The 72,089-nt window shown below is 42.6% G+C and overlaps 1 long non-coding RNA gene across 1 annotated transcript; it reads left to right on the forward strand.

Annotated features, from left to right (window-relative positions):
* The first annotated feature begins 17,736 nt into the window (after positions 1-17,736).
* LOC132649782 (uncharacterized) lies at positions 17,737-50,344 on the forward strand. The gene is made up of 3 exons (XR_009588300.1): positions 17,737-17,951; positions 28,786-28,869; positions 50,287-50,344. It is a non-coding gene; the product is annotated as an uncharacterized LOC132649782 (long non-coding RNA).
* Positions 50,345-72,089: the final 21,745 nt, after the last annotated feature.

A 72,089-nucleotide genomic window follows, 5' to 3' on the forward strand; every position in this document is an offset into this window, starting at 1 on the left:
TATTACTCCCAGCCAGATTCCCGACACTTGCTTTCTCCTCTGTGAGCCTGAGCCTCACTCTGTGTCTCCCAAAAACAGACAGTCATTTAGGAGAGGTGATCTGAATTCCTAGAAGAAATTCCTAGAGATTAATCTTTCCCCTGCCTGGACATGTGCAGCTTTTGCTTTCCACCTGACTCACTTGGGAACTTCGTGGAATGTTTTTTGCATGGATGTGATCATGATGGTAATGAAAGTGATGCTGACTTTTAAATTATGCTGTACTTGTTTCAGTAAGACTTGGTAATATTCCATCTTTGAGGATATTGCAATCAACAGTTGGCTTTCATTCTTTCAACTCTATTTCTTGAGGCAGGTTCATTGTAGCGAGTGGCTAGGAAGTGGTTTTCTTTTGATCATTTGACAGGTGGCCAGTTCATATATTAGTCAATTGTCTACACGTGTCTGTTTTTAAGTGTTAGGACATCATTTGCATCATTTGCCAGTGGTCTTTTAGGAGCAGGAGTGTATTTCACAGCTCTCAAGTATTTATACCCCACTTATCCCACTATGCTAGAGTAAGTCAACACAGACCAGGATCTGTCTATTAAGTTTCCTATAAATGGAAAGTCTCTAGTTCTTAGAAATAAAGATTTAAATACTATCTCTACATGTGATAGGTCACCACATGATAGGGATTAAGATTAACTCTGTTCTATTAGAATCCACCCCCACACACACACACACACAGCTATTCCAGTGAAGTGGGGAGGAGTTGCTCTCCCATTTGTCACTGAGCATCTTGTCCTTCCCTCCTGTCCCTGGAGAATCTTGGCATCTTGTATCATTAGTTTGACATTGGTGCTCAGGTTCTCTCCCAGCCCCACCCCCAAGTAGCTGTAGAGGAGGGAGATGGTCCTTTTGTCTTTCCCTGACTCTCCCCTTGTAACTGATGCCGCTGGGCTCAAGCCAACACCTATGCAAACAGTGGTTGCAAGGAAACTGTAGTATTTCCAGATCTGCTGTTTTGTTTTGTTTTGTAGTGTTAGGGATCAAGCCCAGGCCTCATGCATGCTAGGCAAGCACTCTACTACAAAACCCCAACCCAAGACCAAAATTTGCTGTGATTCTGGCTGTGCAGACTCCTTCAGGCCCTTCAACACACTGAGGTACAAGTACTTGCTCATCTCCATAAGAAACAATACCAGAGCCAAAGCAGGAGCTGACTGCATTTGTTTTTCTCGGTTCTTTTTAGCCTTGAGACTTCTTCATGTGTTCCCAGAAATCCATCTAGCCCTTCACTTGCCCTTCCCCACACACTCTGGGGAAATTCCTCAGCACTGTTCACTGTGTGTCTGTGTCTGCCATCCTCTCTAAGAGTGTTTTCAACCCTATGTACCCTTGCACTTGAATGTCCTCCAGCACATCCAGGCCAGCAGACCTCACTCCATTCAGACACTCCTCCCCTCCAAATCTGCTCATCTTGCTATAGTCTGTATACTGCTAAGATGAAGTCTCCCTCATCTCAGGACCTGTGTTTCTATCTCATCTAATTTCCCTTGATCTGTTCTTTTGGGTTTTGTGCTCACTGCCCAAGGTCAGAATCTGTGATAGCCTGCCTGATTTTACCCTAAATCCTCCCCTTTCACTGCCTTCCCATCTCTTCTGCTCCTACTTTCAGCAGTGGGAGTAGGGAGGATAAACCTCCTGACAGAGGATCTGCTCATGCCATTCTCTGAAATTGGGGAGGGGTGTTGATCAAAGGATACAGGATTTTACTTAGAATGAATAAATTCAAGAGTGCTACTGTATAGCATGGTAGGATCATTGCCAATAGCAACATACTATGTTACTGAAAATTGCAGAATAGATTTTAAGTGTCTTCAATACAAAATTAAGTGTGAAGTAATGTATATGTAATCAATTCAATTTACTCATTCTATGGTGCATACAGACATCATGGTGTACATGGTAAAGACATACATTTTATCAATTTAAAAGAAATTACTTTTACTTAATCAAAAACGTTCAACATGCTTTAAGGCCTTCCCATTTCAAGCCTTCTGGACCTACTCCTCCCCACTTGTTCAGACTCTGTGCCTTGCTCCTTTCCCTTGAAGCATGGTAGAGTTTCGGTAACGATGAGCCGTCGGTAGACTGTGCATGGGCCTTGTGGTATGCCCTGGTGCAAAGCCCACTCTTCCTGCTGCCCATCTGGGAAAAGCGGGAAACCTTCATGCCTCTCCTTGGTGGAGTCTTCCAACCCCTGAGCTGTTACCCACTGGTTCTTGAGTCCCTTAGACACAAGAAAAGGAATTTGCAAAGATAAGGGAGTGAGCCCTAAAGCGACTCCAGGAACAGCCCTCCTGTGTTGCCATCCTTTCATTCTCCTGCAGCTCCTCTTCAGTGAGTTCCCAGGATACAGAGGCTCTTAGCTTTGGGAAGTTATCTGGGATCTAGATGTTGAATGGATCAATCAATCAGTAGATAAACCTGGGTACTAGTGAGTAAATTGGACATCGTTTCTACCCTCAGCTGTGGAACAAATGATAAAGGCTGGAAAGGCAGGAAAGGAAAGGACAAACAGCTGTGCTCTAGGTTGGGCGGGGGCGGGGGAAGACTCCAGGAAACCACCTTTTCTTTCTGGTTAATCAATGAGTTCCTGATTGGGATAGCTGGAGTAGTAAGGGAGCTGGTCTAGAGCATGGAGAGGGCTTTCCTGAGAGCGGTTGTCGGTATGGGAAGAGGTCCCTGGGCTAGCCTGCATGAGAAGACCACTTTAAGACAAACATGTAAACATTGTCACCTACACAGCAGCAGTCAGGGTAGGGAAGGTGGAAGAGTGAGATAATTAGGGCTCATCAACAGAGCCCACGGTTCACTTGCCTTAGGCTGAGTTCTTTTCAAGTGTGCTAACACATTCTGACCTTGGGATCAAGTCTAACTCATATGTCATATTTTTAGGGCTAATCTGTATAACTACAAATGAGATGATTTCTCTTTCCCCCAAAGCCACTTCAGACAGAATCAGGAAAACCCTAATGATTCTCTCTTGTTTCTGTCTCTAGCCCTCTGTGTGTGTGTGTGTGTGTCTGTCTGTCTCTCTCTCTCACATACAAACATACAAATTCACAGAATTTCAGAAGGAATATAGATCACAATATTTGAGTCAATTTTGGAAAAGGCCATTTGATAGCATTTTTAATGTCTCTCCACTGTTCTCTTCTGGAATGAGAGGCACCTTAGTGTATAAGCCTGTGCGTGCTGAGCTTATGTAAAGCACCAAGTTTGCACTCTTCCCAGTGGTGTTATTAGAGTTCTGTTCTAGGAACAGTTGAGGATTACAGAGGTGAAGAGTTTATCCCAGAGTGAATTCAGGTGAGTTATGCAGACTGAGCCTCATGTGTTTAACTTCTATGATAGGTGGTATGACGGAATTATAACTGCATCCCCAAATTCCCTTCTGCTCAAAAAGGAGAGAAAAAGAAAGGAAGAGGAAGGATGGGAAAGAAGAAGACTAGTGAGGCGGGGGGTGAGGAGGAAAGGAGAAAGGGAAAAGAGTTTATAAATTTTTGGTTTCAAGTAATTCCTTCCCCCACCCCCAAAAATATTTGAAGATGTTTAGAGGCATTCTTGACTGGGGTAAGCTTGACTGACATTTAGTGGTTGTAGATTTGACTAGTGATCATGAGCTGGAACCTGATATGACCAAAACAATCAGAATAATTCTCCGTACATGGAATGGGCATGACCCTTATCTTTAAGGGACTGTGATTCAAAACGGAAGACTGAGAGAGCATAGAAACCTCAGCAAGGGGTATGGCTGATGGTACAATGTCCCGTCTTTGTACCCTGCCTCATGTTTCTTGTCTCTGATAGTTTTATCTCATTTACCCCACCCTGACTGGAAGCCCACTGAGAGCAGAGGTACATCTTAGCATTCCTTTTTGTCACCTGGAGCATGTAGCCCAATGCTGTGCCTGAAAAATAAGTGACCACTGAGTCTAACTGACTAGATTTGAAAATAAAGCTCTAGCCTAAACCTGGGAGTCTAGATGAAAGTTTCTGGCTCTTAAGGGTGCTGCTTGGCTGAAAGCAATCACAAAACAGTGGGCTAGATGGTCAGTTATCAGAATCCAACACAGACAAGGGCTCCCAAAAGTTGTTGATACCCTACTTGTGCAGCAGTTCTGGGGTACCATATGTTTTTTTTAATTTTTATTTATTTATGTATGTTTGGGGTGTGTATGTGTATGTGCGTGCTCATGTTGAGGTCAAAAGTTGAAACTGTGTGTCAGCCATAGTCTCTCCTGTAGTTTTTGAGGCAGGATCTCTCCTTGAACCTGGAGCTCAGTGATTTGGCTAGACTAGCTGGACTAATCTAATTGGCCAGTCCAAGCTTCAGGAATGCTCTCATCTCCACCTACCCAGGGCTGGAATTACTGGATGCCTCTAAGTGCAATGCCTAGCTTTTTGTGTGGACTGTAGGGATTCAGTCTCAGGTTCTAATGCTTGAGCTAAAACCGTACAATCTCTCTAACCTGTAGATGACATCTTTTCAAAAGCGTCACAGTGGTTTTCACCAGAGGCAATAACCCCCCCACACTCACTTGTGTATTTTCTGAGAATATAGTGGGGTACCTGTGGCATTTGTGAGCAGGTACATGCTTTCTATCAGAGCTGCCCCAAACAGGATGGAAAGACTTCATTGTAAAGAGGGCAGGTGAATATGTGTTCTCAGCTCTCTTCAATGCGCTGTTTACAATGCAGAATGTTTTTAAAATATATCAACTCACAAAAACCAAAGAAGAGAGGAATGAATATAGTATAATCTATAATGAAATAGACTCTTTGGACTAAGGCTAGAGGAAGCAGTGGCAGATAGGTGTTGTACAAAGTGCTCTGAGAACCTTAGACTTCCATCAGCCTGGACTTCAGCTTCCAAACAGGAAGGCTTTAGTCAGCCTTCAGTGTGACTTACTCAAGGAGACTCGCCTGATGCTGCTGACTGAGGAGGTGTCTCGACAGGCCGTGAGCAAGACTCTCCTCAACCAAACGGAAAGAGGCAAGCCATACTCAAAACCCAGTTCTTCCACTTAACTTTGACACTCAAAAAAAGCAGAAAAATCACAGAATAGGCTTCTGAGACCAGCTACAAATAAAAGTTAAACATCAAATAGTAAAATAACTGGAGATTGCATTCTCAGAGAGGATTGTAAGAAGCATCTCAGAGAGACACTTCTAAGAAAAAAAAAGTGATTTTTAGAGATACAAAAGAAAATGTTTTAACCACAAAATTTAAAGACACAACTAAAAGAGTTACAAGATTGCCATTTAAAAAGTCTTATAAATTAACAATGACATAAAAATGAATATTTTTAGAAAGCTTCAAAGACAATGTTGGAGAAACATCTCAGAAATTAGAATAGAAAGGAAGGAAAAAGATGAGGAAAAAACAAACAAAAGAAAAAAACAGGAGGCAAAGCCAGATGAAGCAGGATCAGTGTAGAAGGTATGATATTGGTAAGGGACACAAGTCCTCATGCTTACACAGCAAGAGCCAACTAAACCACCTCTGCATCCCAGAAACGCATTACTATTTTTGACAGATTAAGTAACGGATGAGGCAAGCAGCTAAGCAAGAAACAATGATGGTGAGCCTGCTCCATGCTAGAAAACGCCCTGGGCTGGAGGAGGGAATAGTTTAGAACATTGACACACTGAGTTTTCGAAGAACCGAACTTCTTCATATTTGTTTCTTTTTTTTTTTCAGTTTGAAAAAATGTATTTTCATGGCAGGAGAGATGGTGCAGGAGCTAAAAGCACTGGCTGTCCTTCTAAAGAACCCAGGTTCTATTTCTAGCACCCACATAGAAGCACACAACTGTCAGTAACTCCAGCTACAGGGGATCTGACACCCTCACATAGACATGCATGCAAGCAAAATACCAATGTACATGGAACATAATAACTTAATTAATAAATCACTTTAAATAAATCAACTGTTTTATCAAAGGTATATATTATTATATTATTTAAAAGTTAAATAAAATACCTGGTATGGTAGAGCATGCCTTTAATCCAAGCACTTGGGAAGCAGGAGGCAAAAGCAGGTAGATTTCTGTTCTAAGCCAGCCTTGTCCACATAGTTCCAGGCTAGCCGAGGCTACAGAGAAAGACCCTGTTTAAAAACAAAAAGCAAACAAAAAAGAAAAATGGCTAAGTGGAACTCTAAGTTTATAATAAAACACAGTGTCAGCTGGGCATTATGGTGACACCTTTAATCCCAGCACTTGGGAGGCAGAGGCAGGCAGATCTCTTAAGTTCCAGGCCAGCCTGGTCTACAGAGTGAGTTTCAGATCAGCCAAGGCAGTTATACAGAGAAACCCTGTCTCAAAAACAAAACAACAACTAGAGTGTCTCACTGTGCCACTTCTCATACTTATGTTTTTCCTTCTTAGAGGTAATCATTTTTGAATCTTTTGGCCACTTCTTTGGTATATATATGCCTGGATTATACCCTGCAGAAATGTGATTTTTAGGCATAATCATCTCTCTCTCTCTCTCTCTCCTGTTTTGTTTTTTGATATAGGGTTTCTCTGTGTAGCCGTGGCTGTCCTAGAATTCACTTTGTAGACCAGGCTGGCTTCAAAATCCACAGAGATTCACCTGCCTCCCAAGTACTGGGATTAAAGGCATGCACACACCACCACCACCACCCCCCGGCTGGCATAATAAATTCATCATCTATGAACATTCAACTCTTTTACACCATCCTCTGTATCCCTATGCCCTAGCCTCTCAGATATTTTTGTATTGAATAAACTGTGCAACGCACCTTGTTTATGCAGATACAACCCAGCTGAATATTTTGGTCTGTGGTTCTTCTACGCCTGCCCTGGCATTATTGCACAATCCCTTCCTCACATTTGCTTCATTTTCTTTGCCTTTCTTCTAATACACACCTTCTAAGAGCCTTGAGGTCAGCTCACATTAGACAGTCTTTTATTCCTTCCTTCCCTCCCTCATCAGTTGTTGCCTTCCCACCACTCCATCCTTTATCAACAGCTTCCATTTTGCTCAAGATTCTCTAAGTTTTCTTCCCTAGCCCATTTCTCTTTTCTTTTGCATTATCCTCTTGTCTTAATAAAGAATTCTCATGTTGTGATGTTTAAAAGCCACTCCTATTGTCCTCGCTGTACTGAAATTCCCTCATGAGCAAGCGTTTATTTTTATCCACTGTTCTATATCCTCAGTGCCCCTTCAGGAAACTTAGACTCTCACTTTTGATTTCTGAGAACTTGCCTTGCACCAACATATTGGTAATTCCTGCTCCTTTGTTTTTCTGTTGCCACCTCCTGAAAATTTGTTGGAAATATTACAATTCCTACACTTACCCTCTAATTTCTTGTTTTTCCTTTTCGTTGGTTTTTGCTCCTCTTCCTGAAATACTTCATTCGGCTTCATCTTCTGATCTTTCTTGAGTTTTTCATTATTACCAAGTCTTTATCAATCTCTAATCTCTTTTCTTATACAACTCACATGTTGCCACCTATTTGCCTTACTCCTATTCAAAGGCATAGAACTGTCTCTTTCCCTCTCTCTCTTTTTCAGCTATTAACTGTATGTGTTCCATCCAAGCTGTACTTACCTGTTTTGTTCTGTATTTTTTGTTTGTTTGTTTTAGGCTTTCTGTAGATATCTACTAATTCTCAGTGTCTGTCAAGAATTAAAGGACAAGTGAAAGTCCTGAACTGCTAGATGGGGCTTTTTCCCCCACCTCAAGACTTGTACATGGTAGGTGAGCGCTGGGTCACCACCATGCATCCCCAGCCAATGCTTGTTGACTTTGAGTTGAAACATAAAGCAAGGTAGGGGAATTCTTATTCTTTGATCTATCATCTTGAGCTAATCTGATTCCCCAGAAAGAAATGTTTCTATCTCCTGCCAAAATTGTCAGTGTTTGGAAAGCCACATGGAGAAGTAGGCTAGGGAATCAAGAGCTGAGGTCTTGGCATTTTGTAGTTGTCAAATGCCCTGACTTTTCACACTGTTCTCAAACTAGTAATTGAGCCAGCTGACCTCCAAGAAGTAAAAAAGCCCTTCAAAGAATCAGCCTCCTCCCTTCTGCAGGGGAGAGAGAAGAAACACTCCATGTGGTAGGGCCAGGAAGTTCTGAAAGCTTAATTACTTGAAAGCTTGTCTCCTAGCCCTTTGTAGGGTAGTCCACTTGACTAGGAATACCTGAGGTTGCGAAGTTGTGAGACTCTGCACTGGTGTTTTCCACATTCGGCTTAAAACTCAACATTCTGGGATGAGTTAAGTTACATTGGCCCTTGACACATTGACTTCCTTTTTAAGAGCTTTGTTTTCTTTTTAATTATGTGTGTGCCTGTATGTGGGTATGTGGACTTGGGAAGGTGTTAGGGAAGTCCAGAGGCCGTTTCCTGAAACTCAAGTTACACGCAATTGTGAGTTGACCCACTCCAGGGCAGGAACCCAATGTGGGTACTCTGGTAGAACAGTGTGTGTTCTGCCGGCTGTCCCCAACTTGTCTTTTAAAATTGAACTTCTCAAGAGAGTTATTCACTTTTGTCTTTTTGGTTTTGGTTGTTTCTCTCTCTCTCTCTCTTTCTGCTCTTCCTCCTTTTTTATACAACTAGGTCTCAAAAAGGGAATGCTGTAAAGTACACCTTTAATCCCAGCACTCTGAGAGGCGCAGACAGAGGTGGCTGAGTTCAGGGCCAGCCTGATCTACATAGTGAGTTTCATGTCAGCTAGAGCTGCATGATGAGACCCTGTCTCAAATAAAAAATAATATATACTCACTTAGAGGAGGATATTAGACATATAATATAGGATAATTATACTAAAATCTACAGATCTAAAGAAGTTAACAACAAGGAAGACCCTAGTGAGGATGCATAAATCTCATTCAGAATGGCAAACAGGATAGACAGCAGAAGTGATGGAAGAGAGGGAACAGGACAGGAGCCTTCTGCAGAGGGTCCTCTGAAAGGCTCCACCCAAGAGGGGATGGAAGCAGATGCTGGAGACTCACAGCCAAACTTCGGGCAGAGCGCAGAGAGTATTATGGAAGAAGATGGGGATAAAGGGATCTGCAGCTGACAGGAGCTCCACAAAGAGACCAACAAAGCTAAAGAAGCAGAGCCCAGGGGGCCCTACAGAGACTGATGCACCAACCAAGGACCATGCATGGAGAGGACCTACACCCCCTGCTCAGATGTAGACCATAGGCAGCTCAGTCTCCATGTGGGTTCCAGAGTAAGGGGAGCAGGGGCTGCCTCTGTCATGAACTTGGTTGCCTGCTCTTTGATCACATCCCCTTGGCTATGTGGCCTTGCCAGGCCACAGAGGAAGAGTATCCAGGCAGATCTGATGAGACTTAACAAGCTATGGTCAGATGGCAATAGTGGAGAACTTCCCCAGTGGACTAGGGGAAGGGGATGGGGGGTAGTGAAGGAGGTTGGGAATGGCAGGAGTTGAGGGAGGGGGCTTCAACCAGGGTATGTAATGAATAAATTGTAAAAATAAAATAATAAAAAATAAAACAACAAAAAGAGCCTCAAGCTCAAAACGCTTTTCCCTCCGCATTTCCCCCAGTGTTTATTGAACCTTTGTAGAGGTGAGCACATTCCAAATGCCCAAGAGTTCTCTTTCTAAAAGTGCATAGATGCCCCTCACTCACAATGGGGTTCAGTTCCCCTTCTAAATCCACCATAAATGGTGACATTGCCCATGACGCACTGGCTACAGATAAAATCTCTGCATTTCTGTTGCTGAGACAAAATACTCTAACAAAAAAAGCAATTTAGGGGAGAAAGGAGTTTACTTGACTTACAATTCCAGGTTGTAGCCCTTCGCTGCCGGGAAGAACTTCCAGCAGCTGCTCATATCACAGCCACAGTCAAGAGCAGAGAGAAAGGGACACAGGTGCACTGCTCTGTGTGTGTGTGTGTGTGTGTGTGTGTGTGTGTGTGTGTGTGTGTCCTTTTTATGAGCAGCACAGCTGTGGGAGGATGTGGACCTCCCATTCAGAGAGGTTCTCACCCAGCCTGCCACTCTGCCATTCCTGTGGCCAGCCTTTTTTCCTTTGTGCAGAGTCCCTTGGCTATAATATTTTTCTGAGAAAATCTTTTTGTAATATCATATCAGTGAGTTTGGAGAAGACAGACAGAAATCTTTAACTGTTCAAGGAAACTAGAATTACCTTCTTTATCTTTATTCTCCCCTGTTCTACCCAAGCCCTGGGATTAGGTAAATGTTTAAGCAGTCCTTCAGTCCTTCCATCTTGTTATATCACATAAGGCATGTTGGGATTTTGATTCTTTTATTCAATATAAAAGTGAAAGTATTTAGGGGTGGATTTCAAGCTGTGGGGATAGGCTGCCTTCTGGAAAGTGATCAATATGTCAACTTCTAGGGCAGGAGACCTATATACAAGGTAAGGCACACTGGCCATGCGTGGAAACAGGCCAGGCACAAGGCTTTACATGAACTCACATGTATGTCCCTGTGCCGGCCAGGGAATGTTTGTCCACCCCTGGAAAGGTGCTTCTGTGCCCAGGATTTGTCATTTACTCTGTACTTGCTCTTACACCCCTGCATCTGGGTTTCATGAGAGAGGTACATCTGTACTTCTTATGACTAACTTTGGTGAGACCAGGGCTTATTGCCTAATTAAGAAAGACAGAATTAAGGCAGAGCAGGAATTGGATGCAGGTACTTGCCTGGCAAGGGTGGAGCCCTTTTTTCTATTCTTAACACCATATTAATGAAGAAAAAAGAATGGTGACCAGAAGCAAATCTGAGAGTGAAACCTGGGCATAAGCTACTGCTAAGATGATTGAACAGGAGTAGAATTTTGCAGAAAGCTTTAAAAGAAACACAAAAGTTAAAAGAACAAATGGTTTCCAACCTGTATATGGACATTTTAGAACTCAATGAATAATTTATGGAAACTCTTCTACCTATCACTGAACAAGAAATATGTGTAAAGTATTTGTTTCTTAGTCTCTCCTAGAGTTGAAATAAATATAAATGACCTTTTAAAAAACATCTCGTACATCACATTAACCCAAGAGGATTTGGTGAATTCAAACGATCATCTGATTAGTTCAGAACACCCACATTTTCAGGTATATTCTAAGGTTGTGTTGTTGTTTAATGACTTATGATGCTTTGCTGAAGCATAGGGAACTACCTTCTGGCTTCCATCCAGAACCTAGAAATTGTCTTGATGCAAAGGCAGAGCTGCAGGATAGAGAGGAATTAATGTGGAGACCATCTCCTCCAGTTTGTGTGGTTTCCCTTCTGTGCCCCACAGTATTCCTAGGCAGGGCCAGACAGAAGGGCAAGTCAGCTTGCCGTGGTCAGAGTTTATTAGAAGGCATCTGCTAAGAGAACCATGTTCAGATGTCAGTAGAAGGCCCCTTCTGAACCAGAAGGAGTGTGGGTAGACTTCAGGGGGAGGGCTGGTTCTCACTGCGTTCTTCAGAAGCTGCCTCTGATTTTTAGGAGCTTACTCTGAGTTATTAGTAACTTTGTTAAATGGTCAATGACGTTTTTATTTGTGTGCATTTAAAGAACTCATTTTCAATGTTTTACTGATCTGCATTGTAATTTAGACTTCAGATGGTTGTAAAATTCTATTATTCTATTAAAAAAATGCAAATACTATAAGGTCATTATTTACTAATGTATCTTTTAGACATAAGAGTAAGGTTTACTCCTGATAGCCATACTATAGTTTTGTTTGCATGTGTGTGCGTGAGAGAAAGAGATACTGTTGGGGCATTGAGCAGTGAGGGAGAGAGAGGCAGAGACAGAGAGAGAGAGACAGAGACAGAGAGAGACAGAGAGAGCGAGCCCATTCTTGTGTGTAAATGTGATCACATGTGTGCTTCGATGTTGCTTGGCGGCGAGAGAACAACCTTCATCGCGGGTTTTCACCTTCCTCTTATTTGAGACAGGGACTCTTTTTGGTTGTTTGCTGATGTGGATGCCTTTGAGCATCTGGTGATTCTTCTGAACTGCCAGCTCTCTTGTTCTAAGTCAGGTGTGAATAGAGTTTATAGTGATGAAACTAACATGAGACACAGATGCTGAAAGCCATCATGCTCCATGGTCCAGGAGCCTGCAGAACCAGGAAAGCCTGTGGGGCAGTTTGCAGGTTTGCTCTGTGGAGTCTGGAATTCCTGGTCACATTAATTACAGACAGGTGGCTGTCCAGGGGGCTCAGATCACTTTTTTTTCCAGAGGAATGCCGCATTTTAATCTAATTTGTGGAAAGCCCTAAACCACCCCCCTTTCACGGCCTTCAAAGATAGATAAAATTAGTCAGTAGTGATATCCACAGGGTATTCCCCGCTTCTTCTCCCCTTCTCAGAAACAGCTAACGTTTTCTTTTTCTTTCTGCTTGATAAATTCATCTCCCTTGAGGATTTTCACTTCATGAAAGAAAAACATAGTTAATTCCACATTGTATTCACTACACTTTATTGCAAACCTACACACACACACACACACACACACACACACACACACACACAGGAAAAACAAAACCTAACTAACAACAAAACCCCTTTGATTCTTATAGACCATTTGTGTTGGAATTATGCTGAGAAAGGAGAGGGCTGAAACAGAAGCTAGTAATTAGGAAGTTGGGGTGAATTTGGGAAAAGCCAAAGGGAAAGCTCCTTGGAGTAACAGAAGTCTGTGATAGCTCCCTGAAGCCCCAGGAGCCAAGCACATGTTTTTAGAAATCCCACAGGATGGGTTGAACATGCTGTCGCATGTTTAGAGTCAACCCCCGCACCCAGGAATCTGAGGAAGGAAAGTAGCCATTACTGAGAGGAGGAGGAGGAGGAGGGACCCTGTGGATATCACTACTGACTAATTTTATCTATCTTTGAAGGCTCTGGAGGGGATGTGGTCCAGGGCTTTCCACAAATTAGATCAAAAGGTGGCATTCCTCTAGGGGGAAAAATGGAGCGGGGGGGGGGATTTGAGTCCCTGGACACCCATCTGTCTGTCATCAAGGTGACCAGGAATTCCAGACTCCACAGAGCAAATTTGCAAACTGCTCCACAGGTTTTTCAGGTTCTGCAGTCTCCTGGACTTGGTTGAAAACAAGGTGAACAAACAAATGAACAAACAAAACAAGAATAAGATCAGAAACAACACCACAGAAGGAATCTCACTATCCATAGACTTTAGACAGAGACACTCATCTATGAGGGTTTGGCCATGGCAATGTGCTAGCTGACAAAGACCCTCAGTGAGGGGCAGAATGTGGGTAACTACAGAGGTTGCCCATTCACTGATCATTCTGTTTTTTCATTCATCCACTCAGTCATTCATGCTTTCCTTGCTTCCTACTGCAGGTCATTGGACCAGTTCTCCTGGCTTCTCTTCTATTTTCCTATTACCTCCTCTCCTCCATTCAGGGTTCCATAAAACCCCATTACTTCATGGAAGCTTCAATTACACCTTCTAGCTCTGCATAACAGGTGTATTAGGTTTTCTGAGAATAGAGATCAAGTAAAAATGTGCTGATTGAATGAGCAAACTAATCCGTTCCGTCACACATTCTTTGTTTTGTCTCTTCATTAGTGAAGCAAGAATTTACAAACAAAAGCTGTGAGAGATGGGCCTTGCCTGGCCAAGTGGGTCAGCATGGAATGGACAACATCCATTTAAGGAGCTGAAAATTATGTAGATTTCAACACGGGTTTAGAAGACTGTGGAAAAAACAGAAAGACAGGAAATAGTGGGGAATCTCTGCGTTTTTGCCCAAACTGTATGACTTAGAATTTGAGGTCTAATTTTTCTGATAGGGAAGCTGTAGCCTAGAGAGATTGAGGTGTCATTTTGAAGCCACAGAAATAGTGCACCTGTTTCCCTGAGATTTCTCTGACCTGATTAAAGTGGGATGAGCTACAGGAACCTGGGCTATGTTTGGTGCCTCAGATTTGAAAGACAAACTATTTTGAAAGAACTGGAAGGGCCCACAGTGCAGATCCCAGAGGAAGTGTCTGTAAGAACAAGGCAACCCCTCAGAGGCTTAGGGTTCCCCTCAGAACAGTAGTAGAGAGAGAGTCTAGCAACCCCATTAGGAGGGGGACGGGGGACGCTATCCTCAACGGTGGGTTTAACCACTGCTGAGTTTTACCAAAGAGCAAACTCTCCTTGGGGTGCTCTAGAAAGTTTGGGATGGTGATCACTTACTCTGTTATTCTGTGTTATAAGAAGTAATCACTCATGTACTATATATTGGACCAAGCGCACTTCAGACTTGGAATATTCCAAAGGGTACGAATCTTTGACATAAAACTGGACTTTGTCCAATGACATTTCTGAGTAACACAAGGTGCTTCATCTATGAGTCAGTCGGCAAGCAGAGGGACTAGAACTTGCCTCTCTGACTCAGCTCTTGTTTTCTATTCTAGTGACCACAGGTGGCTCATGGAAAAGGGAGTGTTTCTCTAGCAAACTGGAAACAGAGGTCAGGTTTTTAAAGCCCTCAAGTATTGTTGTCAATACAAACAGTTTATAAAAATCATATAATTGAAGGCATACAATGTAAAAATTTAATATACACACACACTGTAAAGTGATTAGCGAAAGTGAGTTAGTTCAGCCATTACCTCACACAGTTATCATTTGTGTGTATGTGTACAGGCACTGAACGATCCACTCTATCACCAAATTGGTATTTGGTCCCTCATTATCAACATGGCCATCACACTATATGTCACAGCCCAGAAGTTCCTTATCCTAGAGTTGAAAGTTTGTTCCATTTGACCAACTTCAAATTTCATCTTCCTACTTGATTGTCTTTTCCTGAAGCTTTTCATCTGACCGCACATAGTAATGGAAGGGAACAAATGAGCAAGAGCTGTGTGGATAATGATTGTTACTATTACAACCACTGGGTATTTCTTTATTTTGGTGCAGGGAATCTAACACAGGCCCGTGTACAAGCTAGGCAAATGCTTTACCACTGAACCGTACTCTTAGCCCTTAAAAAATTATATGCACAGTATAATATTCATAATTACTACAGAGTGTGTAATGAAGCAGCATCCTTAACTGCTCCATTTTCCTCTCTATTAGCACCTGCTGCTGCCAGTTAGTGTTGAAGGACCATTCATTTGTGCTGACTGCGGGAAGCGATGAAGTAGCAGGGCCTCCTCTGTGTCCCGTGTCAGGAATAAGGCACATGGGGCCTCTGCCAAAGTTACAGGAAACCAGCCGAAAGTCAGAGGTAGTGAAGGAAGCAGCTGCCAGGAAAGAAACATACCTGGGGGAGAAAGAACTTGGCTGAACTACAAAGCAGAAGGTTTTGAAAAGGTGGAGATTCTGAGAATATGGGGAGAGGGTTCTAGATTGATTTAACAGCCTACCTCCATCCCAGCACCCACACAGTCAGATCCCAAGTGATTTGGTTTCAGGGGAACACACAGGAGAGAGAGAAGGCACACAAGGGCCCTTGCTCTGAAAGTTTCAGGAGAGGCTGAGCGCCTCTCAGAACCTCTACAGCAGGTCATCATAGATGGGTGGAGAGAGCCCTTTCCTCAGCTCACCTCAGACTTACAGCACCTCCGGATGCTCTCACTGGTGATGGAGAGACACTGAGGTAGAGAGTCGTGGCTGTGTGAAGTGGACTGTTAGAAACAGACTTCCCAAGCCACAGGGGCTCCTAAAAGCCACTCTCTCCTGAGCCCAGAGCTGTAGGGGAATGCAGTGTGAATGCTCTATGTGAGCATTCCTCCACACTGTGTGAGGAAATGCTTGCTGATCATGGACATGCGCTGTTCTCTTCTCCGTCCTAACGAGTGTTCATTCTGCCTCCCTTGCCAGAGTCTTTTCCTTCCCTTTTCTTGTCCAGTTCCTGCTTAACCTCTTTCCTGGAAGCCCTCTCCACCCTCGAGCACGTTACCTCACTAACCTAATTTGTATTAGCACAATAAGCTAATGCGCAGTCTGCAAACTTCTGATCTATGAGTGTTTTGCTTAGCTTGATGGTTATAAAGACTGGCTCTCAATTAATATATGGAGGCAGCAGAATGCCCATACATTAAGCTCTCAACAAATCAACAGAGGCTCCCCTCATCCACGTAAAAGACCCTTCAGAAATAATTTGAATTGTCTGATAATCTGCCTTCTGCTATGTCGGCAGATTTCGTGATATATTGCTTGAAAAAAAAAAAAAAAGCCCCATGGTGAATGTACATGTCGAATTATCTGCCAGACTCTAGCAGACCTTGGTTTCAAAGTGATCATATCTTCATCAGCCTGCTCTGGAAAATACCTACATTAATATTCCATGTAGCCTTTTTATTCTGAGTCTGTCAAAGTACTGTCTATATTGTTATGTACCATAAAGAAAGGGAAAAAAATCAACTGAGGAATGTAATCCTTGAGGAATGTAATCCCTGAGGAATGTAATCCTGCTTCAGAGGGAAACGTGAGCACATTATGAGAAGGCCTGACCAAAGACTCCATCTCATCCTATTTTACGCTGCTGCTGTCTTAAATTCTCTGTGCATTTCTCTATCCCGGACATGATCCTCAGGAGGATTTAACTGGAGGAAAGATTGGATATAAAAAGTGGGCCAACCCAGATGAGATGGATATATGCCTTATTATTTCTAAGTGACACTAGTAGGAATTAGTATACTGCTAGCTTTTCGATGTTTTCAAAAGATGGAGGAAAATAGGATTTCTCTAAGGCCTGCTTCATGTAGTCCCATTGAAGTGGATTAAACCTGTGTCTGACGATTGCAAATCTGCATGCAACAGTGCAAACCGGAGGTTTAACACTGTGTTAAAAGTGTAATTCCCCCCTTTAGAGGGCAAGGGGACAGGAATGGGAGGGGTGTGCCGGGGAATCAATGTTTAGGTCAAACATTTCAAATTGGAGGACAATCTTCTTAATCATCACTTTCATTTCTGTCTTCTAGGGAACTCTGCACACTAGAAAGCAGTGGAAAACACTAGGTTGCATCAGATGCTGAAGAGGAACTAACTGATCGTCCCATGCAACAGACAGGATCTTAGTGAAACTTTGTTAAAAGCTGGTTATTTAAAGGTTTAAAAGCTTGAAGGGACAGGAAGCCAATAAGTGTTCTAGAATCCACTCTATGCTGAGAGGAATGATGTGCTTTGACACGCCTGTTTCGCTAAGCATAGGTGTGCAAGGATAGGTTTCCATTGAAGAGACAGGCTGTGCTGGCTTCTCATGCCCTTTCCAGGATGCTTCTCTGAAAAGGCTGTCTCAGGTTCGCTCTGGCACAATGCTCACAATACGTCTATAGTGTGCTTAGAATCTCCCTTCACTCTGAAAGGCCAGGCTTTCATCTGTTTGTTTTTCACTTGGTGTCTTATATTAGCTTGCACTTTCACTGGTCCTAGATACGACCCAGGTAGAAAAGGAGGAAAAGACATAGCCTCAGAGGGCATACTGAGGAGGAACCGTACGATCCTGGCAACTGACATTCAGACTGCTCTTTAAATCATTAAAGGTCAGTTTCCCCCACTTTACCTCCTCAGCTCTCAGAAGGAACATTGGCTAGGCACTGTTATCCTTACAAATGAGAACAGTGGAGCTTGGAGAGGATAAGGGACTTTCCTGGGGTCAAATTTCAGAGGACAAGAAGTCTTCTATGGAGGGGTCAGATGGCACAGAGGGCTGGTGACTGCAGCCCAGTGTCTGTCTCTGTCTCAGCTTCCTGAAAGATCTAGGTGGAGTGGGGTCCTCACAGATGGTACTTTAGGGAGAATGCAGGGAGGACTTCTTATTGAAGATGGTCCAGGGAGCACCTGCCATGCTGAGAAGAACAGGAAATGACAAGGAAGGACAAGGACAATACTGAAATTTGCCAAGTGAGTCACAGGAAGAAGACAGACATTCTGAAGCAGAAAACCATTGTTGGGAGTCATGGGAGGTAAGTCCCTGAGACAGTGGGGGCCATGTGTACCTAGGGTTTTCTTTCTTTCCATCGCCTCAGGAAGTCCCCAGTGGAGGGGCTGCGAGCATTCCTCAGAACACACACTGCGCGTATAACGGGGTGGGTGGGGGAACGGCCTCGTACGCTATAGACAGAAGTTGTACAGGAGAAGTTCTTACGGAAAGTGACTACGCACTCCATTGCATTATGTTACTGTAGGCTGCATGTACATGCACATGGTTGGAGTCCTGGCACTAAGAAACTGTTCAGAGAATGAAAATTGAGAACAGAGTTACTAAAAGAGGTGAAGGCTTCTCGGTGACCTTCAGCAGCTGATTATGATATGCCTCCCTGTCATAGTGGAGATCACTTAGGTCACATGCCTACTGAGCATTTCCTGTATCTAGTGATGACAGCAAACAGCCTTCAGGAGACCTTCCTCCAGGAGGAAAGTGAGACCTGATACAAACTTGATCTATACAGCTACGTGAGTCTCCAGCCAAAGATCACTTATTAGCTAACTGAATTCACAAACCCAGGGTCACTGCGTTCGAACCATTCCAGTGCAGCTCTGGGAACAGCACCGTGGCTGAGGGCTGCAGCTGTCATGGCAGGGGCCATTCTTCTGTGCAGCTCAGAAACACAGCACTACTCAGCTGGCCTGCGAGCGCTTACTAGTTCCTGGGACCCATAGTGTGAAGTGGAGTATGGCGAGGGAAGGTGGCGAATAGAGCCTCCCTTTCTTGCTCTGAAACCTTCTATAGTTTCCAGGGAACACAAAATCAAAAGGCACATTTTGTAAGTGAGAACCTGGTTGGTTGGATGCAGGATTTCATCAAAAGAAACTTGACTGATTCTAGCACAGAATCAGTGTGCATTAGCCTCCAGAATCAAGGTATATAAACGTTTGCTAAGCCCCACAGGACTTGCTTCTGTAAACTTGGGGCGGGGGAGGTGTAAGGGTGGGCCCTCAGAACATACCCTGCACTCACACTTCAGAGTAGAAAAGGGGGCTGCCTAGCGAGTTACATATGTGCAGGCTGAATTCTTGAATTATGATTATGAGGTGAAAAGTTGCATGCACAGAGGTCACTGATCAGGTAGTCTTGGGACATGTCCTTTTGGACAGCTAAAATAGCATTTTTGAGCTGAGGGATGACACAAATCTTGATATGGCTCTAAGAAAGAACTCATTAATTCCACAGGAGCTGCAGTTGCAAGCAGCCCTTCAGAGCCCTGCTGAATTGAGATGAGGGAGGCTTAAATCCTCACATTGGTCAGTCATCGGACATAGGCTGATGATAGTACCAGGAGTGGGGTTCATTTGACAGTTGCTAGCCACACTGCTCACAGCAGGGGAGGAAATGTGTTCTCAGGCCCTGAAAGAACTAATAAATCAGAGTGGTATTCCACACCACAGATTCACTTGCTTTTGTTTTGTTTTGTTTGTTTGTTTGTTTGTTCTTTTGGTTTTTTGAGATAGAATGTCTTTGTGTAGTCCTGGCTATCATGGAACTAGCTCTGTAGACCAGGCTGGCCTTGGACACACAGAGATCCTCCTGCCTTTGCCTCCCTAGTGTGGGAATTAAAGGCAAGTGTCACCACCACCAGGCTCACTTGCTTCTTTTAGTAAGTTCTAGGAACCACTCTCTGGATGCCCCTAGGCTTCTTTACCTGGGGAAAATTACAGGAAAAAAGTAATTCTTGCAGACAAGAGCCTAGTGTAAAAACTCAGAGGCTTCACCCAGCAACTAATGGAAACTGATGCAGAGACCCACAGCCCAACATTAAGTGAAAACTTGAGGAATCCTGTAGAAAGGGGTGAAAAAGGATTGAAGAAGCCAGAGGGGTCAAGAACACCACAAGAAAACCCACAGAATCGACTAACCTGGGCCCATAGGGGCTCATAGAGACTGAACTACCCACCAGAGAGCATGCAAGGGACAGACCTAGGCCCTCTGCACATATGTAACAGCTGTGCAGCTGGTCTTCATGCGGGACTCCTAAAGCAGGAGCAGGGGCTGTCTCTGACTACTCTGCCTGCCTTGGAATCCCTTTCCCCTAACTGGGCTGCCTTGTCTAGCCTCAATAGAAGAAGGTGTGCCTAGTCCTACTGCAACCTGATATGACTAGGCTGGGCTCCCCTTTTCTAAGAAGGGAGGAAGGGAGTGGAGGGGATCAGAAAGGGAGTGACTGGGAGGAGAGGAGGCAGGAAAAGCTGTGATCAAGATATAAAGTAACTGAACAACTTAATCAATAAAAAAATAAAGTAAAATAGATCTGTCTCAGGACTGCAATTGATACTCACTCTTACTGACAGTTCTAGCTTCGCTTTATCAGGTCCAGGTAGTTTACTTGGTGGATGCAAAATTAGGCTCTGACTGAAACTTAACCAAATTTCCATCAAGAGATACCAAACTAGATTATCTGTGTACAAAACATAGCTTTTGCTGTTCACTTTCTGAAAGTGCACTCCTACAGCTTCCTGGTGATTAGAGTCAGCTCCTTGATCATAACACTGGCTGTTGCTCTCCTGGTACAAATATATGTGTTAACCAAACCTTGTTATTAACCGAGACATTTGCTGTGTCCCCTGGTAGAATTAAGAACAGTCAGGTGAGGCATTGACTGTGCAGGGCTTCTCCCCTGTCATCTGACAGGCAAGTAATTTAGTAAAGCCTCCTACATTTTGCTACTGGTTCCGTAGGTTCATAGAGCATTGAAGTGGGACCTGAACTGTAATTGTTGTCTGTCCTAAGTAAATAATTTTTTCTGATCTTCCCTTCTGATAGAGAGTGAAAGAATGCACTTGGTAGGTCGTAGCTGAAAGTTGCTCCTGAGGCAGTGCTGCTCTTCTCTGGTGAAGCTATTCGGTTTGAGGCTGGTCATGGTGATGCATACCTGTGATCCCTATGCTAGAGAGGCCCCAGTCCAGCTCGGGCTACACAGCATAATGCTGACTTCTAAAAAGTCACCCCACATGGCAAAGTTGTTACACCTGGGTCCAGTGCTTAGGACTTAGAGCAAGTCAATAGTTATCCCCAACAAATGACCTGCCTTTGTAGAGTGAATTAAATGGCAGTGTGGGAGGGACCCAGGCCACCCCCGTGTCCTTAGACTTGCCTTTTCCTAAGAACCAGGTATGGTCTTTATCTTCTATTTTGGCTAGTCTGGGAAGAGACAGTTTCAGAGACTTTCCCTAGATAATGTATAGGATTCTGCCAGTAAGTATATCCACTCAATAAATTTATGGACAAGAAAATGCTTACGAGGCAACTCCACAGAACAGAACAGAATGCTATTTATTAATTAGCTTCCATGTGTCTCTTCTGTAGTTGAATGGGACAGGGAGAGTTAAATTGCTATAGTGCCCCAGATTTCAGTGTCGACTTGTTATCTATGCCTAACTGTTCTCAAAATGCCTAAGATTTCTTCCTTTCCTGTATACAGTTTGTTACCTGTATAAATAAACATAGATCCCTTTAAGGAAGGATTGAGATCAGTGCAATACACTCACCACAGTGTTATAGGGCCCCTCTTTCTAGAAATCTTGTCTCCTTTTCAGTGAGCAGACTCTAGGAAGAACATTGGTTTGGATATAGAATTGGGCTAAAGACACTAACTTTTCAGCAGGCTGTATCTGGTTTGGTTCCCATTCTTTTTATTTGTTTGTTTGTTTTATTTTTCGAGACAGGGTTTCTCTGTGTAACAGAGACCTGGCTATCCTGGACTCATTTTGTAGACCAGACTGGCCTCAAATTCATAGAGATCCTCCTACCTCTGCCTCCAGAGTGCTGGGGTTTTTTTAAGGCAAGCACCACCACACCCGGCTTTGATTCTCATTCTTGATTTCTTTGGTTCATATAGTTGGACATTACCCTTATTGTCTTGTAATTATTCACTGTCTCTGTGGAGTATAGCACTTGGGGTCACGTTGCATCTATTTTCAAGATTCCACTATCACTATTATCATCAAAGAGCTTAGTTACAGAGTATCTGCTGTTGGTGGCCTGGTCCACAGAAGGATGGCTGCTGGGGTAATTCTTAGTGATACACAGGCATTCCCTGTCACTGTGGGAGACAGAAACTCTTCTAGTCCCTGTTGTGGAGCAAAGCCAACTTATGTGTTTTCTCATCCTGTACAGCATCCATATCCTGATGGGCTTACTCTGGTCTTTGTGGTCCAGTCTTTTAGGTTTCCCGTGGAGGTTCTGATACCTGTACTTAATGGTTTCCATCATTTCCAAAGTTCATCCTAGTTATATCTTAGACCTGTCTTCTGGGGTGTAAACCATCCTTTACAAGTTTGGTATACTAGTTACTGCTGCATAAGCTGCTAGCTGGATCCTGAAGTTTACTTGGGGGAAGTATTTTTTTTTTTTTTCTTGAAAGGCACAGAACATTCTTAACTCGGTTATGTTCTGATTTAATTTTAGTTAGGTGTCTCATGATCAAAATGGGATGTAGGAATTGCTGTATAACAAACTGGCATCAAAATCTATCAGCTTAAAACAACAAAATGTATTGGCTCACAATTTCCGATTCAAGGCTCTGCAATTAGAGTCAAGGTGTTAGCTGGTTTTGCTGTTGCTTGAAAGCTGAGGACACAGGGATCATTTCCAAGAGCGTTCATAATGTGAATGTTGCCAGGAAGTGTCAGTTACTTACTGGTAATTGGCAGGAAGTCTCAGTTCCTTGCTTTATGAGTCCCTTCACAGTGTTCCTTGATTATCTCAGAGCTGTAGATATCGGCTTTCCCCAGAAAGAGTAGTCCAAAAAAATAAACACATTGGAAACAGTATTATCTTTTATGGCCTAGCTTCAGAAGGCACACTTGCCATTTCTGAAATATTTTGTGAGGCCTGTGTCTATGTCTGAAGAGATGGCTTAGTGGTTAAGAATGTGTACTTGTCTTGTAAGAGACCCTATCTGGGTTCCAAGCACCCATGTCAGTGGCTCACAGCAGCCTAGAACTCCATTCCACAAGGATCTGACCCTTCTTCTGATCTTTGCAGTCACATGCCTCTACACAAACAAACACACATACATATAATTCTTTTAAAAATACATCTTTAAAAAATAGGGGAGGCTGGCACATGCTTTTAATCTAAGCCCATGGGAGACAGGCCATGAATTTGAGGCCTGCTTGGTCTACAGAGTGAGTTCCAGGACAGAGCTACACACACACACACACACACACACACACACACACACACAAAACCTGTACTAGAAAAAAAAAGTTAAAGTAAGAAACTACACAAACATAGGTTTATCAGAGGCAGGAAACACTGGGGCTATTTTTGAAGCTGCCTAGCACAGTCTTTGCAGCAAGTTTCACCTCTCTTCTGGAGCGGGTGAGCATTAGCCTTTACCAGAAAGGAATAAGCCAATGCTTAGGTCTCCAGCTTTAGGAGAACCCAAAGACTTGAGATTTTCAAGTGCACCAGTTTACATGTCCCCACCCCAAGTATAAGGTGTCACCTGTTAATCATAGACCAAGATTAGGGACGCAGGTCGGCTGGTGGAGTGCTGGCCTAGCAGGCAGGAAGCTCTGATTCCATACCGAAAACCTTAGGAAATCAGATGTAGTGGTACAAGCCTGTAGTCCCAGCACTCAAAAAGTGGAGGCAGGAAGATCAGAAGTTCAAGAACATTCCTAACTACATAACAAGTTGGAAGCCAGCTTGGGCTACATAAAATCCTGTCTCAAAACTAAAGCAAAACAAAACAAAATGTGATAGTTTGAATGAGAATGGCCCCCATAGGCTCATATGTTTGAATCCTTGTTTCCCTGGAGGAGGTTTGTCACTGGAAGTTGGCTTTGAGATTTCAAATGCCCTGTGCCATTCTGTTCCCCTTCCCAGTTAGCGCTCTCCCTCCGTCCCTGCCTTTCTTCCTCCACCCCTTTTTCCCTCTCTCCCTCCCTCTCTGCCTCCAGCTTTCGGATCAGGACATAAGCTCTCAGCTACTGCTCCAGCACCACACCTGACTTCCGCCGTGCTCCCTGCCATGACATTCACGGACTCACCCTCTGAAACTGTAAGCCCCCAATAGACTCTTTTTCCTAAAACTCGCTTTGGTCATAGTATCTCATGACAGCAATAAAAATGGAGCTAAGACACAAAACAGTAACAACAGAGCAGAGACCACTTGAGGTTTTCTCCTTGGTTAAGCATTTAGTCTCCAAAAGAGGCTCTGGTGTTTTTCCAGTGAAATCCTGGCTCTGGTACTGAGTTTTCTTCTCATTTGGCTATAGGAGTGTATAGCACTATAGGCTATCTAATGGGAACTTAATCTCTCATTATATAATATGTGTTTATCTTTTAAAAACTGGCACTTTAAATTGCGCATATTTATGGGGTGCTGGGAGATTTTCATATAATGGTCAAACCTTACATTTAGCTTGAATTTCTGGCTAATCACACACAGATTTTCACTGTCTTTCTGGAGCACGTTTCTTTTTTCCAAGAGTAGTCATCCGATTCCTTGTAACCATTATCCACTCCATCTCACATGCTATGCTTCACCACAGTGTTCATTTCTACTGCTTCCTTCCTTCATCGCCCCAGGGCAGACTTTTAAAACTGACCTGAGCGTGCATCAGGTCTCAGTACTTCATTTTATCATGAGAGACACTGGTTTTAGCGTTTACTATTGTTAGGACAAATTCACGGAGAAGTGGGATCTGTGCTAGGTACCAGGAAGGCTGAGGCAGGAGAATGTGAGTTCAAGGCTAGTTTCATCTACCATAGCGAGACCCTGTCTCTGAAGAGGGGGGAGCTCCATCCTGGAGATTTGACTACCAGGCGGTATTGTTGAATAGCCTTGCCAGTGAAGGAAATACATGGAGCAAAAGATGACCTGTAACATCAATATAGGAAAGTCCTCATCCAACACTGTGGGCTGCTTTAGATGGAAGACGACCGTAGGGAGTGGATGAAGTCCTAAGTGACTATGTATTGCTGACATGAGCACAGCCATGTCAAGGACTCCAATGCCATAGAAACCATGGGAGTGGCCAAACCTTCCCTGGATGAGGCTCAGAGGGATGGCAAAGCCTTCTTCTGGTCAGAGTGTGAATGCTGACTCTGCAGAAACCATCAACCACAGCTTCCTCTACTGCAGCCTGAAACTGCTCCCCTGCAGATCAGCTAAACTTGCATCCTTATCATCTGCATATAATAAAGATGCCTTTTTGATTCAGATGTATAAAATAAATGTACTGAGGTTACTCCTTGCTGCCATTGCAGTTGGTGACCTCTATCAGAATAACTATAGCACAGCCAATCCTAGATTTTCTGTTTGTGTCTCTCTCTGTGTGTTTGTCCTTTCTTCATTTTCTCACTGCCTCAATCAAGTCAATCCCTGAAGCCAGGTGGAGCATGGCAGATGCCTCCCCCCAAGTTTATCTGAACTGATGCTCAAATATTTGGACTTCATATCCTATATTTAACAGTCATTAGACAGAGGTTACAGGAGAAGGGATTAAGACTTTGGATACAGCTGCTGACAGAGCAGATCCTTGGAAGAGATCCTGTGAGTACCCAGGCCTTCTCCCCCAGCACTGGAGAGTCATTGGGTTTGAGTGTTGTGATAGGTCTGGAAAGTTGGGCCAGAAAAGCTAGGATTATAGTCTACAAAATTTAAGGGGCATCTATTTTCAGACGCCTGATTGCACATATACAACTCTCCGAGTTTCTGAAATGTTGGGTCTTGCTTGGCTCACAGGAATAGCACCCCCTGTAGTAGTCAAGGCACTTCAAGGCCTGGCAAAGATGAGTGCTTGCTAATTGTCTGCTGTTGTCACTGCTGCTTTTATGATCACTGCACATTACAGCACAGCTAAGCTTCCTTCACAACTAGAATAGGACAGCTGGCTAAAAGGGAAGTGGCTTCAATTATGGCCCTGTCTTGGTTTAATGAAACTGGTATCTTTAAGAATGAAAATGCCACCTTAGATGTAGGAGCTGGGGTGACCATTGCCCCTTACTTATCCAAACTATTGCTAACAGAACACTGAAGTATTGGGTGTAAACAGATGTTTCTGGGAGATCAGCTCTTCTTTAGCCCTGAAATATAATATCAGATCCTATCCCACTTACTATTCGTTTCAGCATGGACATGATTCAGTTATCTCAGGGAGGGAAGATATTTGCCAAAGTCTTTTGGGAAATATTTTGATTGGTGATGAAAAGCAATTCTTCAGAGAAACCCCTCCCCCCCCCCCGTGATTGCTAAGACTGTGACAGCCATCTTAGGGTCCTAAGGGAAGCCAATCAGTAGGTCAGATCTGGATGACCCTGAGAGAAAGTAGGAAAGGCCTGGACCTTCATGTTCTCCCACATTCACCCACCCTTTTAAATGGGGTCTCTTGTGTATTCCTATCTGGCCTTGAACTCATGATTCCCCTGCCTCAGCCTCCTGAGTGCTGGGATTACAGGTGTGCCCCATACCTGCTTTTTAAGAATTATTATTTAACTTATTATGGTGGTAGTGTGTGTGTGTGTGCGTGTGTGTGTGTGTGTGTGTGCACCACTGAACACCTGTGGTGGTCAGAGGACGTTTAGGGAATTAGTTCTTTATTTCCATTAGAAATCAAACTCATGTCATCAAGTGCACCTACCAAATTATTTTACCTGAGGAGCCATCTCTCCAGCCTGTTAAAACAATCTATTATGTAAGTTGCATTAAGCTGTTTTCTGTTTACCTATAGCCAAAAACATCCTACTATAACTGAGGCAGCAATATAGAATGGTGGGTAATTAAAACACAGTATATAAAATGAGGAATTGACAGTCTAGTTTGTTACCTAGAATCAGCATATAATTTACATAAATCAGCACATTTTTTTGTATGATGTTTCTGATGTACTGTTAGATGTGATCTAGAACATGATCTACATTCACTTCAGACCCTATCTGCTTAAAACCACAATGGGACTTACATTTTGACATGTAGTTCTTACTTGAATAATTTCATATTTCAGAAGTTAAACCCCTCACAGGGACTAGGATGGAGAAATAGAAAACTGATCATAGCCTCCAAAGCATCTTGCTCCTGACACTGGCCTGGAGAGACTTGCTCAGGAAACACGAGCCCAGGCTATAAGAGAAAGCCCCAGGGGATAGAGAGGGACAGAAGGAGTTTCCAGGAACAGCACTAAAGTAATAGGACAAGACCAGGTTTATGATGCTGTAGAGCTGAGAGCTTTAGAAAGGTAAGGAGACTCTAGCCTTCAGCCCTGGGCCACTGTCCCACGAGTGCCTGTGAAACAGCACTTCCGTCAGCACCTCAGGAGCAGACTCTCTTGAACTCGGTTCTGTTTATTCATATTTATTATGTTTGCCATCATGTTTTTCTGAAGATGCAGTGAAAATCAAGTCACTGACGTGTGACCAACATATTTGGTTATGGGTGAGCACTCAAGCCACAAACTCAGGAAATTGATTCCTGTCTTCCATATGGTCCACAGACATGAACTCTTACAATCAGGCATACTAATAGATGCTGGCCTCGATCATTTGTGTCAGGGGAGACGGCTGCTCAGAACTGGACACGTCATTTTCCCTTTTGGACTTTGAAATCGTGACTGTGAGAGACGACTGTTGTCTATAGCACCATCTATGAGAGCTGTGGAGCCAGGCATAACAGAACAAGCCTATAGTCCTAAATATTCAGGGAGATGGGGCAAAAGGATATCAAGCTTGAGACCTACCTAGGAAAAGAAGTAGAAGGCCAGCCTAGACAGCTCGGTGGGACCCTCTTAGTAAATAAAAAATAAGAACAGGGCTGGAGATCCAGGTCAGTTACAGGGTGCTTGCTTATCATACAGTCCCAAGCTAGCGTTCAATCCCCAGGACTAAAAAAAAAACTACAGGAATAGGGTAGGAAAGCTGTGTGGAGTGGCATCTACCTTCCATGAAAACAAATAAAGGAAGAAGAGAAGACAAATTTTTACTCTGCCTCCAGTCCTGGCATCTTTGAGCAACTATAGCTCATGTCATCTTTGTACTCGTTTGGTTACTCCACCACGCCCTGGTATGGAATGTTGTAGCTCTTTTGTATGGATATTGCTTTTCTCTATATCTACATTTATTCCAAAGGTTTTGTTTGCATCAGTTCACACTTGATTTTATGTACAGTTAGCAGCTAGAATCGTCAGCCAAAATTCTGTAAATGCAGTTATTTGTAGACACAAAGACAGCATTGAACAGAGAATAGAGGAACTGGGCCAGCTGAAGGTTGATAAATCCTCTCTCATTGTGCCCCTTCTCCCCTTTGTTCTCATAATTGCAGGTCTTGTATTCCCTGTGCCTCCCTGCTTTTGTTCTCATACAGTCTTGGTGTGTGTCCTTGTTCTCACTTCCTCTGAACAGCCTGTTGCCAACGACAAGGAAAGGCCAGTGCTCCTGATGTGAGTCTCAGTCAGACAGTCAGACAGTCACAGACAGAAGCAAAGTTGACAGACATCAGCTATGTTATGGCTCACTGAAATCCTTACCTGATGTGAGTTTCTTAGACACCACCAAGGAGAGCGAGAAAGGACACAGTAATTATTAGTGTAGTAAAATTATTCAGTGTATAGAATTTGACAATAACAAGAATGGAGTTGGTGTCCAGGCTTTGAGATGGACATGGTCCATCCTGTATCGTGGTTTTGCTGCAAACAAAGCTCTTGAGTATGAATAGCTTGGTGGTTTGGCGTTGTGAAGATTGACATACATACTTGATACCAGGATGATGGAGGTTTAGATTTTTATTTCTATTGAAGTAATTACAATGCTTATTTATTTTGCTTTTGTTGAAACAGTCCAATTTGTGCCTCCCCTAGGCATTCACTGGGACACGGACAATGAATGACAACCCTCAAGAGAGAAATGACTCTCTGTCAGGAGCCAGCGCTTAACTGCTTAGGGTAAGGGAGTCCTTGCTGCCTCCATGCTGGCTGGGGGTGGGGTGGGGACGGAAGCGTTTAACTGGCTTCATCATCTGCAAGTAATCCCAACTCTTGTGAATGCCACCTAGTTTATTTAAATATTTTTCAAGATTGGGGGTGGGAGTCTCTCACTGAGCCTGCAGTTTACCAGTTCAATTATATTAACTTCCGGGTAGCCTGTCTCTACTTCCTAGCCTTGGGATTACAGGTTTGGGTCACCATACTATTTATATGGGTGCTGGGGATCAATGCAGGTCCTTGTGTTTATGTGGAAAGCACATCACCCAAGCACAAAAGTTACAAATTGTGATATAAAAACATGCAGTTTGAGGGCAAGGAGAAACAAAAATCTACCTTTTGAATGCATTTGAGACCCAACTGTTAAGAGCTAGGTTGGTATAATTTTAAGTTTGCTTATAAGAAAGGGGACGGTAAGGTGGCTCAGTAAATAAAAGCGCTGGCTGCCAAGCCTGACAGCCTGAGCTCAATGCCTGGATCCCACGTGGTGGAAGAAAAGATCAAACTCCCATAAATGGTCCTCTAATCTCTATGCGTGCATGGCACATGAGTGTATACACATACATGCGCTCCCACAGACACGCACGGGAGGTGCACACAGAGACACACAAATGTAAAAAAAAAAAAATTAAATATGTCTTTTAATAAATGTTCAAAAGAGAAAAAGAGCCAGGCACTGCACCCTACACACATACCAAGTCACAGAGGAAGACAGGAAGAGAGAAAGATGGCAGCAAAGACATTACAAAATAGAAATGATAACAGTATTTACTGTGAATTATGTTAAAGTAAACTGGATTATAATTTTCCACAAAAAGTCATGATATGGTTCAATGAATCCCTGCCCCTTTTTGACATGATGTTGCCTGTAGCACAGACTGGCTTTGAACTTGCTGTCTAGCCCAGTGCTGAGCTTGAGCTCCTACTTCTCTTGCCTCTACCACCCAAGTACTGGATTTTAAGTCTATGCTACCAATCTGGCTTTGGACAGATTTTAATTTTTTTAAAGTCTAACTGTACGGCACCTACCAGAAGTTCATTTTGCCTTGTCTGTCTGTTTGGCAGGGTGTTGTTCTGTAGCTCCACCTTGCATTAAGCGCTTGACCCTCCTCTGGTTTCCCACCTGTTGGGGGCACAGGTGGGCACAGTGCTAAGCCCACAGTTCACGGGTAGGCTGAAAGAGAGGGGGTGAAAAAGATAGTCCACACACGGTAGCCAAAAGCAAACAACAGTGGCCAACTGATATCAGACAAAACTTTCAGGCCCAAAACTTTCCCAGGAGAAAGCTTCTAATAGAATGTAAAAGAATCAGTTCATCGAGAAGACACTAAGAGAATGTATTCACCCAGTGCTTCTGCGCCAAACACGTGAAACAAGCTGCGGCAGGACTGAAAAGAGAGAGAAGCAGCAATGCAAAAATGGGACGGTAACGTTCCCGACAATAGATCACCCAGACAGAAATCAGTAGAGACACTAAAGGATGTGAACAATGCTACAGAGCAATGGACATAATGTGCAGCTCGTTTCACCCAACAGCAGAATACACATTCTTCTCAAGCGCACACAGAACTTTCTCCAGGACAGGTATGGCAGACCATAAAACAAGCCTTAACAATTCAAATGATTGAAATGTGTGCAAACTAAACAGCACAGTCCTGAATAACCAACGGCTCAAGGCAGAATTCAAAAGGGAATAAGAGTTAGCTTCAGAGAAAATAAAATTATTCCCAATGCTCCTATGTTAGCTGTAGCCAGAACAATCCTGAGAAAGAAGTTCATAATAATAAACACCTACATTTTTAATAAGGAAAGATTGTAATAGAGAACTCTATGCCTCCAAAAATGAAGGAAAAAAAAAGAAGTGCCCACAGCAGAAGGAAGACCTTAACAAAAGCTAGAACAGATATAAATAGAACAGAGGGAAGCCCAGCAAAAGCAAGGCTTTTATTTTATTTTTATTAAATCTTTTTATTTTTTACAATTTATTCATTTTATATCCCAATTGTAGCACCTTCCCTCATCTCCTCCTGGTCCCACCATCCCTCTCTCTTCCCTGCATCCCTTTCCCCTAGTCCACTGAAAGGGAGAGTTCTCCTCCTTTGCCATCTGCCCATAGCCTATGAAGTCTAATCAGGCCTACTTGGAGCCTTTTCCTCTGTGGCCTGGCAAGGCCACATAGCCAGGGGGATATAATCAAAGAGCAGGCAACCAAGTTCATGACAGAGGCAGCCCCTGCTCACCTTACTCTGGGACCCACATGGAGACTGAGCTGCCTATGGTCAACATCTGAGCAGGGGGTGTAGGTCCTCTCCATGCATAGTCCTTGGTTGGTGCATCAGTCTCTGCAGGACCCCCTGAGCTCTGATTTTTTTTTAGCTTTGTTGGTCTCCTTGTGGAGCTCCTGTCCCCTCCATGTCCTTCTATATGCCCCCCCCTTCCATAAGACTCCCTGCACTCTGCCCAAAGTTTGGCTGTGAGTCTCAGCATCTACTTCAACTCCCTGTTGGGTGAAGCCTTTCAGAGAACCTCTGTGATAGGCTCTGGTTTTGTTCTGTCTCTTCTTTCGCTTCTGGTGTCTAACTTGTTTGCCATTCTGAATGAGATTTAAGCATCCTCCCTAGGGTTCTCCTTGTTGTTTAGTTTCTTTAGGTCTGTAGATTTTAGTATGGTTATCCTATATTCATGGCTAGTATCTGCTTATAAGTGACATTCTTATACCATGTGTGTCTTTCTGAGTTACCTCACTCAGGTTGATCTTTTCTGGTTCCATCCATTTGCCTGAAATTTTCTTATTTCCTCGTTTTTAATACCTGAGTAGTATTCCAATTGTGTAAATGTGCCACAATTTCTGTATCTATTCTTCCCTAGAGGGACATCTAGGTTATTTCCAGGTTCTGGCTATGACAAATAAAGCTGCTATGAACATAGTTGAGCAAATATCCTTATTGAATGATGGAGCATCTTTTGGGTATATGCCCAGGAATGGTATAGCTGGGTCTTGAGATAAAGTATTCCCACTTTTCTGAGAAAGCACCAGATTGATTTTCAAAGTTGTTGTACAAGTTTACACTCCCACCAGCAATGGAAGAGGGTCTCCCTTTCTCCACATCCTCTCCAGTATGTGTTGTCACTTAGCATGTGTTTTTGATCTTAGCCACTCTGATCGGTATAAGACAGAATTTCAGAGTCATTTTGATTTACATTTCCCCGATGACTAAGGATGTTGAACATTTCTTTAACAGTGTTTCTCTGTCATTCGATATTCCTCTGCTGAGAATTCTCTGTTTAGCTCTGTACCCCATTTTTAATTGGATTATTTGGTTTGGTGCAGTCCAATCTCTTGAGTTCTTTATAAATTCTAGATATTAGCCCTCTGTCAGAAATAGGGTTGGTGAAGGTCTTTTCCCAGTCTCTAGGCTGCCATTTTGTTCTGATAATAGTGTCCTTTGCTTTACAGAGCTTTTCAGTTTCATGAGGATTCATTGATTGTAGATCTTAGAGCCTGAGCTATTTGTGTTCTGTTCAGAAAGTTGTCTCCTGTGCCAGTGAGTTCAAGGCTCTTCTCCACTTTTTCTTCTAACAGATTTAGTGTGTCTAGTTTTGTATTGAGGTCTTTGATCCACTTGGACTTTAGTTTTGTGCAGGGTGATAAATATGGATCTATTTGCATTTTTCTACATGTAGACATCTAGTTAGATCAGCACTGTTCGTTGAAGATGCTGTCATTTTTCCATTGTATGGTTTTGGCTTCTTTGTCAAAAATCAAGTATCTATCTATAGGTATGTGGGTTTATTAAATTTGTACATTCTTTTATCAGAACAAAATTCCTTATGTTTACAGTGATATACTTACTAAACAGAAGTCCTTTTTTTAAAGATACACAAAACTGAGAAACTTTAAACTAAGAAGAAAAAGAGAAGACAAAATGAAAACTAAAAGCAGAGATATATTCGCCAATCCCACTTACATGCAAAAGAACAAGGACTGCAGGAGCAGTTATGCACCAGCTGTATATCTTAGGAGAAACAATAAATCCTGAGAAACCACCTACCAAGGTGAGACCACGAAGTAGAAAACTGGAACTGACTGATAACAAAGAAAGTGAACCAGTTACTAAATTGGCCCATCAAGAGGTATCTAAGGAACAAATGGTTCAATGGATGAACTCTACCAAACTTTTATTTCCTAAATTCTAAAATGCTAATTAGTACTATTCTTTCTCAATTTAAAGAGGGAACATTTCCATACTTGTTTTATGATGACAGCATTCCCTTGACACCACAGAAAAATGAGGACACTGCCAAAAAATGAAACTGCATGTGAACATCTCTGATAAACATACATATTTTTGGTTATGAGCCTTTCAGAGGTGAACCATCTCTCCAGCTCACATGGGAATGACCTAGACCCTCTGCACATATGGTACAGTTGTGTTAGCTTGGTCTTTTGGGGGCACTCCTAACAGTGGAAGCAGGGGCTGTCTCTGTCTCTGTTGCCTACCTGTGGGACCCTTTCACCCTAGTGGGTTTCCTTGTCTAGCCTTAATAGAAGAGGAAGTACCTGGTCATACTGCAATTGATGTGCCATGGCTGGTTGATATGCATTGAGGCTGGCCTTTTCTGAAGAGAAATGGAGGAAGAACGGGTGGTAGGCAGAGAAACTGGGAGGAGAGGAAGGAGGGGAAAGTGCAATCAGAATGTAAGATAAATATTAAAAAAAAAAACACGAAAAATAAAAATACATGATTCTAGGACAACTGGTTATTCTACAGGAAAAAAAGGAAAAAAAAAAAGCAAGGGACAAAGTGGGAGAAGAGAATGAAAAAAGCAGGGCTAAGGATATAGTGCAAGCATGAGGACCTAAATTCATTCCCTGAAATACATATAATAGAAAAGCCCACCCTGTTGTCCCATGAGTATAATCTCAGTGCCTGGAGCTCATTGGCCAGCCAGTGTAAGCTGGGGAAAGCCCTGTCTTCACATGCAGGTGGAGATGAGCTGCTCCTGAAAAACCCCTGAGGGTGTCCTCTTTCTGCCAGTGTGTGAGCATACATGTGTACTTATATGCACTATACAAAAGAAAAGAAACAAACTATACCATTGTCTTACAGCAAACACAGAAATAAACACAGATGGGTTAAAGACTAAACATGAGACCCAGAACAATAAAAATCCTAGAAGAGGGCCAGGGAGATGGTTCAATGGGTAAAGGCGCTGCCAAGCTTATGGACTTGAGTTTGGTTCCTGAAATCTGCATTGTGGTACATGAGAAGTGACATCTTCAAGTTGTCCTCCGACCTCCACACATGCGTCATGGCATGCAACTGTCCCCCAAATAATTTCAATAAACAAAAATTCAATACGTTTTTAATCCTAGAAAAAAAATAAAGAAAAGCTCTTTTTCCATTGAACTTACCAATGATTTCATGACTATTCTAAAACACTCAGGAAAGCAGAATTCCCAAGAAGGGGCCACATCTCACCAAAAAGTTTTTATCCAGTAAAAGAATTGCTAGAGGGAGAAGGTGTGGGTTGGGGGGCGCCTGCACACCAAGTACAGATAGGATCTAGTGTCCAAGTAAAGAAGGAGCTAAGACAACTCATTAGAGAAAAACAGATTAAGAGAGAACAAAGGGTCTGAACAGAGAGCTTTCCAAAGAAAACACAAGTCCCTTGGGCATATGGAAAGCTGGTCACCATCATCAGCAACAAACACAAATCAAAATCACAATGGGAATTTATTTCTCACGCTTTGTAGAACAGCTATTGTCCAAGAGTAAGAAATAAGTATTATTGATCCGTTAGATTAAAAGAAGCCCATGTACATGTGGTCCAGTAATCCCATTCCTGCATTCCTGGCATCTATGTGTTGGAAATGCTGTCAGGATCTCAAAGAAACATTTGTACCCCATGAACATTGCAGCATTATTCACCACAGCCAATACACAAAAACGAAATCAAGAACATACAGGAAGAAGAAGAAGAAGCCTCATCATTTGCAGAAACAAAAGTGAACCCAGATGATATGGTGACAAATGAAGAAAACCAAACAGATAACCTCCCTTAAATGCGGAAGTTAGACTCATGGAAGCTGAGAGTAGAACACTGGTTGCAAGTGTCTCCAGGGAACTAGAATTTTGAGTAAAGGACAAAGATTTGCGCTTATAAATTGAACAAGTCTGAAGATCTAATATTTAATATGATAAATATTATCAATACTGTGTAACGTGTTTGAAATATTTGGAGAATAGAGCTGAGATGGTCTTGTCATAAATAGAAAATCAGGCAGCAGTTTGAGATAAGACGGTAAGTATGGTAATTGGCTCGGCTGCTTGTGGTGCCTGATCCACAATGTGTCCCTATGTCAAAGGAATGTGTACTTACCTTTGTCAGTCATTAGACTTCAATATAGGTGAAGGGGGAAAGTGAAGTAAAGAAGATAAGAGGAAGCTCAGGCAGAAATGCCAGGCAGGCCTCATGGTGCCTTCACCAGGAGGCACACTAACTGAGTAGAGAGAACCTCAGGGTAAGAGAAGATGAAGTTGCTGGATGGAAAGACTAAATGAAAATCGTTACACTGTGTTCTCCAGAATCTAAGTCCGTAGGAGGCTCTCCAGGGTGTGGCACCTAGGGCAAAAGAGGAACTTCAAATTAATGCCCGTAGCCGGTAAGCTGAGTACCCAAGCCAAGAGAACATTTCAGTGCAGAGATTTGACCTGTTTTACCTGTCGTCCGCAAAGCGCCTAGATAGTGGCCAAACTCAACTCAGTGCACATTGTTAATGAAAGGATAAAAAGAAAAAAGTGTTGGCAAAAGTTCATCTAGAAAATTACTGCCATAAATGCCCATGCTGCAAGCTGAGACTAGGGTGGAAAATGAATGGCTGTGTTCAAGGTATAGACTGCACAGAAGAAGCTACTGTGTGTACTGAGTGACCACACATCCAGGGACAGCAAGAATGTCAAAAATAGGATGATTTGGGAGATTAAGATCCAAAGAGAAGCTGCTTAGGGGAAAGTAGTGAAGAAGGTGAGTTATTCGTAGAGTCATTCATTCATTCATTCTTTCATTCAGCCAGCCCCTCAACCGGCAGCACTGTGAGCATGTCCCGGGTGCCGAGCAGCAGGCGGCAGGAATGTGGCCTAGGTCTGGAGAGACAACACGGTGGGAGATCCTTTTCTACTAGCGGAGCCATGACATGGGGACGGAACTCTTTAATATAAATCCAGCCTCTGTGGCTATAAGGACGACGAGGTTGTGCTGGATGAGGACGGCCTTCTAAACCCAATAGGTGCGATCCTTACTCTTGACAGAAGTGGGGGCAGAGCATCAGGAGCCGGCCACCTGCAGACAGAGGGAGAGGTCATTCTGCAGCCACACTCAAAGAGCATCGGGATGTGAGGGGTTCTGAGAGCTCCCTGAGACTGAGGTCCCTCTCGCGCCTCAGTTTTAAACTTCTGACCTTCAGAACCATGAAAGAATACACATCTGTTGCCTTAAGTCAGCAAATTCACAACAGTTTAAGAGATAGCTCTGAGACCTAATATTTTTTAGTAGTGCTTTAATGTTGTCTATAGTGTCTAATATTGGATGGAGTCTAGCTTTTCTCTCTCTCTCTTTTTTTTTCCTTTTGGTCTTTCTATGTATTAGTTAGCCTTCCAACTACTCTGACAAACAAACAACTTATAGGAAGAAGGACTTATTTTAGCTCACAGTTGCAGGGGACTCAGTCCATCATGGCATGTAGAATCTGTTATTCGTATCACGGAAGGCAAAAAAAGTGCTCAGTGCTTTGTTGTTGTTGTTGTTTTCTTCCTGTTTACCTTCCATTTAGGCCCTCAGTTCATGGATGTTGGCGTTTGTCACCAGAGTAATAACAATACTAATCTTCCCCCATTAGTTATCCCTTTCTGGAACTGCCTTCACAGATATCCCGCAGTTGGGCCTCACCAGTCACCTAGTTCCAAATACCATCAAGTAGACATAATAAACATTTTAGATCTCTATACTTTATAAATTTGTTGGAATTATTAAGCCCTGTATCAATATCATATTAAAGGGATTTTTTTTTCTGCTTCACTCGTCCTTCAACTACCCCTGAGCCCAGATAACTCTGCAATCACATATTTAGTATAAGTCGGGGCCGGAAGTGGCAGGCTTCTGGCTTATACCTAGTATTCCAGGCTTCTATACCCAGGAATACGCAGGGCCTCAGCACAGTGCCTTGCAGTCATGCTCTGCACACACGGACTTGATAATGTGCGGCTAGCCCAGAAGTCGTAACCTACTTCATAAACCTACGGTTGCCTCAGGGAAAACAGCAGACAGCTCACCAGCCAGCATCGCTAGTGATGGCAGGTGGGGGGGGATTTTAGGGGGTGAGTGTTCACTGAATCATGTACCATCTGAGCTGGAAAGGACCGTGGGGATCATCCAGCTCTACCCCCTCCTTCACAGTTGTAGGAACTGAGATCAAGGGGAATAAAAGGGCTTGTCCAAGTTGCAAAGCAGCTACTGAGTTGCTAGGCCTGGAAGCCTGGTCTCTTGACTCTCACTCAGTATTTTCTTGTTGTTTGCCGTCTTCAAATGAATACCAGAGTCATATTTTTGGGACGTTCTCAACCAGATCTAAGCCTTCATCAGGTGCCCAGAAATGGGATTTTCTCAGGTCTTCCTGCTTCATCTCCTGTCATTCTAGGTGTTGGTCTCTGCCTCTCTCTCTTGTGCTTTCTTCTGCACTCTTACCCTCCTGCCTTTGCCCATGCTGCAGTCACACATGATCATGCCTGGCACTTCCCTCCTCTCCTCACCCACCTGGCTCTTCAAGTGCTCTGCCTGACAGTCTCAGTCCTACCTCTTTTATACCACTGCTACTGCCATTATTCCCTCCTTTCTTTAGCTTTTCATGGTATCTGTGCTATATACAAACATAATTTAGGTTTAAATTTGCTGCAGTTTGGACAACTGACTAAGTGAGTCCCTTAAAGCCTTGGCACATCATTCTTTACTTGCTAAAATCATGGGGAGAGAAGTCAAGATCATGTCCAAGGATGCTTCCACACCTCACATTCTATGTCTTCAGAAGATTTTGAGCTTCTCAGGGAAGAGAGCTCTTTCTTCTATTTCTTCTTCTATTCTGTGGGTAGAGAAGCTCTCAACTGAAGACAGTTTAGCTCCCCAGGAGACATTTAGCAATACTGAGATATCACGACGTGAGAACGTAGGTGCTACCCTGATCTAGTTGGTAGAGGCAAGAAATGATGTTAAACAGTCTGTAACATGCAAGATGGCATCTCACAAAAGAAATTTTCCAGTTCAAATATCAGTACTGCCAAGCTGAACACACCTTGTCTCAGTCTCTGACTCAACATTATAGACACATAGAAAACAAAGAACGAGCACTTTCATCTTTCAGAGAGAACTGTTCTCAAAAAAGAAATACTATTGAACATGAGTTGCCATGGGGAGAAACAGGTGAGCAGTGCCAATGCTAAGTCAAAGAAGAGAATCTCCCTCATTTAATTTCTTCTTTAGCAAAGATGAATAGTTTGGGATATGATCAGAGTCCTGAGTATGCATGTATGGAAATGTCACAGGGAAACCCATTAATTTCATCAGTTAATATGTTATAATAATTTAGGAAAAATGTGGCTAGTCTGAGGGGTGGGGAAAGAGTGGAGAACTAAAGCACCAGAAAAATGAGGTGCAGACTAAGCTAGAATGGTGAGAAATAAGACAGGAAGACTAGAGAAGGGGGCCTATGTAACATTCTTGACTAGTGAGCAGGGAGAAGAGGAAGAAAGTATTGGATGGGTAAAGATTAAAGACAAACTATTTGCTTGTTGGAGGTGTTGATGTAAAGAGCTCCTCCTGAAGACCTCCCCAGGGTGACAGCCTGGGACAGCATTAGTCAGGAGAACATGCGTGAGCTTCTTAGTCACACATGCCCTTGAAGGAAAGTCTGGGGTGAAAGTGCCTTTTATTGACAGATGAAAGGTCTCTAGAAAAAAGAAAATAGGCCCCCTTTCCACTTCCTCCTCAGAGCTATCTGGGTTTGGGGCTGATGCATGGCTAAGTGCTATCTGTGATTCTACCCAGTCTTTGGCTTTGGCTTTGGCCTTGGCCTTGGCCTTGGCTCTTCTCCCCAAGCTCTTCCTCACCCCTCTATGTCTATCTGTCTACTTAGGCCACAACATGCAATTCACTATTCCTTCGCACTCACCCATCTCTTATCATTTAATAAATAAAATAATACCCTAGAAACAAAGAATGTAGAAAGCTCCTCAGAAGGCTGGCGCTGAAAGCAGCAGCCACAACCTCAGGATTTCCTGAGGTGGATAACTTGTCCTCAGCCTCTCTGAACACTTGGTAGAAGATTCTATGACCAGTTTGCTGGCTATCAGGTACTGAGTAAGGTTTCTGTTTGGATTTCTTTGCTGAAACATATGCTCAAGTTGAACACTGAAATTCACAAGAATATTTCACTTCCTCGTAAGCTCTTCTGCTCACAATTGCTTCGAGTGAGGTATTACTTGTGGCTCCTCACTGAGGAAAAGTTCTTCTGAGGGGACTTCCAAGAGTTCATTTCAGGAGACTGTTGAGTGCATGCTCAGATGCAGAGCATGGTAAAGCAGGCTGAAAGAGGCATATGAGAATACTCAAGAATACAGTTTTTTATGATTTAAATTCTTCTCCGTAGCATGCGATTATGAATGAATTCCACTCGGTATCTTTTCATGTTTCCTAGTAACAGAAATATCAAACAGAAGAACTAAAGAACTTGTCTGTCTTTTTAAACATTGATGTGAAGGTTTGGGGATTGGGGAACAATATTCCAGGGGGAGGCAGAGGCCCACACATAAAACGAATTGGATGGTAAATATGTTTTCAGCCGCTGCTTTATGTGGCAGATGAGTGAACAGCTTCTCTGGATAAATGATCTGGAAAGAACACAGAAAGAAGTTAGAATGTGCTGGCCACGTGTGTTGGTGTGGCACTGTATTTTGGCACCTAGTCTTCAAGCTGTGTATCTCCTCCAGCTGTCCATCTCCTACCAGACAGCAGTGCATAGAGGAATCGTAAGGAGTCGTAAGAAACGTGAGCCACCCCTTCAAGCCCCACACAGAGCGTTCTGTGTATTGCTGTGTACTGCACTGGGATTTGTTTCACCTTTTTCCTTTGTGATCACTTCAAAACGCAATGTCAAAAGAGGTGGGGCACTTGAGCCTTTCATCTCTGGTTATGCTTTCACAGGTGTTTTATGCCCACTCATCTGGCTGCAATTGAGGCTCGTTTTACAAGAAACTACCAGTAAGATTCAGAGTGGGAAAAGATGAGTAAACTCTTCCTCTCGAGGCGGGGCTTGTGGACAGGAAGAAAGGGAGATCCCCTTTCACCTTAGGAGACCATGTAATTTAACACGGTTCTATTTAACTATTCTAGTTCTAAGAGGGAAAGATGAGGTTTAGCACCGGCGACCTTTTCTCACTAAGAAACTGGGTTTGTCCATAAATTGAATTTCAACAACTCACTGTGATTAATTCTCTTCATTCCCCAAATACTGAGGATATGAGTGCCTGAAATAATTTGAAACCCAATGTAGTAGGCAGAATTTTGGAACCCATCCATGTATATGCCCTGTGGAGAGTATGCAGGAGTATGAGTGTGACCAGCTTCATTCCTGGGACTAGGTTCTGTTATATGACATGGCTAACTTTTAGAAGGGCAGATAATCTGATGGCCTGACAGTTAGAATCAGTTTAGAATTAGTTTAAAGTCAGTTTTTTTGTTTTTTGTGGGTTTTTTTTGTTTTTTTTTTTTTTTACTGCTCAATCTTAGTCAAAATGTTAATGTGTAGCTGTTTTGTAGATGCAATGAACATCAATAAAGAGCAAAAAAGACATCTCTTCATAGTATGCTTGGCTCTCAGCCATCAGCTGAGGATTTTTCAAAACCAAAGCATGAAAGAATTTTGAAAGACCATAACATCAAAATTCTGCCTGAGTTTCCAACATGGCAGTCTATCCTATGGGTTGGATTTGCCAGGCCCCGCATCTCACCAGTCAGCTCTTTCAAACTAACTTTCAAACATTAATCTTTTGGTTCTGGAGAAACCAGACTGGTGCTTGCGTGAGCTGGTTGCCACTGGGGGCTCTGAGATTAATCTGAAGAAAGTGAGAAGAACATCTATCACGAGGCTTCAGCACGCTTGCTCTCTGGGGCAGGGAGTGCTTCCTGTACTCTGCTAGCAACTACAGCTCACTATGAGTGCAGGTCTGTCTTCAAAAGAAGCCGGACTTTATAACTTTAAGTAAAATTGCCTGAATTATAGACACAGGTTACGAGTTCAATAACCTTTTAAGGACAAAACCAAATATGTGCAGAACGTGGGCCATTTTATAAGAAAACACTGGTTTTGTCTCTGTTAAAATGCCAGCCATTATTAAAGGGAGAGGGAGGTAGGGACACAGGCAGGCTAACTGCAGATCTTCACCTTTCTCTCTTTTCCTCCAAATCCAGTCCCTCAGTCTCACCCCCAGCTCTGTACAGACTACTTGCAGCCACCCTTTCTCTTTCCCTCCTTCTCCAGCAAATCAAGCAGATCTTCTCCTCCAACCTCTCTCCTTATTCATCCTGTTGTCCCAGCCACTAACTCCAACAGACACTCCCTGGGAACCCTCTAGTCACACCTGCCAGAAAAGCAAGTAGGCCAGCAAAGCAGGCAGGTGAACTTCCAATCTTCACTCTCCCCCTTTCCAACCAATCCAATCCCCTGGTCTCATTTCCCAGGTCTGTAATGGAGTATGTGATGTGGCCTCTCTTTACTCTCTGCCCCCATTCCCAGGGGACTAAGCAAATTCTGGTAAAAAACATCCTTCTCCCCTCTCACCTATAGACCTCCACAGCTTCCCCTTAAAGCCCATTTCCACTCCTAAATATCAGCTCCCTGTTAGTAGAAACACATTGTACTGGAAAATCCCATTGGCCACACCTAGCAGGATCCCAAAGGCATTCCCTAGTAGGCAATACACAGCCAATACAATCTCATAAGAACTAAAAAGGGGAACAAAAAACACGGACCAAAGTACCCACCCAACAAAGACAAGACAAGATACCAGCACCTAGACCTATGATCATCCCAAACCAAAATACCTAAATGCCAGTATAAAAGTACAGTCAGTAATAGCCAGAAATATATGTCCCCACTAGAACCCAGCAACCCTACAATAGTAGGCTCTGAGATACGCAACATAACTAAAGCACAAGACAAGAATCTTCAAATAGCCACTATGAATATAATATATATCCTTAAGGAAGAAATGAATAAATACCTTAAGGAAACCTATCAAAACAAAATAATGGAAGGAAATAAATAAAACAATACAAAACCTAAAAATGGAAATAGACTCAATAAGGAAAATCCAGGCTGAGGGAAATCTGGAAATGAAAATTTAGGAACTCAAACAGGAACCTCAAAAGCACCTCACCAACAAAACACAAGAGATGAAAGAAAGAATCTCAGGCATTGAAGACAAGATAGAAGAAATGAAACCTCAGTCAAAAATATTAATTTTTAAAGGCATAAAGCATCCAGTAAATATGGTACACTATGAAAAGACCAAATCTAAGAATATTTGGAATAAAGAAAGGAGATTTTTTTTAAGTTCTTTGACTTCAGTTGTCTCAATTCCCCAATAAAAAGACAGACTAACAGAATGAATGTGGAAACAGGATCCATCCTTCTGCTGCATCTAAGAAACATATCTTACCATCAAAGATGTTAAGGGTAAAAGGATGGAAAAAGATAGACCAAAAAATTGGACCTAAGAAGCCAGTGTAGCCATTTAATATTTGACACAATAGATTTCAAACTGAATCTAATCAGAAGAGACAGAGAAAGATATTACATATATATATATTTCCACTAAGAGGGCATTGCAATTCTTAACATCTATGCATCAAACACGAGAGCACTAAAGTGCATAAAAGAAATACTACTACAGCTTAAATCACAGATTGGCCTTCACACACTGATACTGGGAGACTGCAATACCAAACTCTCCCTAGTAGACAGGTCATCCAAAAATTAAGCAGAGAAATACTGGAGCTAACTGATGTCATAAACTACCAGATGTACCTAACAGATGTTTATAGAACATTTGACCCAACACAGATGAGTATATTCTCTTCTCAGCAGCTCATGGAACTTTCTTCAAAACTGACCACATACTTAGATAATCTCAATAGTTACAAGAAAATTGAAATAACATGCTGCATCCTATCTGACCACCATGGATTAAAGCTGAATATCAGCAACAACAGAATAACAGAAAGCTTGTAAAAATCATGGAAACTAAACAACTCACTACTGAATGAAAAAAGGGTCAAGGAAAAAATTTAATACTCTCTAGAATTGAATGAAAATTATACAGAACATATTCAAATTTATGGGACATAATGAAGGCAGTTCTAAGAGGCAAACTCATAGCACTAAGTGGCTAGATTTAAAAAAAAAAAAAAAAAAACTTGAGCATACTAGTAACTTAACAGCACACCTGAAAGATCTGAAAAAGAAGAAATCATAGCCAAAAGGGGTAGACAGCAAGAAATAATCAAACTCAGAGCTGAAATAATAAAATAGAACAAAAATACGAAGAATTGATGAAACAAGAATAAACAAGAATTCTTTGAGAAAATCAGTAAAACTTGCAAACTGTTAACCAAATTATCTAAAAGACATAAAAAGACTATCTAAATAAACGAAATTTAGAGATGAAAGAGCCAATCCCTGACACTAGTGATGATGCTCTACTATAGATGGGCACCTTGTATGACTGTCCTCTAAGAGGCTTTGCCAAGAAACAAATCAAAACAGAAACCTAGACCCACAGCCAAACAGTGGGTAGAGCGTAGGGAGCCTTGTAGAAGAGTGGGGGGAAGAATAGAACAAGCCAGAGGGGACGGGAGCTCCACAAGAAGACCAACAGTCCCAACTAACCTGGGCCCAGAGGGCTTGCAGAGACTGAAGCACCAACCAAGGACCAGGCATGGACTAGTCCTAGATCCTTTACATATATATATTGATGGGCAGCTTAGCCTCCATGTGGGTCCTCCAGAAAGGAGATGGGGGCTGTCTCTGACATGGTGTCTCTGTTGCATGCCTTTTGATCACTTCACCCTGGCAGGGTTGCCTTGCCAAGAGATTGCAGAAAAGGAAATACAGAGTTCTGATGACACTTGATGTGCTGGGGTGGGTTTGCAGGGAATGGGGAATAGGGGGATAAGGAAGGGACAGAGGAAGAGGGACTGGGAAGAGAGGAGGGAGAGAGCTACAATTGAGATGTAAAGTGAATAGCTAAATTTTTAATATTAAAATAAAAATATGTTTATATACAAATTATATGTAAAACTATAAATTATATAAAAATATATTGTTAAATTATATATTAAATGTCTATTAAATTATATACAAATATATTTATACATTAATATATAATATAACATAAAATAAATGACAGCTTGTGCTGGTGAGGATGTGGAATAAAGGTCATACTGGTGGGAGTGAAGACTCTTATAGCCACTAGGACAGCCAGGGCTACACAAAGAAACCCTATCTTGAGAAATGAAAGGAAGAGAAAGAAAGAAAGAAAGAAAGAAAGAAAGAAAGAAAGAAAGAAAGAAAGAAAGAAAGAAAGAAAGAAAGAAAGACAGACATGAGAGGTGGAGGGAAGGAGGGAGGAAGAAAGAAAAAATTCACAGGCAAATAGAAAAAACTAGAAAAAGATCATCCTGAATGAGATACCCCAAACCCAGACCCAGAAAGAGGAATATGACACGCATCCTCTTATATGTATATGTTAGCTAGTAAGTCATTGATAAGCAAGCTACAATCTAGAAAACCGCTGAGGTTAGGTATAGTGTAAAGGACTAGCCAGGAGGGACAGATCACCCTAGGAAGGCGAAATATAACAGATAGCTATGGCTGGACAAGGCCAGTGGGGACTGGAAATGGAGGATCGAATGGAGAGGAAGATGGAAGAGGGGGCAAGGGAGTGAATACAGGGAGAGATAGCTAAAATTAAGGGCCACTTCAGGGGTCACGTGGAAACCTAATACAGTAGAAGCTTCCAAATTATATACATATATGAAGGTTATCTAAATGAAATCACCAAATAACAGGGGAGATAGCACTCCAACTGGACAGCCTCATTTGGTGATGAGAGCATAGCAATAAAATGAATTCAAGTGACTTCAACTCTGCTATATTCTTACATCAGTGCCTTTCTTGGCCATCATCAGAGAAAGTTCTTCCTACAGCAGAAAGGAACAGAGACTCACAACCAGAAAATACGCAGAGTGGGAAACAAATGAAAATTAAATTTTCTCCAAGGGAGTATCACTGGAGAAAGAAACTACTTTTAAGGAAAGGCTGCATGCCCAGCAATAGATAACCAACAGAAAACAAACTCAGTGGCAGCTTTGGAGTTTTCTTGTCTCATAATATTATATCGGGCCTTTTATCATTTTTATTTAGTTTCTTTTTCTTTACCCTGTAGGTCTTCTGTATATAATATGACTCCCAGTTTTGTGTTTTTGTGGGATTCCTGAATACGTGAACAAGTGGATTTCTGTCTATACCTAATTCTTGTGCTCTTTATACCTAATTATTGGGCTCCTTTCCTTCTGTCTGTTTTGTCCTACACCAATTTATTTGTTTTTGTTTTATTTTATTATGTTTTATTTTATTATTAGCCACTAGAAACCTGTTTGTTTTCTAACAAGAGACAGAAAGGGATCTGAATAAGAGAGAAGGTGGGAAGAAACTGGAAAAAATAGGGGAACAGGAACCATAATCAGAATATATTGTATGAAACATAACAACTCTCAATTTTAAAACCATTTTTTAAATTTTTTTATTATTTTTTTAATATTAGTTATAGTTTGTTAACTTTGTATCCCTGCTGTATCCCCTCCCTCGTTCCCTCCCAATCCCACCCTCCCTCTCTCATCTCCTCCCTGACCCTTTCCAAATCCACTGATAGGGGAGGACCTCCTCCTCTTTTCATCTGACCCTGGTTTATCAGGTAACTTCAGGACTGGCTGCAAAGTCCTCCTCTGTGGCCTAGCAGGGCTGCTCCTCCCTTTGGGGGAGGGGCATTGAGTTCATGTCAGAAACAGTCCCTGTTCCCCTTATTAGGGTACCCACTTGGATACTGAGCTGCTATGGGCTACATCTGAGCAGAGGTTCTAGGTTAAATCCACAGAGAGACTGAGGAGACTTAACAGACATAACCAAAAGTGTTTGGGAGCCTGGTTTGAAAAAGATCACCCACTGGTAGAAATTTGCATATGAAATGAGTGTTGGATGGTAGGTGGAGTGTTTGTTTACTGGGTATGATAATGGTGTTGTGACTACTTGAGCCAAGTCTGTGTATATTTCAGAGCCATATGTGAAAATGCTTAGGGAAAATAACATCTATAACTAAAGTTTTCTCACTCTTCAAACACACACAGAAGGAAGTGGACAATTGCTTCTGGATTCTAGCCATCTGCTAATTATACTGTTTCTTGTATATTTTTTTATGTCTGAAACATTTTATGAATGACTTTTTAGATTCTGAGTATAGTAAGTTCACATGTAATGTACCAATGGGTTCCACTTTTTATTTTTATAATTTTTTATATTAACCACAGGTTATTTACTTTGTATCCCAGTCATAGCCCCCTCCTTCATTCCCTCCCAATTACACCCTCCCTCCCTCATCTCCTCCCTGCCCCTTTCCAAGTCCACTGATAGGGGAGGTCTTCCTCCCCTTCCATCTGACCCTAGCTTATCAGGTCTCTTCAGGACTGGCTGCAATGTCCTTCTCTGTGGCCTAGCAAGGCTGCTCCTCCCTCAGGGGGCAGGACGGGGGGTGGGGAGGTCGAAGAGCCAGCCATTGAGTTCATGTCAGAAATAGTCCCTGTTCCCCTTACTAGGATACCTACCCACTTGGATACTGAACTACCATGGGCTACATCCAAGCAGGGGTTCTAAGTTATATCCATACATGGTCCTTGATTGGAGAAACAGTCTCATAGAAGACCCCTGAGCCCTGATATATTTGGTCCACTACAATTATCCAGAACCTTTTCCATGCTCATGCATGTCTACACAAAATTTTATATCCTTTCAAACAATATCTCCCATTTTGCTGACATGCCCTTCTTACAAGACCCTGGTAATCAATTCTTTTTTTTTTTTTTGGAGAGTAGGTGTTACATATAGCCCTGGAAAGAACCAAATATATGTACTATCTCCCCCTCTTTTCATATGATTCCCTGCACTCTGCCAAAGGTTTGGTCATGAGTCTCAGCAGCTGCTTTGATACACTGCTAGGTGGAGTCTCTCAGAGGCCCTCTGCGGTAGGCTCCTGTCCTGTTACTGGGTTCCAGTTTTAACTGTTAGAAAGTTCTACTAAATTTTTCATGGTCAACTAGGGGGTTTCAGAAAGAGCCAGTCCAGAACAGAACAGACTTTGGGACTGTGGGGAGCTAAGGAGCAAACAGGCCACCTAGAGGCAGGGATGACCTCCGCAATGGGAGGTTGAGCGCAGAAGCAGGGCCATATTGTGCTCCTGATTCCAACACTGTGGGAATATGAGCAGTTTGACCCAGAAACAGGGCAGGGTGGAGGAGTCATCCATCACCTTATCCAACTACAGCTCGTCCATTCTTCCCTAGTGGCCATGCTGGAGCCCGCCATCAGAGTCGTACAGTTCTTGAGTTCGGAGTGAGGATTAAAATTAATAAACTAACACACAACACATGGGACCTTTCCGAGAGGCTCTAGTGGAGAGTAGACTCGACCAGCCCCTGGCTTTATTGCAGAGTGCTTTTAAGCCAGAGTAAAAACAGCTCAGAACAATGGGTTAAATTTATAAGGAGGTGAAACAAGAGGTGTGATTTTGACAAGCTCCCCCACCTGCTGTCACAAACAAAAGGAGATGGACTTGGAAATTCTTCCCTGACTCCAGTGAAGGCCTGGTAAAAACCAGTCTTTCCTCTGAGATTTAAATATCAAAGCAGCTGCTAGAACAGCGGCTCCCAACAAGGCCTGAGCTTCCTGTGATCTCCAGGTGGTTGGACTGGACCTCAGTGAATGTTAAATGCCTTCCAGGAATAGCTGCTTTGTTTTCAGACTCTTAACTAGTGGACACAGATTCAGGAAATGGGTATAATAGTGCTTGTCTTTCCCGGAAGAAAACCATCCCCAGGCATATGATTCTAAAGACCTCTGTATGTGAAGAAAAGTCTGTTTACCTTTTTTTTTTTTCTCCTCACTGGCTAGGGGAAGAAAATGTTAAATAAGTTAGATTGGGGTTTCAAGTCATCTTGAAACTAATACTTCACAGGCAATTAGAATCCCACAGTGGCCCTCAGCCCCTCACCTCTCTGGCCTTTTCCGCTATAGATGTGGCCTGAGATGCTCCTTTTTATCTGCATTCACCCCAGTCACAGCCCCGTGCGTACGCCTATACCTCGCTCCACGTCACAAAGTTCCCTAGAAGGAGAGCTGAGAGCCCCAGGGAAGATCTCCTTTGCAACTGAGAGTAGAGCTAAGCCATTCACAGCTGGTTTGGACTGATGATTAGTCTCCTGCTGTGATGGATGACTACATAGGGAATGACTTAGGCCAATACCACGTTATCAGAGTCAGCTTCACTGGGCTAAAATCAAAGTAGTGTTTTAAGGCTTCATTCTCTCTGAAGCTCCATGATAAAAATCCACTTCCTGGTGTTTTATTTTGTTTTGTTTTGACTTCTAGAGACAACCTGCATTCTTAGCCCACAGCCCTTTCCTGCATTTTCAAAGCCTGTAAATGAACATCTTCACCCCTCTCTGACTCTCTTAACATGCTTGTTACACTTCTTTTCCCTTGGGACCACTTGCCTCCCTCTTCCAGGGATTCTTGAAATTGCATTGGACTGCTCAAATACTGTAGACAATAGACAACAATATAATCACCTGGAGATTCTCAACTCAATCACATCTGCAAAATCCCTTTTGCCATATAAAGTAATCTGTTCATAAGCTCCAGCAGGTGGGACCCATTGTCCTTGGAAACCATTAATCTGCCAGCATGGATGTTTAGACTAGATGATAGGTCTAGAATACAAGCTTTGCTCTTTCACCTGGAATCTATTTTTAAATGGTAACAAATCTGATTTTTAGTGAAAGCCTAGACAGCTCCCTTCCTTCAGCATGGCAACCTCCATGTCTCAGTCGCTTGGTGACTTCAGACATGGCTCCTTGCTTCTTGCTGCTTTTGCTTGTTTGGATACAGTTACTCCTCGAACCCATTTCTCCCTGCCACCATTACAAGCTGAATGGTCTTCTTAGAGTTTTCTTCTGTTTTCATTTCAAAAAGAAATTTGCTAAGAATCTAAATACTTGGCTTTGGGAATCCACTCGCCTATTGCATATGTAGAAGCCCGGGATTTGATCCCCAACACTAGGGGGAAAATTAACCACTCTGAGAAAATGCAAATGCAGCTATGCCCAGCTAAGACTGAGAATGTGGCTGGCGGGAGCGGGGAGGCACACACACAGCTGTTGCTAAAAGATGTAGTATAATCTGTCAAATTGTACATAGGCATGAATATGTTTTGAGGGTGGCCACTTTTCTCTGTGAACAAAATAATATAAGAGCTCTAATTTTTCACATAATGAAGAATACAGTAATATCTTCTCAAAGATAAAAATCTGAGTTGATACATAGACATTGTCCCAACCAATCAGAAGGTGGGGATTTTCATTATAATCTAAAACTCCACGTCAATCACAACAACGTTGTTTCAAGCATATAAGTAATTCATGTTGCTATTGTTACACTAAAGAATATCAATATATGTTTTTACTAAGTGAAAGGACTGTTCAGTATGATATTTCTTTTTGTAGAGTGGTTTACCTGTTTTCTAGAACTGAAATGCAAGGTCTACTGACCGTTTCCGGGGATGCCCGTAAACAGGCCACTCTCTGTGCACTGGGGGAGAGAAGGGAATTTCCCAGAGGGTTGTTTTTCTACAGATAGGTATTGACATTCAATTATCTTCTGCTTATAGATTACTATTGACTATATTTTTAGTCTTAATAACCCTTTATCCTTGTCAAAAATAACTTCAATATTTTCTTCTGCATTTGAACCTATTCAAATTAGGATTTTGGTGTATGCATCTTGAAGAGGGCTATGGTGTTTGAAGCAGGTAGACAAGATAGATTTGTGACTTTGCAACTCTCTTTAAAAGTTCCTAGAATATTTTCAGGGATTCCACATGTGCCCGTTTTTAAACATAACATTGTTGTATGACTTGCGCTCCTTTCTTATTACTCCCTCAGAAGAAGAAGAAGACCCACACTCCAACCCTCAAACAAGCAAAGCAAATGAAGCACGGAGCCCTTCTTCTGTTCCTCCAGAGGAAATTTGGCAAAGATTCTCTCTGCTCTGGAATTGAAGACTGAAAGATAGCTGCTCCTTAAAGAAACTGAAGGAGCTTGTGGGATCGCTTGGCAGGCAAAGGTGCTTGCCACCAAGCCTGACAACCCAAGTTTGACCCTTGGAACCCAGATGGTGGGGGAGAAACCAATTCCCACAAGTTGTTCTCTTACCTCCAGACTCATTTGGAAAAGTACACACACACACACACACACACACACACACACACACACACACCACATGAAGAAGTTGTAAGACCTTTGTATGTAATTGAGAAAATACCCACCTGTTTCAGAGAATCAATTAGTCCAGTGAAACTGTTTATATTCCCCCCCCCCACACACACACACACCAGGGAAGATGCAACACAACAAGGAGGGCAGCATCATTTCTGAAAAATGAAACACCAGCCTCTTCTATTTGTCTGGACCTGGAGTAATAGTAATACGAGCCCTTAACTCATTGCTAATACCATTTTTAAAAATTCATTCAGCAACTCAGATTGGAGAAGATATGGGTGGTGATTTGAATGAGATTAGGCCCCATGGGCTCATATATTTGGATGCCTGATGCCCAGTTGATGGACCTATTTGGGAAAGAGTAGAACCTGTGGCCTACTAAAGGCGTGTGTTATCGGAGGGTAAGTTGTGAGGTTTCAAAGCTCACGCTCTTCCCAGTCAGCTCTCACTGCCTCCTACTTGCGAATCAGGCGTAAGCTTTCAGCCACTGTGCCCGTGTGGTGTGCCTGCCTACCGTTCCTGCCAGGACGGTCTTAGACCGCTGGAACTGTAAGCAAGTCTCTGATAAACGTTTTCTTTTATAAGGTGCCTTCTTCATGGTTTCTCTTTACAGCAATAAGAACGCAACTAAGACAATGTGTAAAAGCTTTTTTTTTTTCAAGTATTTGGAAAGAAAAAAAGGCATGTCTGTAGACTGCACTGTAATAAATTCTAGGTGAACCAGTGAGTCACTAGAGGTCAACAGAAATATGAGTTTTTATCATGGTGAAGTAGGAAATGACTTTATAAGCTGACACAAAACCATAAAGTTCTAAGAAAGCAAAGACTTGACCACATGAAAATTATATATGACAATATATATACACAGACATATGTATATACTGTCATATATATACATATATACATACTATATATGTGACAATATACTCTGAACAAAGTTAAAGAACAAATAAAAGGGGAGAAATTTTGCAACACACATAGTAGATCTATGAGGTTATAGTTCTAGTTTAAAAGAAAAAAGGAAAAGGAAGACCATAGGAAGAGAAGTAATTCTAAAAGCAATATAAAAATTACAAATCAGCCAGACATGGTGGAACACGCCTTTAATCCCAGCATTCAAGGAGCCAGAGGCAGGTGGATCAATGTGAGTTCGAGGCCAGCCTGTTATACATGACAGCCAAGACTGTTACACAGAGAAACCCTGTCTCAAAAAAAAAAAAAAAAAATTACAAATCAGTCAAGTGTGGTGGCATGTACTTTTAATCCCAGCACTCAGGAAGCAGAGGCCAGCCTGGCCTACTTAGTGAGTTCCAGGGCAGCCAGAATTATGTAGAGAGACCCTCTCTCAAAAAATATAGATCAAAATTCCAATTTTATCTAAGTGCATATAGATACATATATAGACAAACATACCTTCTGCAATTCAGATTTGACAAAGCTAATCTGCTAATGCTGTACGTGTGACATTGGTAAAAAGGAGAAACCACGAAAAGCCTCATTGATGGGAGTACAAGTTGTCAGGGCCTTTTTTAAAGGGTGATGTGAAGGTGTCTATGGAATTGCTAACACATTTTTTTCTTCTGATCAGAAATGCTTTTATCAACAGATGAGAATATACAATAAATAAAATAGACAGGGCTATCCCAGCGGAACTCTCACCTGGGGCTAAGTAAGAGGTCTAGCACACTTGTGCTTACTGCCTCATGCTGCTGAGACGGTGAGGCACGGACGGAGAGTGGTGTGTTTTCTGGAGTAAGGCAGAGCTCTCCTCTTGAAATAGTCCACTTGTTTGTATATGGACTTACTTGGGGTAAGTCCATGAAGAGTGAGTCTGCTCAGAGGCTCAGTGTCTGGTTTCATCCTTAGCCCTTAGATCCCACAAGGACACCGGAGTGGTGCGAAGCTTGGAGTAGAAAAGCTTGACTCGTGTTGGTTGGTACTGGCTAGGCGGCATCTTCATGCCTCTGCTGATGCAGGTGCTCAAAGGAGCGCAGTGATTTCCAAGAAAAAGATGCTGTTGGTTGGTTGATAATGACATATCATCAGGTAACTTTATAAATGGTGGGCTACACCAAACCATAAATACCATTTGACCTGGGGAAGAATGTACCCATCTTCAGTGCCCATTCTTCAACACACAGAGAGTATTTTAGCCAACGTTCCCTAAAGGAACAGAACTGACAGGATGAATATATGTAACAGGACTTATTAGAATGTCTTGCCAGCTGTGGTGCAGCTAGTTTAACATGGCTGACTCTTGATGGAACAAACACAGGTTGTTTGTTCAGTAGATGAGGCTGAGTGTCTCAGTAGTTTCAGTCTCGTTCTGGAGTTCCAGATGATTCCCAGAGAGCTGCTGGTTTTCTGTCTACACCGGAATCCCGAAGAAGTAGGTTCTAACACTAGCAAAGAAGTACCACAACAACAGGATAGATGAACTTGCCAGCAAGAGTGAAGGCAAGCAGGTAAAAGCAAAAGCTGTCTTTTTCAATGACCTTTTATGTGGGCTGCCCCCGGAAGGTGTGATCCAGATTTAAGGGGGGTCTTTGATCTCAAATAACCCAATAAAAAATAAAATCCAGCGCATGTGTAACCAGCTGTTTGAGTTTTAGTCATTTACAGATGTCATCAGGTTGTTAACTAAAATTAGCCATCATGTAAGGTAATTCATCACAGTACTTGAAGATTATGCTGTTATAAATTATAATTTAAAATGTCTCTGTGGCTGCGTGTGATAATTAGTGCCAATTGCCAACATGATGGATCTAGTTGATTAGGTTAATTGCTGTGAAAAGACCCATCTCAGTTGTGCGGAGGGACCCTGGACTGTATAAAAAAAGGAGAAGCCCAGCTAAACACAAGCGTTTGCTGCTCTTTGCTTCTTAACAGTGGGATAATGTAATTAGCTCCCTCCAGCTCCTGCCACTGTGAGTTCTCTGACATGATACACTGGACCCTGAAAGTGTAAGGCAAATCTCTCCCCTATGGTGCTCTAGTCAGAGTATTTAATCACTACAGTAAAATATGCTAAGATACCAGGGCAAAGGCACACTCCTATAGTTGCAGCAGTCAAGAGGCATGGATAAGAGGATCACAAGTTCAACAACGCATCATCCAACATAGCGAGTTCCAGGCTCTCTCTCTTGCTCTGTCTCTCTCTCTCTCCCTCCCTTCCTTCCTCCCCCCCCTTTCTAATACAAGAGAGTCTTGCTATATCACACAGGCTGGCCCTGAACTCAAGTTCCTTCTGCTCTCAACCTCTCCCGTTCTAGTATTACAGAAATGACACCATACCAGATACCACATCCTTGCATTGCTCCAGAAATTGACCTGACAGTGACAGCAAGAGCATAGAGAAATGAAAAACACACAGACACAGAAAAGCCAGAGTTGGGTGGAATGGATTCTCTGATGAAAAAGCCATGGCATCCTAGAAGCTGTTGAACAGGGAGGTGGGATTATTATGCACAGATAAACAAGGAGCCGGGGTTATCACATACAGAAAAACAGGGAGGTAAAGTTACTCTATACAGCCGAACAATGTTATCATAGTAGGAGCAGTCTCCTAAAAGAGAGCAGTATTCAGGCCACAAACATCCAGGGACAGAAAGCTACAGAGGACATTTTCTGCACACACTGTCAACGGTCAGACCAGAGAAAGGCTTTGCCATCCCTTTGAGCTTCACTCCCATGGGCCTGAGCCATTAAGGTCCTTGACAAGACCACGCCCCTGTGAAGAATATACATTCACTCAGCACTTCACCCAATGCCTACACCCAGCCGGTATTTAGACATTTAAGTAAAACATGCACCACAGACAAAGGATAATTCAAAATGAAAGACAATAGTTTTCGATGTATTATCTTCACCATTTGAATTAAATCTTATCAGCTAACTTTTAAAAGTCGGTTTAACTGCTGCTCATTCTTTCCTGACTGGTATCCCACATCCCTTCTCACCACTCCCAGTGAGTGTAGCTTGTGGTCCTCTTGCTTCCTGTTGGTCTAAAGTAAGGTGAACTGTTATGAAGAAAGATGTATGTGGTGTGGGAAGGAAGAGTTTATGAGAATCAAATGCAATAGCAAGGCATGTTTGGTCACCATAGCTACAAGACCTTTCTTTTTTTGCTTATATTTTACTGCAGTTTTTTGTTTTGTTTTGTTTTTTTCTCTTATTCTAGAGGTATTTTTTAATTTTTTATTTCATTTTTATTAATTACAGTTTATTCACTTTGTATCCCAGCTGTAGCCCCCTCCCCCATCTCCTCCCAATCACACCCTCCCTCTTCCTTCTTTTCCTATGCCCCTCCCCCAGTCCAATGATAGGGGAGGTCTTCCTCCCCTTCCATCTGACCCTAGTCTATCAGGTCTCAACAGGACTGGCTGCATTGTCTTCCTCTGTGAACTGGTAAGGCTGCTCCCTCCTCAGGTGGAGGTGATCAGAGAGCTAGCCCATGAGTTCATGTCAGAGACAGCCCCTGTTCCTATTGTTGGGGAACCCTCCTGGACACTGAGCTGCCATGGGCTACATCTGTGCAAGAGTTCTAAGTTATCTCCATGCATGGTCCTTGATTGGAGTATCAGTCTCAGAAAAGATCCCTGTGCCCAGATTTTTTGTTTCTGTTGTTCTCATTGTGGAGTTCCTGTCCCCTCCAGGTCTTTCTATCTCCCCCTTCTTTCCTAAGATTCCCTGCACTTTGCCCAAAGTTTGGTTATGAACCTCAGCATCTGCTTTGATACACTGCTGGGTAGAGTCTTTCAGAGGTCTTCTTTGGTAGGCTTCTGTCCTGTTCCCTGTTTTCTCCCTCTTCTGATGTCCATCTCATTTGCCTTTCTGAATGAATACTGAGCATCTTACCAGAGTCCTCCTTCTTGATTAGCTTCCTTAGGTGTACAGATTTTAGTATGTTTATCCTATATTATATGTCTAATAACCAATTATAAGTGAGTATATACTATGTGTGTCTTTCTGCTTCTGGGATACCTCAATAAGGATGATCATTTCTAGATCCTGCCATTTGCCTGCAAATTTCATGATTTCTTGCTACCTCAAGATCCAGCTATACCGCTTCTAGGCATATATCCAAAAGATGCTCAAGTACACAACAAGGACATTTGCTCAACCATGTTCATAGCAACTTTATTTGTAATAGCCAGAAGCTATTACAACCCAAATGTCCCTCAGTTGAGGAATGTATACAGAAATTGTGGTACATTTACACAATGGAATACTACTCAGCTACAAGACTTTTTATGCCTATCCTGCTTCTTATGACAAATAGTTCCTGTCTTGTGATATTCAGCATATAAAAGTGCCAAGTGAGCTGGGCATGGTGGCACAGGCCTTTAAGCCCAAGGAGGCAGAGGCAGGCAGATCTCTGGGTTTGAGGCCAGCCTGGTCTACAAAGCAAGTCCATGACAGCCAAGACTACACAGAGAAACCGTGTCTCAAAAGTATAGTGCCAAGCGGTACTCATTTTTTTTTTTTTTGAGACAGGGTTTCTCTGTGTAGCCTAGGCTGTCCTGGACTCACTTTCTAGACCAGGCCAGCCTCGAACTCGCAGAGATCCACCTGCCTCTGCCTCTCCTAGTGCTGAGATTAAAGGCCTATGCCACCATACCCAGCTATTTAATGCATTTTCCATTGTGATGTTTGTATTAGTTTCTTTTGATAAGATAAAACATCGTGACTTAAAGCCTTACAGTTCCACGTGACTAGACCCTGTCATGCTAAGGAGACCATGGCAACAAGCATGGTGACAGCAGACAACTTAGCTGGTCACATTTTCACCTGCACACAGGGAGCAAAGAGGGAGAGAGAAAACTGCAAGTGGGCAAGGCATGCCATCAAAGCCTACCCCACTGACACGACTCCTCCCAGCATGTCTCCTCTGCCTGAAGGTGCCATAATTTTACCAAACAGCACCACCAGTTGGGGGCCAAGTTTTCAAACCAATGAGGCTTTTTGAAACATTTCTTATTTAAACCATCACAATATTTTCGCCTTACTGTCACTTAAACTCCCTGTAAGCGGAGGAGCCTCTGAGGTTGCATGTAGTGGTAAAAGAGGACTCTCCTGCTCTTCAGATTCCGGTAGAGGCCTTGTGTCTGAGAACCGAATCCTCCTGTATCACGCGGTATCTGTGGCCATTGGTGCTGGATATGCTTAGAAGTCAGAGTATTTGTTCTCCCGGCATCAGTCCATTGCCCTCCTCGAGATAATACCACAGAAAGGAGCATAGAAGCCGAATTAAGACTATCTTGGCGAGAGCCCTCAGTGAGGTTGAAGAGAGGGAGAGTAGGAATGTTTCTGCTTTAGAGCAACTCTCAGACGCTAACATGTGTCCTCTGGAATATGAAGGAACTTTTAAAAATCTCTACAGAGAGACTCTTACTGCCTTACTGCTCCAGGGCCATGGGATTGAGTTTCTTGCTGGTTATCAGTTGAATGTCATAGTTTGATAGGGGGAAGGTATTTCCCTTAATTAGATAAAAATCTAATCTTGATGTAGCAAAACAGGGTCATTTTGTAATGGATTTAATCTAAGAAGGTGGTCCCAAAAGATCCCAGGTCGCTCCCTTTAAAAGTTTCTCATCTATGGCAGCTCTTTAATGAATCTATAAAAGATTTGGAAGGTTCACCTTTAGAAGACTCAACTGGCATTTAAAACAAACCACAACTCTCTGGGGGTTTGACCATGGGACACAGTTTCAAAGCTTTGGGGCATTTTAATTATCTTTCTTTCACTGACTTAAACCTTAACTAAACTGCAGTTAGGGAATACTGTCAACATAATTTGAAGGCTCTAAACATCTTTCAAAACTTTCTGTAAGACTAACATGGAATGTATTTGGTAATGCCCATTTTTAATGTAATACATGGCCTTCTCTGGTTAGTGTCTACCTATATCCCTTATGATTTTTAAACTGTCCCCCTTTCTGTGGCTCTTATGTATAGTAATTACTACTAACATCATATAGCTGTTGGGTTTTTCTAATTTCTTCAGTCTGGCAACTTTTTAGGAATTGAATTGTTTGACTCATTACTTTATTGCTACTGATACAGCTGGGTTTAAAACTACCATCCTTTTCGCCTGCTGTTTACTTTTTTAACTTATTCATACATTCATTCTTTCTAGTCTTTTTTTTTTATCAATTAACCAAGTATTTTTATGGTTGTATTGCTGTATGTGGTTATTAGGTATTTAGTTATGAAAGACTGGGTCATATTCTTTCAGGATTTCTCTGGAGATCCTGTGATTCACTTAGCACAAAAATTCCACCTTTGTCTTAATGCGAAGCGATCAAGTTGCCCATTGCTCACCATTTATATTTTTTCAACATTCTTTCTTTCTTTTAGTTACATGTTACTTTAATCAGCTTTGAAATTCCCAAGTTAATTAGCTGGTTGAAAAAAACACTTGGTAGAGTGGACTCCACACCACGCCTGGGCAGTACCTAGAGCTGGTCCTGGTGGTGTGGACGCACGTGAACCAGCCCTGAGGGCATGAAAGCAGTAGAGATGGCCCCGCCCTTTGCCAGCTTTGGCACTTGGGTGTACTAGCCTGAACAGTGCTGGAGAGCTGGCCCTGGTGGTGTGTGTGCAGAAGAGCTAGAGGGCTGAGCAGCTCAGCTACCACCCAGGCCCAGATCCGGGGCTTTGAGTTGGCCCACCCCAACATCTACCCATCTGTGAACTGATGGAGCTCATGAAGGGGCTGGTCCTGCGGATCCAAAGCTGCAGGAATTTCATGACACAGGGCAACAACAGTAGTATATCTGAAAGTCTCATTGAGGATCCACTATTGAAACCATAGCAGAAGCCAGAGGCCTGGAACCAGATCTCACTGCAATGAACAAGTAAAGATAAGTGGACAAAAGCGTATAGTGTGTGACACGGTGCAGCTTCCACCGTGTGATTTTGTTTGTTTGTTTCTTCTTCTTTTTTCTTTTGCAGGGAGGTTGTAAGGTTGGTGGATACAAAGGGACAGAGAGACGAATAAGATTGTGGTGCATGATGTAAAATTCACAAAGAACCACTACAATATTAGGAACAAAACAAAACAAAAAAAAACTTTGGGCTTAAGATTCTGGATGTTTTGGTTTAAGACTGAGGAAGCTTATAGCTTGGGCGTTTAGTGAGTCATACATTGTGGTGGGAAAATGTACCAGAGCAATCTGCTTCTATCACAAGCAAGGGCGCAAAGTGGAAAGAATCAGCATTTTCCACAGCCATTTTGAGAGCATGGCCACAGTGACCTAAGGACAGCAGAGGACTCTACCTTCTAGAGACCCAGCACTTCCTAATAACAAGACCCTGGGGCCATGTCTCAGTCAACAGCAAACATGCTTTTATTGGATCATTTTCTTTCATATTTCGTTTTTTCCCCTAATTGTTCTACTCTTTCATATTGGTAAAGATTTCTTTTCTTTCCAGTTGCCTGAGACCTTCTTTTGCCTTCATTTTGATGATGCTGAAAATAAGTGTAGGACTATAGGCTGAGAGGTTTTTTTATTGTTCTGTACTGTGAGATGTTATACCATTATCTTTTGACCTCATTAATTATGCAAGTAGTTAACTCTTAGTATTATTGCTGCTTCCTTGAGGTTAATAAATGTTTTCCCAGAAGCTCCTTAGGTTTTCTCCTAATTCTTGACTATTAGAAGTTACACACACACACAAATATATATATATATATATATATTTTTTTTCTCTTTGTACATGTCACCTACAATGTGCCAAAGTTCTTGAATCTGTAAAATGATTTCTTATCAATTTTTGGACAGATCTTATCTATTATTTCTCCAAATACTGCTTCTGCTCCTATTTGTTTCTGCTCTTTTTCTTAGATTGCAATTAAATATAGGCGACCTCTTGCTTTATCCCACATATCTCTTACATTTTGTTTCAAACATTCTTTTCAACTGTACTCACATTGTGTATTCTCTGTTGTCTTGTCTTAGAGCGTAATAATTATTTCCTCGTCTCTGTCCAGCCTGTTGTTAACTGCATTCAGTGTGCTCTTAACCTCAGACACCTGGAGTCTTAGTTTGTTTTCCTGTTGCTGTGAGAAAACACTGGTCAAAAACAGCTTGGGAAGGAAAGAGTTAATTTCCTCTTGTATCCCCAGGTATAAGAGTGAGAGAAGTTGGGGCAGTACCAGAAGCAGAGACCACTGAGGAGTGCTGTCTCCCTGATCTTGTACAGTTACCTTGTTTGTACAGTTGGTGAGGGGTTTATTTCATCTCACACATTGATTTTGGTCAGTGTTCTGTCACAGCAGCTGAGAGCAAGCTGAGGCAGCACCTTTGTCGCTGAGAAAGCTGTTCATGCTTCTTTTGCAGCAGACTTAAGTGTGAGCTACTGAGCTCTGCCTTTTCATCCACCATCCCTCTCTTCCTCTGGTTCACTTAATACATTAACAAGTTGTTGTAATGTCCTTGTCTGCTATCTTCAGTATCAGGATTACCTGCAGACCTCCCTCATCGTTTACCCTCCCTCTTGATTACGTTAACAGTTGTACTTCCCTGCTTCCCTGAATGTCCACCAAGGTCTATCGTTGTTGGTGCATGCCATGCCAGAAATGGTGTGTGGCAGCCCTGCAGAGACTTTCTGATGCACGTGCTGGAGATGATTTCCACAGGTTTTTGGTTTTTGGTTTTTGGTTTTTAAGGCAGAAAAGATGAACAGAATATGGCTTGTGGCCAAAATCACAGCTTTGGTAAGTCTTAGGCTGTCTCTTACTCTTCTTTGTTCTTCAAGCATAGCTCTCCTAGGCTACATGAGCTCTGCCTCCTTCCTCCTGACAGACTGTGCCAAACTTCCTGCTGCCCTTGGAGATTTGGAGTGTACCTCTGTAGCTTCGAATCCTTTGCCTCATCACAATGTCAGACTCTGGTGCTGCCCTGAGGGGTGCTTAGCTGTGTGTCTGAATGGCAAAGCTTCACACTCTAGTTAGCGGTTTTCTCTTTAGCATCATGAAACCAGAGGACTTTTGTTATGCCTTGCCGAATCCTTCAGCCAAATGTCCCAGCCTTCTTTGCATAGTTTCTGAACTCAGATGTCCCATGGGGAAAACCAACCAAATTTAGCACAACTCAGTTTCTAATTTCTCACACAAGCTCCACATGACTACCAAGTCTCACTGGTTTCTTTTTCTCCAAAAAGATTCCTTCTTTATAGGAAAAGCCTGATACTTTTGTTGTCCAAGCCCAGAATTATAAAATGGGCCCGGGGGGAGGGAGGGAGAACTGGTCTTTTATGTAGCTATCATCTTTTCCTCATTCCTGAGATCTTTCATGTGGTCATTTGTGATATAGTTCACTCTAATTCTTATGAAGGGGGTTCTGGTCGGCCATCACCTTTTTCAGGATCAGAATTCCACTTATCTCTTTGCTATAAGGATAAAGGCCACTAAGGTGATTCTACCTTCAAAGAGCAAGAGGACATGGCCTGCCACTACTGCTTAGATTCCAGGAGTGCTGAGTCCACGTTTGTAGTCCAGACATTGGCTTTCAGTTGCAGAGGCTCAGAAAAACTGAACTAGCACAACTTTGGAAAGCTCTTGTTTTATGTAAGGGAAAGGCTGTCTGAAGGAAGGAGGACCCCGCAGGAAATTGTGTGCTTGTTGTCACAGTAGCAGTCTGACCCAATGCAATCCCTTCGGCCCTCCATGCCCATGGATATGAATTTTTCTGATCCACAGGTGGAAGGGGAACCCTCCCACCATCTGTGAGTGATCTTTAAACAAAATAACATTTTCTTCAGAAAATTAAATAAAATTGACCTCTAGGTTTCATAGAGGGAAGCATAATTATTACATGGTTACTCTTCGTGGTACAGCCAGGTAACTGCGATAATATTCATTCAGAATTGTGAAACTTTTTTGCATTGTTTTGTTTTGTTTGTTTTTCAAGAGAGGGTTTTTTTTGTGTGTGTGTGTGTGTGTGTGTGTGTGTGTGTAACAGAGTGCTGGCTGTTCTGAACTCACTTTGTAGACCAGGCTGGCCACAAATTCACAGAGATCCACCTGCCTCTGCCTCCCAAGTACTGGGGTTAAAGACGTGCAACACCATGCCTATAGGGTCAGAGGAAAGGGGAGGAGGAAATCCTCCCCTATCAGTGGACTTGGAAAGGGGTAGGGAGAAGATGAGGGAGAGAGGTGGGATTGGGAGGGAAGGAGGGAGCAGGATACAGCTGGGATACAAAGTTAATAAACTGTAACTAATATTTAAGAAAATAAAAATCTAATTAAAAAAGAAAAAAAAAAAAAAAAACACCATGCCTGGCCAGAATAGTAAGACTTTGAATTTGAAGTTTTAGATAGATAGATAGATAGATAGATAGATAGATAGATAGATAGATAGCTTCATCTTGTTAACATTCTCTTTTTTAATATACACGTATATATGTAATACATTTTCACTCTTCTCTCCATTGTCAGTCATAATGTCATTAATATGAAGATTCATTATTTTATTCAATTATACTATATATACCTATTCTAAGACAGTATAAATATTTTAAGCCAGAGCCACATCTTTTGTGCCATGACTTAAAGCTTTTAATTAATTATATTGAAGGACATATTTATTTCCTCTAGCAGGTGTATTGGTATTTTATAAATATTTGAGTGCCTGACCACATTTCCAATTCTCTTTATGAATGAAAACAATCCTCAGAATCATCCAATTTCAGGTTTTGTTTCCAAAGTTCTAGAACAGAGAACAGCTCTCTACCTGAGGATATGTGGGGTTCCTGGGAGCTTTATAAACCTCAGTGTTTGACACCTTGCCATTACAATGCTAGAACCTCCAAATATAGAAAGACCCTGCTGTAGGCCAGTAGAGACTTCTAAATATGAGGCTTATTGTCAGCATACACAGCTGTTTGGGATGAGAACTTCTTATTTGCCAATCACACTGTCAATTCCTATGTCAATTTTGTTTTCTTTTTTTATTGTCATCAAGGTAGAATACATTTAGTATATATGTCTGTATGCATGTATGAATGTATGTATCTGTTTTTTTAAAAGGTCTTGTGTTTCTCAAGCTGGTTTGAACTTGTTATGTGGTTGAGGCTGACTTTGAACTCCTACGCTCCTGCCTTTTACCTTCTGAGTACTGGGATTACAGGAGTGTGCCACCACGCCCAGTTTGTGTGGCGCCAGGACTTCAGCATGCTAGGCAAGCACCCTACCAAATAAGCTCCCTCTCTGGCCTTCTCGGTCTATCTTCTTCTGTGTTCTCTTCTTTACTGTCATCTCCCTGCTCTCGTAACCTGAATTCCGTTGATGCTGGCTGACCTCACCGCTTCTCCCACTTTGACTATGGGGAAAGGTCATTTGACATTTCATGAGACAGCTTTCTGGAACATCTTGTGGTTGATCTTGAAGTCTTTGCACTCCTCCTCATCTGCGCAGGGTTGGAATTTCACAAAGACATTGGTTTTTAAACCAGATCTGTGTGGTCCTCAACATGATGCCTCTGGAACCTGCTCCCCGCCCCACCCCACCCCCAACACACACACTTTCTTTAGCATGTTTCCCGGTAAGTCTCATTATAAGCTAGGATGAACCAAAGTGGAGAAGAAAATCTTATAAAACCCTGTCAGAAAGCAATGAATTTCAAGTCCTTCAGGATGCCCGCTCCATCCACAGCCCCTTCAGACTGACAGCCCCCTCAGAGTAATCACACACCATTTTCAACTTAGCTTCTTTTTCTATTAAAGGTTTGATAATCTCGATCAACATCTTAGTTTGGTCTTTGAAGTGTCTTTAGTCCAGGCACTTCACTTTTTACTGTCCAACCCAGCTAGATGTTCTCAAATCCTGATGTCTTTCCAGTACTCCATGCTTCCCTCTGCCCGACCTCCTTTTCTGCAGGCCTCCTGCTCCAGTGCGCTCTCTCTCTCTCTCTCTCTCTCTCTCTCTCTCTCTCTCTCTCTCTCTTGCTCTCGCTCTCTTTCTCTCTCACTTTTGCTCTCTAGCTCTTCACACAGTTTTTGCTTTCAACCTGCCCCTTCTCTTTCTGACACTCTGCCTGTTTCTTTCACTCTTGCTCTCTGGCTCTCATTCTCCTCTCCTCTGTAATTTGCAACATGACCCTCTTCTAACCCTTTTGGTCTCTGCTGTCACCTGCACAGAGGCACGTCTCTGTATTTGTAATCACGTCATCTTTTGAGTTGCTAGAAACAGAAACATCTTTCACTGGTAACAAAGGAGAAAGGGAACTTACCGGAGCCTGACAGAGACATCTCACAAAACCAAGAGTTGAGCAATCCATAGAACTGGCTCAAGAGTAGAGCTGAGCTCAAGGCCAATGATTCCTAATTTTCCTGCTTTGCTATGCAAGGTTTCAAGTCCCCGGATCCCCTGTGTGTGGAAATGCAGAGTTGTGCTGTGTAAATGAGACTGCTTTCAGCATGCGTGGGTCTGCAGGATTGCCTGGCCCAGTCAACTACAGGCCCACTCCTCTGACTTTTCTTACACCAGATCTGCTGGAATGGGCTGCAAGAATGGCTGCTGTTGTCATCTGCCCACTGGCATCTGTTGCTCTTCATGGCCCCAGAGTGGCACACTGCAGCAGAGTCCACTCTACGGAGGCCCTCACTTGATGCTCCCTCTTAATGGTAATCATTAGTCTTTCAGCATCTTCACCTATGTCAAGCATGTCAAGTCATGATCTCACTAACCTAAATCTGTATGCAAGTTTAAGAAAAATTAACAACAACAAAAAAGCTTGGCAATAATTATAAATAATTCACAGGAATTTTTAGCTGGAGTTGGGTTTTAAGAGCAGTAAACAGAACTGCGTACTTAAAATAAGAATTGTCTGTTTATCTCTTTCTCCATTGAAACATCCTGTGGGGCCAGGTGGTGGTGGCACACACCTTTAATCCCAGCACTCAGGAGGCAGAGGCGGGCGTATCTCTGAGTTGAAGTCCAGCCTGGTCTACAGAGAAAGTTTCAGGACAGTCAGGCAACACAGAAACCATGCCTTGGGGTTTGATGGGGGGGGGGGGGCATTTTGTGGCATGGAGTCTCTGCTGGTTTCTATTGAGGCCTATACACAAAAAGGTGAACGGTATCAGCTAAGCCCCGACTTTGAATCTTGCGATTTGGCAGAAATGAGCAATGCCACTGTCTAAGGGTTCTAGGGTCTATGATGACAGTTACTGGGAAGTGGCGCAGAACCCTCCCCTCCCCTCACCCCAGGAACTGATGCTTATTTTGAGGTCAGCAGGCCAGGAACGAAGGTGTCTGGAGAGGAAACAGAAGCTCCTTCAGGAGAGAGCCAGCAGACTGTGTGTGGGCTCTGGCGAAAAGGAGGCTGGTGCATTTGAGGAACTAGGAGTCCAGCATGTGGCTCAAGCGTAGAATTGAGAGCAGCAGGAAGGAGGTGACGGGCCAGCAGGAAAGGCCCTCCAAGTGAGCAAGTGACAGACTGCTGGGAAGCCACGGGCTGGTTATAAGCCATGGAGTAAGAAGTTCTAGTTAAGGTTTTAAGATGATGTCTGGCAGCTGTGTAGAGAATGGCTGGGAAGCACTGAACAAAATCGACCAACAGCCCAAAGAGCTGTGTGAAATGTCCACCTAGCCATACACTTGGCAGAAAGCCTACATTTTCTCATCATTTCATGACTATTTTTACTTTAAACCTGCCAGTCATCCTAGTTCAAAGGTTGTGTGAATAAAACAGTAATAACGTCAAGACAGGGACGTTAAATGCCTGGGATTTGCCCCAGATAATGAAACCATGATGTCAAGTATGAATCAAGGATAACTCCCAGATTTCTCACTCTAGCAAGTACAAATGTTGGGAGTAAGTAAGTAGCTGTGTTTTTACATCTGTCCCTGAGCAGGCTGTCTAATGAGGAGGATCCATGTTGGTTTTGCCCTTTCCCTAGTTTCTAATGAGTAGACATATTTAATAGATCTCCTTTACCTAAGCCTCCATCAAAATGCAATTATTATTTCCTTTCCGTGCTTGTTAGTTTTTAAAGCCTGTAAGAATTCTATTTGAAGGACTGCAGGAAATACCAAATTTAGGCACTAAGTCCCTCTGAAAGGTATCCTTCTGAGTTCTGTGGCATTTGTGACTCACTCTAACTGGAAACACATTGAGACATTTTTAACTAGGATTTTAAACCATGGCTATTGCCTCTGACGAAGGAAGAGCTGAAGGCTGTCTGCATTTTCTAGGGAATGTAAAGGCAAATATGGTGGACCCCACGCTTGGAGGGAACACTCCAGAGGCCCACACTGCACATGGATGGGTCTTGTTAGCACAGCCGTGCTCGGTGCATGATCATCCCAACAGGAAACGTGGCACTGTGGCTCCAGTTTTGCAGACTCATAGTAGCATAAAATCCAATTTTCCCATAAGCAGTTAAGCAACTAATTTCTTTATTTTCTCCTTCCTTCCTTTTCTTATCCAGTGAGCGTTTTCGGTGCCAAGCGCTGCGCATGGCTAGGAAATCGTAAAAAGCGGCATGGATGTTATCCATCAGCTCCCGGAGCTGGGAGGCAGACACTCACATCAATACGGTTACACACTGCGGCAACTTCCTTGAAGAAAAAGTACAGATTGCCAGGCTACGGCGTGGAAGTTCAAAGCAGGGCTCTTAGAGGAAACAGCAGGTGAGCCGACACCTAGGATTTCCCCCAGGATGATCTGAAAGAACTCTCAGTCAGTAGGACCAGGGTACACAACAAAACCAGAGGTGCTCACCGACATCATCTTCCTTTCAGATGACTGGCTATAGGTTGTGTCAAGTTGACAAAAAAAGTGTAGCAAGACAAGAGCTCAAATAGAAAAATATTTAAATAATAATAAAGGTGGAGAGCAATTGAAGAAAAGCACCCGGTATTGACCCTGGGCTTCCGTAGATGCTCTCATATGCACATTTACATCCATGCACACAGTGCACGTGAGAAAGAGAATATTGAAGGAAGAAAGTGGTTGCTAACTCTTGAATTATGCTAAGACCTCTAGGAAATTATAATACTGCAAAAGGCTCATAATTTGGCCACGTGGGCATTAAAAGTTTCAGGTGAAGAACAGTTTCAGGTGAAGAAGAGATGAGCAAGCAGCCAAAGTGAAGGCAGGGTACTAGTTTTCAACATGAGCGGTTACTGCCTGCTGCCATGCGGCTGGGCTCCGTGCTAGCTTCCCTCAAATGGCATGCTTTTTCACCCTTCTCCTCTCCATTCTTCTCTTGGAAGCTGTGAGATTTACACCTTGTCTATGGTGTAAAACCTGAGGTTTTTCTGGGGGGGAAAAAAAAAGAAAGAAGGAAAACTGATTGAGTGAACATAAGAAAACAGTGGCAAGGGCCTGGAGACAGACCTCAGATTGTACAGTGTTTGCCTAATACTTACAAGGCCCAGCATTTAATTCCTGGCACTGAAAAAAATGTAATTAATATGTGATGACACATATTTAATCATACACTATGTGATTAAACACCAACAAAATGCTGGTCTGATGTGATGGCACATGTTTGTAATTCCAGCACTTGGGAGGTGGAGGGATCAGGGTGACCCTTGCCACATAAGTTGGAGGCCAGCCTGGACTGCCTAAAGCTCTACCTAAGGGTGTGTGGGAGTAGAAGGGGCTGGATGGTTCCGGCAGTAATGTCCTTGTTTTATTGGCATGAAGACCTGAGTTTGCTCCTCAGAACCCACATTAAAAAAAAATTTTTTTTTGAGGAAATAGGGTTTCTCTGTGTAATTCTGGAAGTCCTGGAACTCACTCTGTAGACCAGGCTGACCTCACTCTCACAGAGATCCAATCAAGTGATGGCTACTATACCCTCATATTCAACTCTAAAAGCCAAAAATAAAAATAAAAACTAGAAATTAAATTTAAAAAACTGCAAATTAAAATTAAACCAAAGAAAGTAAAACATAGGATTACAGACAAAATAAAAAAGAAATGGTTAAATTAAGGCCTCTTCATGCTAGGCAAGCGCGACGAACACTCAGCTATGTCTCCTAGTAGACTGCTCCTACTAGACCTAGCTGACCCCAAACTCTCCGCTGAGGCAAACTCTAGATCCTTCTGCCTCCCAAGAGGTGGGATAACAGGCTTGCAACCCCAAACCTGGCTAAGATTATTCTTTAAAATATACACGTATCTGCAACTTTGTCCATAAGAAGATAGAACATACAAGCTACCGTTTTAGTGATGAGAAAGACTGAAGACATGAAAATATTCGTGCGTCTATAAAAGTAGGCAATGTTACAGATGCTGTTCTTGAAGTAAAGTGCAGTTAAATAAATTATTCTTCTTTAAAAAAAAAAAACAGTGTGGTGTTTATGTGCATGTGTGTGTACCAGCATGTGTGTATGCCTGTATGTGTGTGAATATATGTTATGTATGTGGCTACCTATGGAGGCCAGAAAAGGGTGTCAGGTCCCCTGGAGCTAAAATTAAAGGTGGTTGTGAGCTGCCAGACGTGGGCGATGGAAACCTAACTCAGACCCTCTGCAAGACCAGCAAGCGCTCTTAACAGCTGAGCCAGTTCTCCAGCCACAGACGCCAATATTTTAAAACTGAGAATCGACTCGGGATTAGAATTGCATGAGAACTTTCCTAGTCTGTCTTATCCACTCTTCTGTTGTTCAGGCTTTTTCTTACAATATTCACAAATCGGCTTAACCAAGTACAGGGGTGAGACTTAGTAAACCTCTATGCATGTTAAACTTGGAACTGGCTCCCGGGAGACAGCACTGTGGAGAACATCTCTTCACTCAGGGACTGTACCCAGCAGGCAGCCACGGGCATCTCTGTTGTTCTGGGTCACTCATCAGCCACACTTTAAAAAGATGCTTGGCGTGGCCCCTGTCTGGTGTATTTTATGGCAGCTCTCTTCAAGCGCTGTTGTAAATTAATGGCCTTAGTAATGGCATATTGATACACAAGTGAAAACCAATGATGAATTTCAGAATGCCTGAGGAGTAAAGTTGAATTAGGCAGAGAGTGTAGCTGGCTCCTAGACTGTATCACAGAAATTCAAGTTGATCAACACCTTTTGGTGCCTGGCAGGAGGGACCAAGGCTGAAACTTCAAAGCCATCCCACCACAAACTGTCTCACCCTGTCAGCCTGGCCTGGGTCTGGACTGTTTCATTTTTTAACTTAGGATGGTTTTAGTTTTCTCTATACTGATTTCAGATCTGTATGTTTCAGATCACTTGCTTCCGGCACAAGGCTTGTGTTCATTACATTCCTGTGGAGAATTTAAACACGTCCTGATAATGACATCCAATTCTACCCGAGAGCGACAGCTTGAAATATCAGCAAGCTATGTCTCCAAGGTGGGACTGACAGAAGAATTTCTAACTTAAAAAAAATCAGCCAGACCAAATCATTAATCAAATCTTACTGAGGTTCTCTTAGGCTCCACGTCTCATTTCCTTCCTTGGTAAAGAAGCACAATGTCACTGTGAATCCAGATTAGCCCCAGGCCTTGCTACTGCACACGCAGGCTCTATCCCAAATTTTCTGACTAGACTTTTTAAGTCTGAGAATGAGGATGAGACTGTGTGGTAAGTCTGAAGTTGTATGATACTCTAGCATAGTGTCATACAATAGAAACTTAGCACTATGAGGGGTTAGGCTATTGGGAGTGTGAAGGGCGGGGACTAGTGAATGAAGTGTGTCACTGTGGGCTCCTCCCTGCTACTCCTTCCTATTTTCTATCTGCCGTGAGGTAAGCAGCCTCCTTTACAATGTGGCGGGGCCGTGATGATATTCTGTCTTGCCTGGCATCCAGAAACATGAGCCAACTGACCATGAACAGAAACATGTGAGACTGAGAACCTTTCTTTTTTGTCAAAGAGACAAAAACCAAAGATATAACAATAAAAAGAAGGGAAACAGAGCAGGTGAAATGATGATGATGACAGCATTTTATTTACCCTATTAGATCTGAAATAGTATCACTGTAACACATAATAACTTTTCAAAAATGTGTGAATTATTTTACATTTTGAGAAGAGGAGCCATGCTTTGAAACCTGCTGTGAACTTTGTACCTTCAGCACATCTCAGTCAGGAACAGCAACGCTCTGAGGGCTTAGTGCGTCCTGCTATCCTATCTTGTATGATGCCGTGGAATCTACTGTTTAAACCTTTTTTTTTCTGCTATAACATACAAAAGAAATATGATAATACATCACCCTAACAGTGACTCCCTAAGACTACCTTTTCTGAAAATATGTAAGTAGTCCAGCCCCTCATTCATGTGAGTATAAGCTGGCAGCATTTCAGTGAGTACCAGAGACCAGGAGCTTCTAGCCATACATAGGTAGGGGCTGGTAGAGCTCTTACAAGATGATGAAGTAAGAGTAACATCTTTGGTGGAGAAAGAACAAATGGTGTACTTGGGGAAGAAGAGTCAACTTCAAGTTTAGCTTAATGTCCTGCTGTATAGCTTAATGTCCTGACCTTAATGTCCTGACCTAACATCTGATAGCTTAATGTCCTGCTGTATAGCTTAATGCCCTGACCTAACATCTGATTCCTATGGGCTCAAGGAGACCAGGAAGAGACAAAAGTGACAAGAACAGTAGCACACCGCAACTTATAAAAGAGAGAATTTAATTAGGCTTATAGAGGGTTAGAGTACATGATTGTGGGGCAAAGGTATAGCAGCAAGAACAAATGGAAGCTCATCTTTTAATCCGTAAGTAGGAGACACAGAGAGAGAGCAACTACTGGAAATGGCACTAGTCTTTTGAAATCTCAGTGACTGCCCCCCCCCCCATGACACACTTCCTCCAACAAGGCTGCACCAACCCTTTCCAAACAGTTCCATCAACTGGGGACCAAGTATCCAAATATATGAGCTTATATGGGGCCATTCTTATTCAAACCACCACAGAAAAGGGCAAAGATATGGTCAGAAGAGAGATACTGAAAAGGATTAGTGTTCAGGGAAGCAAGGAAGGAAAGGAATGAGAGAGTGGGGAGAAAGAAGAGAGAATCAGGAATGAGAGGGGAAACAGAACAAGAAACAGATATAATTGTCCCAACTGTACGATGCCAGCCTCTGGGGGGCAAAGGAAGGAGGATCACACTAAGTTCAAAGCCTGTGTGATCTACAGTGGGAGATCCTGACACAAAACAAAACAAAGGAAAAAGGAAGAGGAGGGATGAGGAGGAAAGGAAAGGAAGAAACAGATGATCCCAAGAATTTGAAGGTGGCAAGGAGCAATGGCGGATCCTTTATAGGGAAATACTAAAATATTCTCTCCAGAGTGTGCTCAGGCTAGTCAGTGTGAGTCTTGGGATTGCTACCTCTTTTGATCCACACATTGAAACTGAAGGGCTATGTTTGTTTTGACTGTGACCCTTTTCTGGTTGTCATTGGAGGAATTGTGAGCACACAACAATTATCTCTTACGAACAGTCACACAATAACGTGGTAAAGCATTTGTTTCTAGGAGACAGTATACAGTCCTCTGCTGAGAGAGAGAGAGAAAGGGAAATGGTTATTCTTATAAAGTCAGCTAATACTTAAAAACTATTTTCAATTCAATCCAAGGCAGATCTTGTCCAAATTTTAGATTGTTCTTAGAAAGAAATTAGAGTGCTCTCGTTCCTAGGCAGTCCCTGAGGACGGTAGCAGCCACCTTTTCTTGCCAGCACTCACTGTGCAGGTCTCTGCTAGCCTGCCCTGGCACCCTTGAGTATGTCACTGATGCCACCATGGAGCAGTTGGTCACCTGCCTGGTGCGGTGTTCCATCTCTCACTAGCCTCAGTGCTCCCTATCACTCCCAAGTGACAGGTTCAAAGCTCAGACTCAGAGAAATGGCTGGCCATCACAGCAAAAACTGTCTACAGGGAAATATAAGCCCTCACTTTACACTGCTGTGCCAAGAAAGAGGAAGAAAGGGGAAAAGGAAGGGGGAAAATAACAGAATTTTCCATGTGTGTTTCATTTTGTGTATGGATTATATTTTGACCATTTCATGGTTTCTTTTAGTTTTGATATACTTTGTGGAAGGGAGACAGTAAGGTATTTGAAAAACTCAATAAAACCATACATTGGTTGATAGAAAATTTACCCTTTTGTTTCCCCTGAAAGAAATCGAACAACTTTGGACTATTGACAAACATTCCCCTTTGCTGCCCCAATTCCTCTTGAAGTCAGAATGAGGTAATCACACTTCTCTAAGCAAATATGTAATATACTGATTTGCATATTATTTCCATAAGAAATGAGGCAGGGATTTTTCTCCTGTGGGAGAAACCCAACCACAGGACCTTCTTGCATTTCGTATTGTATCTTATTTCCTGCCATCATGGTCCTATGAGATTTTCCCAACCCTACTGTAATTTCAACCTCCCACTTCACAGCACCATTCTCCAACTTTAGTTTAACAACCAAATTAAATTACTTAAGCCTTTGTCCTTCAAAACCACAGGAAAGCCATCCACTTCCAGAATATGCCAGAGG

Source organism: Meriones unguiculatus, chromosome 21 (genome assembly GCF_030254825.1).
Source record: "Meriones unguiculatus strain TT.TT164.6M chromosome 21, Bangor_MerUng_6.1, whole genome shotgun sequence".
Classification (NCBI taxonomy): Eukaryota; Metazoa; Chordata; class Mammalia; order Rodentia; family Muridae; genus Meriones; species Meriones unguiculatus.